The sequence below is a fragment of the Lissotriton helveticus genome, chromosome 6 (genome assembly GCF_964261635.1).
Source record: "Lissotriton helveticus chromosome 6, aLisHel1.1, whole genome shotgun sequence".
NCBI classification, from domain to species: Eukaryota; Metazoa; Chordata; class Amphibia; order Caudata; family Salamandridae; genus Lissotriton; species Lissotriton helveticus.
In genome coordinates, this window is record NC_136067.1 from 1,009,124,056 (window position 1) to 1,009,196,144 (window position 72,089).

Here is a 72,089-nt window from a genome sequence, read left to right on the forward strand (position 1 = left end):
TGAAGGGCACAGGCCGAACAGTGAGAAACTAGACCATGTTACAACTGCCATTGACGATATGTGCAGGGTCATCCAGGCTGAGCATGTCTCAAATGGCAGGAGGCATCAGACTTCAATGGCATACATGCAAAGTTACTCCAGGGCATAAATAGGCTGAGTCATACTACAGCTCAGCTTTCAAGGTGTGCAGTCAGCATGCAGGTGGAGATGACCCACTGCTTCTGGGATGTGGCCATGGGCCTCATCCAGGTCACCACTGCTATCGAAGGACTACAGACTGCAGCAGCTAGTGGAAGCCCCATGCATGCAGAGGGGAGAGTGAGGAGGGCTCCAGCCTGAGCAGCCTACTAGTACCTGTATCACATGGCAGGAGGCGCAGTACCTGGAGTCAAGCTGGCACAGATGGGTCAATGACGGGGGTAGCAGAGCCCACTGACAGGGCCACAGGAGTGCGTGGAAGGAGGAAGTAGACAATTGGACATGTACCAATCTGGTGACCTAACCAGAAATATGTATCCTGTTCACACTGATGTTGCAGTGCCAAGACAATGACATTTGATTGTCTGCACCCACACTGCACTTGTCTGACAATGGTATGTGTGCATCAACACAACTCAGCACCGAACAAAATAAACCTTTACACAAATACTGTGTTGTGTCGTGATTACTCACCTTAGAAGTAATGTTGCGTGATTTCTGCCCGTCTCCCCCTCCCCTCTGCTGCATTTGGACCGCATGTTCCAATGCATACCAATGACATGTAGGAATTGTGCAACCTGATAAAAATCTAATTTAGTTTGCTGCAATTCCTGTGGTGTTGTGGAGAACCGAATGTGATGGTGTATCCTCTGCAACATAGCATTAAGGAAAGCATTGAAAAAGAGTGATAGGGCACTTTGAGAGACACCTCCAGCTGCTGCAATTACTCCCTGGAAGGCACCTGAAGCTAGGAGATGCAGAGAGCATAGGACCTGCACATGGGCTGGGATGGCATGTGTCCTGCGACTCTGATGCTGCAGTATTAGGTCTAACTCAGCAATGAGATCTAAGATTGTAGCAGCATTCAGCCTATATTTATCATATATCTCTTCTTCCGTCTGCCCTAGCAACGTGATTCTCTCCTGTATCCTCCTTCTTCTCTGTGCTGCTGATCTTAGCCTCATCCTCCTCGCTATGACGTAGACCGCTGTCATTGTGAGACACTCTGCTGCATTCTTGGACTGTTTAAGTAGTTTGCTGATAATTCACACCTGATTTGTTGTATGTGAAATTTTTACCACCTTATATGATTTGTTCTTATTTAGGAGATGCAATTTGCAATTCTTGACTAATTCTGTATTTGCGAATTCTTGTTGCATAGGAGTTTGCAATTTCTTATTTGCAATTCCATAATGCAGATTCGGAAATTTAGAATTCGCTAATTTTGCGAAAAGTAAGGGTTTCTGCAAATTTGCTTCATGCATAGGAAGAATCTATTTTGTAATCGCAAGTGCCCTTTTTTGTGATTTGCAACATTTGCAATCGAAATTAGCTTGATGAATGTGAGCCATAGGGCCTAATGTGCAAAACACTGGTCACAAATTTGTTACTGGTACTTTATTGGCCAATGAGGAATTTTACAAGCTGACCATTGTATTAATAAGTTGCTTCACAAAATTTCTATTCTGAGGTGGTCCAGCAGGTGGGAATCAGCCTCTACTGCCACATCTACTATGAATCTGTTTTGATTTGTTTTTGTAGTAAAATATTATTTAATGTTGAATTATTTTAGCAGGAAATGAGGAATGGTGTCTTGTAACTCCCAGAGCAGTGTTTGATTCTTTGAATTTGTCTTTCTTAACATGTCAGCCCTAAAAAAGGGTTCTGAGCCACAACAGCCCTGACAATGGAAATGTTGTGTATTCGGTTGATGAGAGCTTTGTTGTGGCTGGAGATATCAACTTGGGATTTATATTTAAACCATACATTTTAAAGTTGAAGTTTACTCTTTTCTTTTCCTGGAGACGGTGGAAGGACTTGAAATCGGATGTGAAGTGGCCAAAGTGATTCAAGGTAAGCAGAAATGAGCTGCATGATTTGAGACTTTGGACATTGAATTTTGATATGTTGGATCTGAAAATTTACAGTCTATTAAAATATTCAAAGTGAGAGAGATAACAATGGTTAGGATTATGTTTTTTTTTTTTATTTTAGAGCCATGAAGAAGAAAAAGGACTCCTCTTAGCAGACAAAAATGCAAAGAACATTCTGAAATAGCATTTATATGGGATGTGAAGAAAAGCTTCTTGTCAAACATCAAACATTGTTTGCTGGCTGTAGATACTAATTGTAGAGAGAGCCAAGGAACTCAGACCTGGAGGTAGGCAAATGGACTAATTTGCACGTTGTCAAGAGAAAGGCCTCCTTTTGTCAGCATCCAAACACATTTTTGTTCTTCTGCATCCAGTGCTAGACATATGAGAGGCAATGTTAGACATTGTATTCATTGCCAGACCTGCCCCTGAGATGGTTTTGGATGCCATCTATCTAAATATGATCACCCATGCCAAATGAGTCAAGCATCATGGTAAGAGGAATCATAAAAATACTGAACAGCATAAGATATGTAGCAGAGTCTTGTGGAATTCTACATACGATTTGGCAGATTTGGAATACAATGGAACTACTTTAGCCTGCTGGGTGAATTTATGTAGGAAGGACCAGAACTAGGATAGCAAAGATCTAACTATGCCTGCTGAATGATTCAGACTTGGTAGTAAATGGGTTGAAATCCAGCCGATAGGTCAAAGATAATCAAGGCAGAGGGGCTCCAACCATTGGAGCGGCGTCATTCTTCCCTAAGGTTTAGTAAAGGATATTATGTTCCTGTTTGATTTCAGGTGGTAGGAGACTTGGTGGAATATTACTCTTTGCAGCTCATTGGAAGCACATGGCAGACCTGAGATAGCTCTACAGTTAGCAAGATTATTACTGACTGCTGGTGGTTTCCTACGAATGTGTATAATGATGAAATGCTTGAGCGATGAAAGGATGAATCCACCTGAAAGAGACAAATTAATAAGCTTTTCTTAGTTCATGTTCAGTGGCTGGAGTAAATTCTGAAATGGTAAAATAGAGGGGTGTTGCATGAGGAGTTCCTCAAGCTGCTTCAAAGGGATGAAGATGCCTTCTCTCAGAGAGTTGATTTTACTGACGAAAAATGATAATAGGTTATTACAGGGATACATTGGTACTAAAAGGCTTGGCAATTGATTTAGGGTTATCATGTTCTGTTCAATGCGGAATAATGTTCTGTTTAATTTTTCAACACTTTGAGTTACAGGTTTAATAGTGTACTTTTTTTAGGTCTATTGAAAGATAGCTTATAACCACTTGAGTGCACTCAGCATGCAGTTTGTCCTCCTGAGATTAGTTTGGCTTTCCTCTTTCCAGTGCACTGCCTTTGTGATTTGTATACTGTGAGTCACTTGGTTAGCTTCTTTGGGTTCCTATTGCATGTGCTGAAGTGGGGGGGCAATAGTTGCTTCCATCACGAAATGGGTGAGGAGATCATCTGCTGACCCCATTTACGGTTCATGAGCATCACAGAGCAATCAAGAGAGACTGGCAGGTTGAAGGCTATTCAGATTACTCCAAGAGGAAGAGAGACCTCAAGCTCTATAGCATCTGTATGGTGTATTACTGAGACATCCATTGTTGTTGATAGTAGAGAACAATAGCTTCAGACCATGGTCTCCAGTACGAACTCAGACATTTACAGGAGTGTCCATTTCTTAATAGTAATTAGGCTATAATTGTTTGAAGGTTCATGTACTCAAATGTTCAAGTATTATAATACAAGTACAATTTAAGATGGAGGATAACTAGCTACACAAAGGAGACATGTGGTTGGGCAAGTGACCACCATGGGTAACTGATGCTTGATAGAGTAAAATGAAGAGCCATTTATTTCTCTTATGGACAGTGAACTAAAGTTGATTTATTTTTTATTTTATTTATTTATTTTGAAAGTTTTATATAGCGCGGACAAGATCTTTGCAGATATCAGAGCGCTTTACACAGAAAGGGTACATGAGGGAACATATTCAAAACAAATAAATCAGAGGAGCATACAGTACAAATAAGTGAGGGCAAAACCAATCATGTAAATCAGTAAATCAATCATACAAGTATTACAAATATGCAACAGGGTCAAACAAGTAATACAGATCGGTGCCTATTCTTAAGGAGACCTAAGTAACAGTTCAGGTGTATTTTGCCATAAGGATAGCTTTTACTTCTTTCTTAAAGAGTGTAGTGGAAGAGATGAGCCTAGTTTCGGGGGGGAGTGAGTTCCAGATTCTGGGTGCCATTCCTAAGAAGGAGCGTTTATATGTTTTTTCCTTCCGGAATCTACGTGGTTTCAGCAGAAGATTGTTTGTGCCTCTCGTGTTTCTAGCGCCGCCAGAGATTGTCAACTTCTGAGTGAGGTAGCCGGGAGAGTTCAGGTGTACCGCCTTGTGAGTCATGCAGGCGATTTTCAGATGTATTCTTGCTTCAAAAGTTAGCCAGTTCAGGGATTTCAAGTCAGGGGAAATATGAGAGTGCTTTTTTGACCCAGTTATGAGCCTCGCTGCAGCGTTTAGAGAAGCTCTTAGGGGTGCGGTAGTAGTTAGCGGGAGTCCGCAGAGGGCGACGCTGCCATATTCTATTCGAGGGATGACTAGTGCTTGTACTGCGGTTTGGAAGTCATTGGCTGGGAGGAATGGTTTAAGTTTCCTCAGGGTATTGATTTGGAAATTCGCTCCCTTAGTTGCCTTGTTGATGTGTTGCTGCATGTTGAGATTGGTGTCGAGGGTTATGCCTAGAGATTTTGCTGAATCCACGATGGTGGGTTGGACATTGAGTGCAGTTAGGTGTTTGAGCCAACTTTGAGTGGTGGAGATCTTCGCTGGAGGTGAGATCAGAAGGAACTCTGTTTTCAGAGCATTGAGTTTGAGATGATTATCGGCCAGCCAAGATTGGGTGCTTCTAATCGTTGAGTTCAGGAGCAAGATGTCTTTGGGGGATTGTAATTTGAGATATAGTTGGGTGTCATCGGCATACATGTGAAAGTGTAAGTTGGCTGCCTGTAGCAAGGTGGTGAGAGGTTCCATCACTAGGTTGAACAGAGTTGGGGATAGTGAGGATCCTTGGGGGACGCCCAGCGTTACAGGTACTGGAGAGGACATCAGGTTGTTGCTCTTGAATTTCTGCGACCTGTTGTGAAGAAAGGAAGTGAACCACTTGAGAACAGTTCCAGATAATCCCATTCTAGTGCTTAGTAGTTCGAGTAAGTTCTCATGTTTAACGGTGTCGAATGCTGAAGAGAGATCAAGAAGGATGAGAAGGCAGGTGTCGTTTTGGTCTAGCATTTGAAGTGTGTCGTCAATTATGTGGGTCATAGCAGTTTCTGTACTATGTCCTGCTCGGAAGCCTGATTGATGAGGATTGAGGAGATCAAATTGTTCAATGTGTTTAGTCAATTGTAGTTGTACGCATTTTTCCAGCAGTTTGGCGAGAGTGGGGATATTAGTGATGGGACGGTAATTGTTCAGATCAGAGGGGTCGGCTGTAGGTTTCTTTAGTAAGGGAGTGACTTGTCCAACTTTGAGGGAGTCAGGTATGGTTCCTTGTTGAAGTGAGCCGTTGATAATTCTAGTCCAGAGTGGGAGAAGCAAAGGGGCAAAGTCTTTTACAGCGTTAGCAGGAAGGGGATCTGTGAGGTGATTGGATGGTTTCAAGGTGCTGAGCAGTTTGCCAATTTCCTCTTCAGAGTATGTGCCAAAGGATGACCATGTAGCATTGTTTTTTAGTTCAATGGGTGCAATGCATTGAGGTTTGGAGTAGAGGCTTGCGTCCGCGAGGAGATCGCTCTTTATGTTGTCAGTTTTTTGGATAAAGAAAGCGGAGAAGTCTTCACAGGAGGGAGCTTCGCGCACAGTGCTGAGCTGTTGGGGTTGTTCCTTGGATTGGGTTTTGATTAGCTCAAACAATTTTCTTGGACGGTTTTTTGCTTGGTCGGGCTGGAGGCTGAAGAAGTCTAGTTTTGAACGTTTTATTTTCCTGAAATAGGCGTTTCTCTTTTTCTTCAGAGTTTTTAGGTGCAGTGCAGAGGGAGCTGATCTCCAGGTGCATTCTGCCATTTGCATGTCTCGTCTATCCTCATTGAGACTTCCGTCATACCATGGGTTGGACATTTTAGTTGAGACTCTTTTTAACTGCATAGGTGCCGCCTCATTTATTATTGAGGTCATAGCATTGAGGTAGTGGTCAGTCAGTGATTGAACATCCTTAACGCCGGGCGGTGGTAGTAGGAGATTGCAGCTGTTAGGAGGCAAAGATCTTGGGTTGAGTTTTTTCAGGTCTCTTTTCCAGACTTTGGGCTTGGAGGATTGAGTCGGGTTGCATTTAACTTTTACATTGATGAAGAAGGTGACAATATGGTGGTCTGACCAGTCACAGGGTTGGATAGACTCGAGTTGGATAGAGTCCTCTTTGGAGATGATAAGGTCGAGGATAGAGCCTTTTTCGTGGGTCGGGCTGTTGCATATTTGGGTGAGGTCAAGGGCATTGAGGAAACTTTTAAGACTATTTACCACCGCGTCATTGCGATCGTTCCAGTGGAGGTGGAAGTCGCCAAGGTATATTTGGGTGAGCTGCCGTCCGGAGTTGGTTGAGATCATATCCATGATTTGTTGAGAAAAGGAGAGGTTGTCTCTGGGTGGGTGGTAAATGCAATGTAGAGAGCATATCGGTTTGTCCTCACTGATAATGTCGAGGCAGATATATTCACAGGATGTTGGGGATGATATGGAGGTGGACTTGCCTTTCAGAACGGAGAGGTTGTTCCTGTGGATGCATGCGATTCCACCACCTATTTTGCCTGGCCTGTCAAGTCTAATTATGTGGTAATTAGGTGGAACCAGAATGTCCATTATAGGTGATGAGGCTTCAGTTAGCCATGTTTCAGTCAGAATGATTAGGTCAAGGTCCAGCGATAAGAGGAGATCAGCGATGGCGGCGGAATGTTTCGAGGCCGATCTGCAGTTAAGGAGAGTGCATTTGAGCTGGGGTGTGTTGAGGGCGGTAGAGGGCGTATGATTACGGTCACATCAGCCCGTTCCCCATCTTCCTGTTCTTTGTTAGGATATAGTAGGTATGGGAGGGACACTGGTTATATCAGGAATAGAGGTATCAGTGAACTAAGTCTCAGTGTTGGCTAGCAGGCAGTGAGAATGATTGAAAATGAGGTATAGAAATGGTACACATGCTTGGTAGCTGATCTTGCATTCATTAGGGTTCTTGCTAAGTCATTTACACAAAGTGGATAATTTAGAGGACGGTATAGATCATTAATGGGGTACATGGATAAATGAATGGAGGAATGCCAGGGGATCTGTTGGGAGAGGTGGTTTGAAGGAGGTTTGAATATGTGAGATGGAGCAGTAGAGAGGAAGAAGTGGGGTTTGCACTCAGACAATAGAAGGACTGTAATTGCTCCTACGGGAGGAACATTCAATGGCTTTTGTCTCTAACTTGTGGAAGCTATGTTTACATTTTAGAAGATTCAATTGATTTCCTTGGATCACAATCTATCCACTGTTGTACATTTTTATAGTAAGTGACAGGTGAATGAGGTAGATAGGGAAATAACAAGCGCACTGCATCAAGGGATCATGGAAAGTAATAAGGTAGAATATGAGAGCAGTAGTTCAAGCAGTGAAATGAAAGGTATAAAACAAGGGCTCTTTTGAAATTACTCCGAGATGAGGGTTGTGATTAGTTAAGGGGTGCAAATCAATGTTATTTCCTTTGCAATGCATTGGAGTTATGAACTAAAATATCACTTTGACTGAGGTAAAGATAATTAGAACGAATAAATGATGTCCTTGGTCACCCAGGAGATTAAAATCACCAAGGTTAAGTTTTCTTAGCATGAGAAATTGAAACTGAGGATATGGAATATGCGAGGAGACCAATGAGGGCCTGAAGGGGTGCCATCTGGTTTATTGTAGATTGGTACTCCTTTTCATCTGTTTAAGTAGAATACAGTCAGTCTATAGTACTTGAGTCAAGTATTTGTATTTCTCTTAATTTTAGGTTGTAGATGTAGCTAATGTATTCAGAATTGCTGGATCAATCACAAAATCTATAGTATTACAATTATAAGATGAAAGTGAATTTCCATTTCAGCTTCGGGCATCGCAGATAAAATTACATGGAACAGGAAATAGGCACTCACTCCAGAACTAATTAGCACTTTACCAGATATATGGATGATGTACCACCTTATATCTCTAATTGTATGGATCACACTGCCCGCCCCATAACACACTTTTATTTGAAGAGAAATGTAATTTTGGCCTGCAAACACTATCTGAAAAGAGAAGAGAACAAGGTATACTGCAGGACCACAAAACATCAATGTGCTAATTATTATCTGTTACTACAGAACCAATGAAGAGGGGCATTAGATACTCTCTCTATTTTACTGTATTGTTTGTTATGGTATAAGAATATAATTGTATTGTATTCTTTTTTAGGTGGGAATGTCCTTAGCTTTGCAAATGGGCATGCACCCTTGTCCTGAGTGACCTTAATACATGAGGAACAGGTATCTTGACTTTTCTTTGGCCCATCAAACATCTGGGAGGCGCACTTCCCATGAAGCTAGTGAAACAGTGCATTATTTTTTATAAGACAAAATAAAGATAGTAAAACTCTTCTTCTTTTTTTTCTTTTTTTTAAAGTCCTCAGACCATCTCCAGATGTTGTAATAAGAACCATTACGGTATATGGGTCCACGTGCTCCAAAATGTGGATTTTCGTCTTTAAGAATTTTGGGTGGGCTACCTCAAAACTATCTTACTGCCATTGCTCAATTGCTTTAGGAAGATGGAATCATTAGATGAATACATTTGCTTAGAGGCTCAGCATATCCCAAAACTCGCCACCTTCCTTTTGCTTGCCATCTATCTATCTTCTCAAAAAAGGCCACAGAATTTTTCCACGCTTGCCAGGAGGGTGGAGCGGCATGAGTCTATAAGTTGCATATTTCTCTTCTTGCAATTAGAATGTTACATTTCTTTGCTTTGTGTTTAAGAATAAGCCCCCCACATCCTGTTGCCTTATCTCAAACATGATTAAGATAGTGCTTACCTCCATGGTAGTGCCCGCTGCGAGGGAGATTGTCATACCCCCGGAAAGCCAGAACTCTTCTAATTTAGGACAGGTGGCGAACATGTGCATATCGTCTGACTCGTTGTTTCCACAAAATTTGCGTTTAGGAGCACCATTACCCTTTCATTTTGCCAGCCTTTCCGGAGTCCAGTATATTCTATAAAGAGAAAAAAGTGGTTCTTCTTTAGTGCTGCACGCTTGACAATAGAGTAAAGTATAGATAAAGATGCTTGGCATAATTCTTCCAGCTTGGCATCTGGCAAGTATCCATCCCATACTAAAAATGAGGCCCTCATCTTGTCATTAGTCACTGTGAGTAGATGTTGATACCACTGCACCACTTTCTTTTTTTTTGACCGGCACTCCTGAAGGTCCCTCTCCATCTGGCTTGGTTGTATTACTGTCCAATCTTGGCTCTTCAGCCATAAGTTCATTTGATAGATTTTGAACCTAGAGATTCTCCCCTCAGTCATGTTACTCCAATATTCCCAGGTTAGGTACTGCCCCTCTAACAACTGCTCCCATCTGTTTATCCTGCTTTGTTTAAAGGGGACCGAAAGGGAATCCAGCAGGCACTCTGGAGTACAAGGGGAGTCCCATATGGGAGACAACTTACTGCAATATGCACTACCCAGAAGTGATCTAACCTTAAACCAAGTTTTTGCTGCTGCTTGAAGACATTTTAGTCTGACCTCCTTAAAGTACGTGGGCGTTCCAAACTTATTGGTAAAGCGCTCCTTGGGCAGGCCCAAAAGCATTGTTATGTACATGTTGCCAATTAAGGTCTTGTCTGGGCTGAAAAGTAATATTCTGTTATTCTTGAGCTGAAAGGCCCAGCAATAAAGTTGGGAGATCATGAAGCCCCAGGCCCCAATCCAGGCTTTCTCCTTAATTTCTTCCAGGAGAGGTGTAGACCTTTGTTGCCCCTAATAAAGGATGTAATTTTCCCCAGCATGCCTTGAATGCCCATTTTGTCAAAAGTTTATAGGGATATTTTCAAACAGAAAAGTGACTTTGGCGAGGATGAATATCTTTACCAAATTGATCCGCCCATATATAGATAATGTTAAATTCTGCCTTCTCTTTAGCAATTTTCCAAGCTCCTGACTCACTTTTTTAGGTTACCTGCAGCAATTATCCCAATATCTTTAATTATTCTTAGCCCCAGATAACTCATCTCTGTAACATTTACAACATCCTGTTCAGAATGATTCCATGTCATAACTTCTGTTTTATCTTTAATCTTGTATCCTGAGAGTTCATCGAACATCTTTGCCTCTTCCATCAGTTGTGGTAAAGCTGAGTGTATGTCTGAAGTGAAGACCATCAAATTATCGAGGTATAATGCTACATTTCTTGAAAAGGACCCTTTCTCAAAAGCCTTCATTTTCACTTTAAGTCTTAAACTTTGAGCGAATGGCTCAATATGAAGACTGAAGAAAATGGGAGAGAGAGGACAGCCCTTTCTAGTCTCCACTTCTATTTTCACTGGTGCTGATAAGGAATTGTTCACTTTCAGGCACATGCATCAAAGGATTTTGCGATCGCAAACGGTGCGAATCGCAAAAATTGTCCGTTTGCGATCGCAAAATCTGCTTTTGGAAGGGTGAAGGTCCCCGCAATTTGAGAATTCGCAAATATTTGCGAATTCTCAAATTGCGATTGCATTTAAGGAATCGCATTTTGCGATTCCTTAACTGCAATGCATGAAACTTTAAAAATTTGCAATTTCACAATTAGGGGGAGCAAATTACCATGAGGTTGAACCTCATGGTAATTTGCGAAAACTTAGAAAAATGCACTTTTGTGCATTTTTCAAAGTTTCATGTTGTGCACACACATGCCCTTAGGGCATGTGTGTGCGCAACATATGTGCACAGATTGATTTCAGGGGTGCAACAGGGTGTCCTTTGGACACCCCTGCACCCTTGAAATCGCATTCTCAATTTGCGATTCGCTAATTGCTAATCGCAAATTGAGAATGTCTTCCCATTCATTCCTATGGGCCTCTAGGCCCATAGGAATGAATGGGGAGGTATTCCTTAATTGCGACTCGCAATTTGCGAGTTGCAATTAAGGAATATTGAGAAATCGCAATTTTATTAGCGATTTCTTGATGCATTGCATTTTGCGATTCCTTAATTGCGATTCCTTATTTTTCGCAATTAAGGAATCACAAAGAGCAATATTGATGCATGTGCCTTTTTGACTCGAGCAGCAGGAGTATAACACATCTTGCCTAATGCAGTTAAAAAAGACTTGCTCATGCCAAAATGATCTAAAACTGCCATAAGATACTTCCAATTAACGCAGTCAAACTTTTTGGCTGCGTCTATGGTAACAACAGCTAACGGGATGAATAAGGTTCTAGATAGGTCTATCGAACCTATCAGCAAATGGTTTAGCTCTCTCAGGTTTCTTCCTGGCAAGAAACCTTTTTGTTCCTCATGTATTAAGTGTCCCACTACTTTATTTAAACGTGCTTCCAAGATACTGGTAATTACTTTATAATCACTATTGAGCAATGATATTGTATGAACCAATTGGCACTGAAGGGGGTTCTTACCTGGCTTTGGAATTAAAACGAATACTGCTTCATTCCATGATTTCGGGATGGGCTTACCTTCGACCAATTTTGAGTTAAAGTTGAATCCAGATTGGAATAATCCTGTCAGCATTTACAGCATATAACTCGCTGGGAATTGTATCAGGACCAGTGGCTTTGCCTCTATTTGCTTTTTTAATTGCTACCAGAATTTCACTACCTTTTATTTCCTGACTCAAAAACTGTTCTTGTTCATGTGATAGCTTAGAAAGGCGTTTCATTTGTAACCATGCCTCTATGACTGCTGTATTTTTAGGAGGTCTTCCGTGAATAAGTCCTGAAAATACTCTTTAAAGGTTTGTTTTATCTTGTAGCTCTCTTCCACCATGCTATCTGTGCTATTTATAATCTTCTTAATATAATTATGATTCCTTTCCAGTCTTGCTTCGCATGCCAGCAGTCTCCCACAGCATTCTCCCTTCACAATATACCTGACTCTGCTAACTTCCCACTGTTGTGACACCTTCTCTTCTGACTTTACTCTAAATTTAATTTGTAATTCCTCAAAGGTTGCCTCTTTACCCATTCTCTCCTCCTCACGCTGGAAGAGCACTGACACCCTTTCAAGAGCAGGAAGCAGAGAGCAGAGGGTGGGTGCTGAGCCACGGGTATCACGGGTATCGTAGGAATGGCAAGAACTGTGGCGACTGAGAGTAGACAACCCAACGGATCAACAGAGCTGGCCAAGAAGAGTGGACACCGTTCCCCACTGGATGCCGCTGGGCACTGGGCCGTGAGGAGTGGCGAGGAGTGCTGCGAGGCTGCAGCTGAGCTGAGACGGAGGCCACGAGCGCGAGTAAATGCAGGTGGGCGTTCAGCGAAGGCGGCAGTGTTGCACAGAGAAAACTGCGGGGGCAAAAGTGAAAGGCAAAAGTCTACCGCAAACCACCAACTGCAAACTCGCAATCCGCCATCCGCCACCCGCATTCAACTAATTGCCCCAGCAAGCCACCCCTCCTCCCCCCACTTCGAACTCTTGGTCTATGTCCTTGTTCCAACTTCTCTAATTCCCGGTCTGCCCAGCCTACCCCCACCGCAAGCGCCACAAGGACCTACTCGTATTTTACCTGCGATTCATTCCAAGGGTGCATGCCGCTCCCTTTACACACCAAGCATCTTTCCAGCAGGAGCCACAATCACTTCTCAGAGTGCCCTCCCCATGAGCCTGCCTCTATTTGCCTCTATTGCCTTTATCGTGGCAGGAGCTGCGAGCTGAGAGCACTCCCAACGCAGCCGGAGCTGCGTGAAGCCTCGGGGGAGGGGCAGGAGCTGAATACATTTATTGGGAGGCAAAAGCCGCAACAAAACACCTTAAGAGGCCAGAGCCACCATTATACTTGTCTGGGAGCCACACCTCAAGAAGAAGAACCATTCCTTAACACAGCAGAGTTACTACCATTGCAGAAGGTGCCTGAACCGTCTAAAAACATCTTATCTTATCTGAATATATGATTATTCAACGATTTCAAGTTCCACGCATGCCTTTACCACGCGAATTTTACTTCGCATGTGTCTTTTGCACGCAGCATTTGACAACGCATGTTTTTACTCCGCAATCATAACGTTACGAAACATCTGACGTCCCATTTACATTTACATAATGATACTGATAGGCTACATGCAGTACGAAGGAAAAGATCGATGTTTTAAACAATAATAAACAGATTCCCTTACATTATATTTTTATTTTTTTCATAATGCGCTTAATTAATACCCTAATTTACAAAGTTTTGATTTATATCTTACCCCTGTACGTCTTTCACCATCAGCCCTTTCTTCCACCGACCACGGAAACAAGCGTCAAAACACGTCTATCAAAACTGATAACGGACTTCTATTATGACGTGCTCTTTTCCTTCAGCGTTTTGAGGCATTGTAGAGCGTTTTTTTTTACGTTTTTGAAATGTTCTTCTTATTTATTTATTAATATCCGCTTGGTTTTTTTTTTTTGGGGGGGGGAACCCCCCCCAACCCCCCCTAGCCTCCCCCCAGTCCCCCCCCCAGCCCCTTAATCCCCCCCTCCCCCCAGCCCCCCAAAGCCAACGCAGATCGTACTTGCAGAACGACGACAGGAAGGAATACCACTCGCGTGGTAAAGACGGTCGTTGAAGGCTTACGCGTGGGAAAGACCTTTGCGTGGTGAGTGACGCGTGGTAAACGTTATGCGTGTTATTTGCTTCGTAGTAAATGATGTTTCCCATATTATATGATTATTCAACGATTTCAAGTTCCACGCATGCCTTTACCACGCGAATTTTACTTCGCATGTGTCTTTTGCACGCAGCATTTGACAACGCATGTTTTTACTCCGCAATCATAACGTTACGAAACATCTGACGTCCCATTTACATTTACATAATGATACTGATAGGCTACATGCAGTACGAAGGTACATATCTAACACGGCAGGAGGAGCAAGTGTTTTCTTAGCTCCAACAGTGAAACAGTGAAATCCGTCAGCGGACAACCCCTCTTTTCCCTTTTCCTCTCCCTCCCTCCGTTTCACAGAAGTGCACGGCAGCACCGCCTCCAACGTACATAACAGATACTCCTTTTGTCTGGTCCCTAAGGAGTGGAAAGAGGATTGGGAAGAACACCTCCTGGGGAAAAGAAAGTCAGAGAAATAGAGCCGCTTGTGGACTTAGAGTACATTAAATATACTCCAAATATGAGGTCGGGCAGAAAAAGGGGGCACCCAGAGGCTGTCATCTATAAGGCTAAACGGAAGGAAAAAGTCAAAACAATTCTGGTAACAGCCGCGGAGGAGAGTCACGAAGCAGAGGCCGCCACTAACCCAGCACTAATTGTAGGAAGCAGCCGCCCCCACCTAAACCAACCAAAAATATCTTCAAAATTCCAATTTTTAAAAGATCCAGCGGCAAAATCCAGGGCCTTCAAGGACCGCTTCTCCCCCTTTTCTCACAACAATCACTGATTACACTAGTCATAGAACAAGCCACAGTGACCCAACCTGTGGTCATCATGCCATCACCTGAAAATACTTGCAAAGTGGAAGGGGAGGTGGAATGGCGAGCCAAGGATCATACCACTTGCCGACTTCATTACACTCCCTCTCCAACGAGCAATGCCATAACTGACTTAATTGATCCTAAAAAGTGGAAGGAAGCGCAAAATGCACAAGAATCTCTGACAAGCCATAGCGGGCCTCATTTACAAGAAAGTGCTGCAGCCCAGCAACCCAAGACCCTTGGCAGCGCCATGCTGAGGCACTTTCAAAGCACAGGGATGGGACATATTTCCAATATTATTTGACATCCCTGTGCTTTCCCCCGTGCTGGCACACAATCAGCTGGCATGCCCTGGCGCAGGCACCCTTGCATCATGGTACAAGTATGCCTGGGTCATGGGGAGATTGTGTTTGTGGAGGAAGGAACAAATTCCTGCGCAAAAACAATCAAGAGGAAAAAACATTGAGAAATGTAACCATTTCTCCTGGTTGCACCTTGCTATGCCACCCCTGTGTTAGAGTTGCATTCTGATGCATTTTCAGGTTTTCGATTTCTTGTAAATCTGGAAATGCATCAGATTGCATGGGTGCTCTGTGGGAACACCCACAGCAACACCCATGTCCCGCCCCTTACACGCAAAGTGTTGCGTAAGAAGGGACGATACTTACAAGCCCACATAAAGCCACGCACGGTGGCTTTACGTGTACTTGTAAATAATGGGCAGCAGGTTGCGCCGAAAGTGCCTTCACGCCAAGTGACGTACCGGTGGCAAGTGGCTTGTAAGCCTCAGAGTACGCCAACCCCCAAAGAAAACCCCGAGGCACTCTGGGGGAGCTCGGTAGGAATCTTGTACTTTGTATTGCAATGCTTTGCTCTACAGGTTTAACAAATAACTAAACTAAATGCAATGCCATATTTCACAGAAAAGCAGTGAGGCCACATCTGATTCATCTCAAGAACTGTAAGAAACCCTGTATGTTCAGAATGCTTAAACAGAGAATAAAGTACCTGCTGCCAAAGTAAATTCAAAACTTCAAATGGAAACAGGATTCTAAGATTCATGGCTCAACTCCTGACCTCATTCTGTTTGTGGGCCAGTAGTTTTATCAGAGTAATATGCAAGTATTTATCAACGTGCACAGGCCTGATCACCGAGTAATTTTCTGCATTTCTGTTCACCATGCTATAATTTTCTTTTATGCCTCTTTCAAATTGCCTTTGGCAAATAGCTGTGCAACGTGACAAATCTATGCAATGTAATCATCTATGCAAGTTAATAAATATTAACAAGAAACAGAATTCTACAGAGAGGTAGTGGCGGAAAACTGGTAATAAGGGAACATATAAAAAATGCGCAGCACCCTGGAAGATCGTTACTGAACAGAAACCGTAAACAAATGACAAACTCGCCTCCCTTTACAAGCTAGCCTCCTAGCCTGGGAAATAAAAGGGTTTTCATCGTCCTCTGTGCATTGCTGACAGCTGGTACTTCATCAAGAGCCTAGAAGTATAACATTCTGCATCATCAGAAAGGGCGGCTGCTAATGCTGCAATCAAGCCAGGAATAATAAGCAGGGCATCTCTCCCTCCCTTTGTTAGCTTTGTGCAGAAGCATCAGAAAATATTTCTGTGACTTAAAGAAGGGAGTAAGTTTGTTTCTGGATTCCCATCAGTGCAAGAGAATTAAGAGTACGTCTATTTGAGCTATTTTTAGATTGTCCAAATGCTATGTTGGCATTGCAAGAAATTAAAATGGTAAATAGAGCATTATACATTTCTGAGTGTGTCTGGATCTAAATTGTTTGGTCTGCAGGCTCTGGACTCGATAAATCCGTGATATTGTCTAATGACGCAGGGATAGGGAGGTCAGGCAAGGGCACGGCCAATCCCTGCCTTACCGCTACAGCAGCAAGGGGGAGCAGTCATCGCCCACATCCGACAACAGGCTGAAGTCAAAGATTTTGGCCCTTTGAACACCTTCACGACAAACCAGTACATTTATAATGAGGGCCTTTAAGGCAGGAAAGGAGCAACCAGAGACACAATGGGGCATATTTACAAGGGCTTATCGCAGCAGGAACATCACTTTTAGCGCCGTTCCAGTGGCAATACGCACTTTGCCTTATTTACAGTGCTGTTAAGCCACTTAACATGGCTCAACACCGCCTTGTAAATAAGGCATCCTTTCATGGGCTGTGCAAAGGGTGTTGTGGTGAGAGTTCAGCACCAACACCTATTTATTTTGGGCGTAATTGAAAACCAGCGCCAAAATTAGGGCCAAGGTAAACCTGGTCTTAACATGGCAAAACGGGGAGACATTTTTAATTTCTCAGCATTCATGTGGTTTCTATATGTGCTACATTGTCCCTTCCTGCACATAAACAATCATTAAAAGAAATTATGATTTGCAACTTCCATGTGATCTGCACAATGCAACACATGTAGGAGTTACAAATCACCATTAGTGATTGTTTATGTGCAGGAAGGAAAACCTTCCTGCACAAAACAATCATTCCCTCAATGCAGGATTCCAGGGTGCTTGCGTTGGCGCTAGGCAGCTGAGTTTAGAACAAGCGTTAGGGAAAACGCAGGGATGTACCGTATCATTGTAAATATAGCGCATTCCTGCGTTTTCAGAGTGGCGGAGCATGGTGTTAACCATTTCTGCTTAACGCCATGCTTCACCATTCACTTGTAAATATCCCCCAATGTCTATTGCACACATTCCTCTTATCTTCCTCACCGTGCTCCCAATAAGCAGCCCTACTGAGTGCAGAGAATACAAATAAGTGTATCACAAAATAATGAGTGTAAAAAAAAAGTGTACAAATTCCGTACACATTACCTGATTTTCTCACTGCAGCTGTATGCACCAGCCTAACATTTGTAAATCTCTTACATAGAACTCCTCTGTACCCATCGGCCAAGGACTTGGGAAAACTTGGAAGAACTCGCCATCTCGAAATAATCAGAAGCTCACGTTAGTCAATGTTTAGATTCAGTTAGTAACTCCACAACACACATAAATATTATGTTAAATAGCTATACTTTTAGAACAGTCAAGCAAATGGAAAAACATTTCGTCCTATAAAGCCATGTTCTGTAGGCTCAAAAGATGTAAAATGAATACCCAACTGATCACAGAGCTCTAACAAGTACTGCATATCCAACAGTTAGGATGCAAAATAATTGTCACTTTCATATCTGTGCTCTTAATGTTCCCGAGTTGCTGAGACAAATATCCCCAACCTTTCAACACCATCTTAAGTTCTATCAAGGTAGCCACCTAGAATGACGATCAGGAAGTCCGTCTTGATAAAGAAAACTCGACAGACCATCAGGCTAACTTCTAACTTACCATCACTGTTCTCAGTATACTAAAATTATCCATTGGAATGTGGCAGATACTTTAAATCAGCCTTGTAAAAATCGAAGATGTCTCTGTTCAAAACACATGGACAAACACATTCAATTCTGGACCCATACAACAATAACCACCCACCACGAAAACACCTCAGTGGATCTAGTTCTTCTTGTAGCACATACAGCACAAATCATGACTTGAAATGTGTCCCCCAGTGCACAGCTAAATTCCTACAGTAGTCCAGTGCTTTCTCGTGAAGTAATGTCACTCACATAAACAGGATTTTAACTCAGAATCATTTATATTTGTTGTAAATTCAGTTCTACACAGTTACAAGGGAAACCGCGTTTACAACACAGTCTCCACAACGCGGTAACTTTACAATGCGGTCGTTACAACGACCGCGTTTTTACCATGCATGCCATTACATCGCAAGTCATATCAACGACTTGCTGTAGGGGGCGTGCAACGCCAGGGAATGTGTTGGATTTTAAATACAACACCTTCCCTGCTGTTGCACAAATTGGAGTAGGAATAGTAATTAATACTATTCCTAAGTCTAGTACGCCCCCTACAGCAAGTCCTTGATATGACTAGCGATGTAATGGCATGCGTGGTAACAAAGCGGTCGTTGTAAATACCTTATTGTAAAGGCATGCGTTGTAAAGGCATGCGTTGCAATGTTGCGTATTCAATTACAATAATGCGCCAATTCATTTCTGAATGTTCTACCCTTCAGTGCGGATTAAGGGCCTGATTTAAAGTTTGGCAGACAGGCCATGGAAATAATCTCTGCTACCATAGTAGAGTTTCACCTTCCATATCCAGAGATCTCTGCTTCCCTTGTGGAGATTTCTGTGCCCACAAATGAGCTGCCAGCATCAAATGTTTGCCAAGGGGACCCCATGCTTCATGCGGCCACTTAGCAACCTTTTTTTTTCTTATAAAACAAACTTCCTAAGCTCGAGTTTGTTTTTGTAAAACAAAAAACTAATTACCCTGGCACCTTGGAAGTTTTCTCTGGGCGCTTGTGGTCATTTTTTTAATTTTCTGTTCAGCGCTACTAGGTTTCTCCTGACGGTCACAAAGAGAAGAAAAATACATCACATCACCCTCTCTAATCTGGACCGACGGTCTGATTTTATTAGACCAATAGCACCAAATCTGCCAGCCTTCAAAGTCAGTGTGGCCTCAGCCAACCTAAAATGATTGTCTACCTGACTCCAAATAAAGTGGGAGGTCGCTCGGTTTGGTGGACAGGGTGCTGCACCACGCTTCTCAGTGTGCTGCCCAATAAAGACTAACCCCCCCTAGATCTACAGATAAAACCTACTGATTTATAAGTGAAAATATATATTTCAGCCTTTGCTAATGTGAACTTGTGCTCATAAACTTGTCATTTGTATGTATAAGTTAAACTTACAAGAGAAAATGTGTCTGTGAAACAGGGTCAGGAGTTTTTAATCACAGCATGTGAACAAAAAGTAGAATGCTGTTCAAACTATGTTTTCATTCACATTAATGAGCACGTTCTGCCCCTTTTATATAATGTTATCTAAACAATATTGAGAATAAAATACTACATAAATTGGGAATATGTAAGTAATGACAAAATAACTAGTTTGTTGCTTACCTCCTGTTTTAGGATATTATCCAGACTATATTTTAGATGATGGATTTTATATTAGATCACCATGAACATCTTTACAGAGGTGTCTCTAGAAGTTCATTGGAGGGGGGCACACACTGGGCCACAGCATAAAGAAAAAAGTGGTGGAGGAATTTACAAACGCATGCATATCTATCTATCTATCTATCTATCTATCTATCTATCTATCTATCTATCTATCTATCTATCTATCTATCTATCTATGTATAGATAGATAGATCCATCTATCTATATATCTACCTATAGATAGACAGATAGATAGATAGATAGATAGATAGATAGATAGATAGATAGATAGACAGATAGATAGATAGATAGATAGATAGATAGATAGATAGATAGATAGATAGATAGATAGATAGATAGATAGATAGATAGATAGATAGATAGATAGATAGATAGATAGATAGATAGATAGATAGATAGATATATAGATAGATTATCCACTGGCGGGCATAGTAGATAGTTATAATGAAAGCCTAGTTTCCATAGAAAAAGGGTTTTATTTTTGCCAATACCTTTTGCATCGTTTTGCAAATCATCATACATTTCAAAACTAGTTTGCCAGTCACTTCAGCTGCTGTCTGCATAGTTTCAAGGTGCTCCGTTAAGTAAGGGCCGAGAAAAAAAAACACTCAAACAGCCACACACAGAACAACACAGCTAGTCACACACCCACTCACACAATTACTTGCACAGCCACCGAACCACTCACACATCCACTCGTACCCCAATACAGCCACTCACACTCCCAGGTCTATAAAACCACTCAAACACCCCCTCACAGACCCACACAGCCACTAGCAAACCCACTCACACAACAACTTGCATACCCACAGAACTAGTCACACACCAATATAGCCACTCACACTCGCAGACCCATGAAACCACTCAAACACCCACTCACAGACCAACACAGCCACTCAGGCCCCCACTCACACAACCACTTGTTTACCCACAGAACTTACTCATACATCTATGCAGCCACTCACACACCCACTCACAGATCCACGAAACCAGTCACACACCTAATAACAGACCCACACAGCCACTCACACACCCACTCACAGATCCACGAAACCAGTCACACACCTAATAACAGACCCACACAGCCACTTACACACACACTTACAAACCCACAAAACCACTCCCTGGTTACACTGATACAGCCTCAAACACACCCACTAATAAACCCATAACACCACTCTCACACCTACTCACATGCACAGAGCCACTCCCACACCCACTTACACACTCACACAGTTGCTCACTGACCCACTCACATACCCATATAGCTACTCACACACCCACACAGTCACTCATACACAGGCCCACATAGAGGCAGTGATACACTAATAGAAATTGTGATAGCATATGTTTGTATTAAATCTGCTGTTATTTTAGTATTGAATGTGTGCAATATAACCTGCAGACCCCTTATTTGTCTGGGGATTTGTGATGGATCTGCGGATGCATAACATGAATTTAAAATTAGATAGTCTTGGCGCATTGCATTTATAGAAAGACTGTATAAATGATCTTCCTTTAATTTTTACATTTTTTGTTTTCAAATATATAATAAGAATGGATATGTGAATAAAATACATTTATAAACATGTGAAAAAGAACATTAGTAAATTGAACTAATTGGTCAAATTGTAGTACAATTTGTATTTTTTTTAAAACTGTAACAAAGGTTACAGGGAATTTATAATAAAGAATTAGCATTAAAAAACACAAATTCACTGAGAAAACCAAAGGTTACAGGGATACAATGGTTAGGAAATAGAATTAAAAAAACCTTAGAAATTCACTGAACAAAACAAAGGTGTCAGGGACGTTCTTGTTACGTTCTGAATTCATCACACAAAACCACAGAAATTCATCAGTTATAGTTATAGTTATAGTTATCTCAAGCAACTATAGCTTGTGTCCTAAGGAAACCATAACTCGTGCCCTCACCATGCACTGCTACCCCATATATTACATCATTCGGGAACTTTTCTATGACACCTTTGATAATATCACTGCAACATTTGCAGTGAAATTATTGATGGGAAAAATGTGCATGGTGAGGCGCAAGTTATAGTTACCTTAGGGAATGAGTTCTAGTTAACTATAGCTATACCTGTTGAAGATAAAGATAGATAGTTAGATAGATGGATAGATAGATAGATAGATAGATAGATAGATAGATAGATAGATAGATAGATAGATAGATAGATAGATAGATAGATAGATAGATAGATAGATAGATAGATAGATAGATAGATAGATAGATAGATAGATAGATAGATAGATAGATAGATAGATAGATAGATAGATAGATAGATAGATAGATAGATAGATAGATAGATAGATAGATAGATAGATATAGGGACCCTCAGAATTCAAGGGTACCTAATCCCCCAATTTAAAACTTGCAACGGGCACGTTTGCACTTGTCACATCTGGCCCACCCCCTCCCTTCACCACTGTGCAAATGGGCCCTCTGGTGTATTGTAAGTTGGGGGATTAAGTCCCCTTGAACCCTGAGGGTTGATGGAGCAAGGATTCGCACATAATGTGACTTGCTTGTACTCATGAACCTCAAATAACCCTAATAGTATTAATCAACCTGTTTGTTTTACTAATTTGCCCTTATTCTGACATTTTGGGTGTCCCAGAGACGCTTGCCTATGTGTTTACTAAACCTAATACGCTTGCTACTAATATGGCTGCTGCTACGCGGGAATTTCTTCTGCGCATGCGTCGGTCATAACGATGTGATGTGACGTACTCGCAGTTCTGGTGGGAAACCTTTTGCACTTGCGCATTAGAGCCAAAATGGCTGCTTTGTGTTCTCACATGCCCGAAGCTTGCATCGCTGCTTTGGCTATGCTGTTTGTTTCGCATTAATTCTAATGCTATAGTTATTATGAAATAATGGGAATAATATAGGGATTCCTGGTATACAGTGCATTCATTTTTTCTGTGTTTTAAAACTGTTTCTATTTACTTTTCATGTATCGTAAATCCGTGGGCATGAGGGACGGGAATACTCCATGTTGAAAATCCCTTCTGCGCATGGCAGCCTTCCGCAAGGGGATGAGCTCCGTGTTCTTGAAACCAAGCCAGATGGAAGCACTAGCCAAGATGTGCCTGGGAACCATTCGTCTGACCCTACTAAGAAGATGACAAAAGACTACAATGTATACATTTATAGACTGTCCATTGTTTCGCACATTTAAATCATCATGTGAACCTGAAGTTCGGAAGGCGTGCCCAGAAAATGTAAATTATGGGCTAGAGAAAGTCAAATCCTAGGTGGTGTGATAACCTGTCCTTTCAATTGTCCAATCGAAATTCACTTGCAACATTTGAGGGGTGGTACACTGACCCGAAAACAGTATAACTAGCCTAGGTTAGTTAGCAAAATTGTCCGACTTGTCCCAATAGCTGACCTGTCACTGACCCTACGCACTCAATAGCTGATCGAGAAACAGAGGTGCTGCGGAGCACTCTGTCCGACTGATTCACAGACCCAATCAGGGTTTTGAGAACCTTTAAGTGCTGACGAAGCACTTTGCTAGGGAAATTCGAGAATCCAATCGGGGTTTTGACTGATAGCTGCAGAGAGGGTGTAACGCAGGCGTTGCTACTGACCTGCGGGTGCTGGTATTACCTTGGTGGTCCTGTCCTGATACTAATCTGGTTTTCCTGTCCTGGGTTTTCCATTCTGCACTTGCTGCCTAGTGGCGACGGTATTCCTTGGTGTTCCTACTGTCCTTAACTGACCCCTGGCCAGAGTTGGTCTCCACACCGTTCTAGGTAAATATAAATCTGTGCAGGAAATACACTTGCGTCCTTTTCTTGCTTTCTGAAACTGCTAAAATCTTATTTGCCCATTGTTCCTTTTCTTACCTTCCCTGTGCTGACCAATAATAAAGATTTACCTTGTAGCTGTTTATTAGTATGTTCCATTTTCTTCCCATCCTTTAAGTCAATAGTGAAATACTGTTCATGAAATATAGCTGTTCCTTTTCTTTACCCACCTTTAGCTGATTTAAAGTGGTTGCTCTGAATTATTAGCGTGTTCCATTTTTCCTACCCATTTAGCTACATGGTTATTTCAAATTCCTTCAGTACAAAATAAAAGTCTTTTGCCTTACCCACCTTCAAGGGGTACTCAACTGTGATATTCTAGCATGTCCTTATCTTTCCCGTCCTTTATTCACACCATACCAAGTCTAATTTCTGAAAATACTTATTAGCATGTTCCTTGTTTTTACCTTTCCCTTAGAGTTCTAAATGGTTGGCATAATCTATTTTTTTAATGGTTATACGATTTTCATGATTTTGGTTATTGATAGTTTACTTGCTGTGAACTTAATGCTTTCAACTCTTGATGAAGAATAGATAAAGGTTTTCAAAACTTCCTGAGTCTGTGGTTATTATAAAGAGTGCAAATAACATTAAATGTTATTGTATTTTGGTGACTGCTTATCTTTTTCAGCTAGCTCCCTGACCCATTGTGATCATAGGTACCTGTGACAAGGATTGGTAAGTCAGGTACATAGGAAATAGATAGGAACGAACTAGGGATACTGGTAGTAGAGTGTAGGTTACCCGATTATATATAGTATGGTGTATTAAAATTTATGGGCCCAAGTGTGCATATGGTAAAATTGTTAGTCGGGTGACCTGCGCGCTCTACTGTGATAATTAAACTTGCTGCTAAAATCGATCGATCAAATGAAAAAGTGTTTTAATTTGTTTGAAATGTTATGAAATGTTTACAATTTTTCTCTGATATGCTGTTATATTGATTTATGTACTAATAAAATCGTTAGTGATTGTTATATGTTTGTTTGGAATCCCCGGGGGCAGAATAGCGAGTGGTAGAATAGAAGCCACGTTGCAGTGAGGTCAGTTGCTCGAGGAAAATTGGTGCGGGTTGGGCAGAACTGGAAGCACTAATTAGGGTTTCTGTAAAAGTGTATGAATAAATGATAGCAAGGAGTTCACTGGTAAAACTTCTATTGTGATATCACCTAGTAAGGGTCACACGGAAGGAGTAGCAGGTTTGTCTAAGCTTGTTTGATAGCAAAGGGGTTCACTGGTGAAACTTTTGGCTTAGTATATATCCCTGAGTGGATGAGTCGAAGGAGTAGCAGGTTCTCTAATGCTTGTGTGAGGAGTAGGCAGAAGGGACCTACTCGCAGTGTATGAAAAGTAAACTGAAGAGATTTACTTGCAGTGAAACAAATCCATTTCTTTCTAGACACTCGAGTACAGTGGCGAATGTTTTTGCGTTGTAAAATAAACAGTGCACTTGCACTTTAAATAAAAAATTAAATTACGATACCTTGTGTAGGAGGGAGTCAGTTGCGGAGCTGCGCTTACGTCACTCTGTGCCGCGCTGGTATTGGTCGAGACAGCGGGCGTGTAGCTGAGATAGCATTGTAAAGGAGGGGTGAGCACAGAAGCGTGAGAACTCGTTTCACGACAAACGCCACGCACCCATTGGTTGAAATTATTTGAAACTGCACATTTGATTGGTTGCGGAAAAATAATAGATGCATTTGTATTGGAAGTGGTTTTGTAAACAAAAAGTAATTTGCGAAACAGGTATATGTGGTATCCAACTCATCCAGAGATTCGACCTGACCCGAGATATCAAGGTTTTGTGAGGGATCAGTGGAAAAACTCTAGAAATCGCATTATGTACGGAGGCAAGAGAAAATTGACATTTGTAGACAAAGTGAAGAATTACTTCAAGAAAGACAAGCCTATCAAAACTAGAGAAGGAGTTATCATTCCACTACCTAATACTCCCACATCGTTTATGTTATTCGACAGAGGCTACCATGCTTGTGTATGGTTAGAAAATTGGGTGGAATATACTAAACATGACGGAATTTTAGTATTTCCTTTAGAAGGTACATTTAATGGCAGAATTTTGTTCAATCTGAGAACCCGAATGAATGATTTGCATCCCAGACCTAGACTGACGCAATATGAGGCCTTAGAAGAATGGGAAATAGAGGCTTTTGAGCGAGACAGACCTAGAATTGACAAAGGATGAGCTACATTTTATCCGAAGATAAAGAAAGAAACCGAGAAAAAAGGATGAAAGAATGGATACAGAACATGATGGTAGAAGGACTGTACCCTGTATTAACAGTAGAAGAACCCATGGGAGGGAAAAGGACAGAGAAAAAAAACATGTAATGACCAGTGGTGATTCAGACGATGAGTATCTGGAGGAGTTGTTAATGAAAAGTCTACCACCTTACAATGAGGAACCAAGATCCCTAAGCACGAGAAACCCATTCCTGAAACCTAATTTTGGCGAGGGTCCAAGTATGACATGTCCAAGTACCCCGAGTTATGGCCCTTCTTTAATTGCGCAGATAGTAAGTGAAACATCCATGGATAAGGTACTGCAGGATAGAGAATGAGAGGCTTTAATTAAACAAAGAACAGAACTAATTCAGAAAATGTCCTAATTGAATACCAGTCCTGAAGCTTTGACAATCCCAGTAACTATTGGACCAGTTGTTTCTTTGTACGGGGATAAGCAAAGTAGTCCGAAAACTCCAATAATAACCCCATCTGTAGTACAGCCGAGAAAAGAGCCCTTGATAGTTGATGATCAGGCAAGTGAATGTGAATCTGTGATTTCCCTGATGGATTTGCTGATAAGGGAACCAGATGGGAGTTCACAGAGAAAGAACACTTCTTTTACTTCGAGAGAAGTTCAGATTGAGACATCTTCAGGTACTAGGAGTGCTACGGTAGTGACTCCTGAAGAAATCGACAGATGGACCCGAGAATTAGAGAAACCAAATCCTCAGCCAAAACCATTGGATATATATAAACTGAGAATAGAATTAGAGGAACTGATGGCTGGAAATGTGGGTTTGGACAGACTGGACACCCTTAGTGAAGAGGAGTTGTTATTCATTTGCAAAAGTATTACCCGTAATACCAGAGTGTATCATGAGAAATTAATGGACACTGCAGCTAGTATGGGAATAGACATTAGGAGATCTAAAGTTTTGCAAAAACCCTACAGAGCAGAATTCTCAGACAAAGATTTGGAAAACATGAATGTGTCAGGGAAAAAGGTACAGATAAGAGAATTGTTAAATCTGTTACAGAAATGGGGAGATTTAGAAAAATGGAAAGCCAGGTGGGCCAAGAAAAAGGAAGACAGTAGATCAAAGCAAATGACATCTGAATATGTCATGAAACAAGCAGAAAAAGTGGAAAAATTATATCCTATGCGAGAAGTGCCAGGTGGAGGATATGTACATGTTCCATGGTCCCGACAGGATATAGTGTCCTTTACAAATGACTTCCCGAAGTTGCGAAAAAAACCTGTAGACTGGTACAGGCAGGTTGAAAGATTTGTGAAAGTTCAAAAATGCCTTCTGAAAGATCTAGATGGTTTCTTTGACATTGTAGTTCCTGTAGATTTGTAGACAGAATGTAATATTGCTGTTGATTGGCCTAGTGAAGAATTCCCGAGGGACCCAAAGACAGGGGCTCCTTCAGGGGATTTCATGAGAAAATACGATCAGGTAATGCTGTATCTAAAAGGAAAGATGCCTGCAAAAAAAACAGATTGGACCCGAATTGATCGAACTACCCAAAATCGAGTTGAGACTGTACACTCATATTATGAACGACTGTTACAGGTGTTCAAGACGTACAGTGGGCTGGATAACATTGAGATGAAAGACATGACCCATTTAATTTATCGATTTGTGTTAGGGTTAAGGCCTGAGATTTCACATTGGATCAAAGACAATAAAATTTGCTGGCAGGCTAAACCAATCGATGAAGTCCTGAAGTATGCTAAATATTGCGAGGATGAACTGGCAGATAAACAAAAAGAATTGAAAGAAAAAGTCATGTGGGCACAGGTAAAATTAGCAGAGCACCAAGAACAGCATCTGAATAAAATGACTAGTAATCAGAGTCAGAGGCCTGGAGGTGGGGGGAAAGCCGAGAGTTAAAATGAGTCGAGAAGAGGCCCGGAAGAAGTTCCCATGTCACGGGTGCGGAAAGATAGGTCACTGGAGAGACGAGTGTAAGGCTGTAAAGAATGGTAATGTGCAAATTAATGATTTGAATCCACAGACGCAGAAAGAAACTCCACGGAAGACCCAGCAGCAGGTAAAACAGAATCAGTTGCCTCGTGCACCTAAGCCAAATTATAGGAGCAAAGCACAACAGAGTGAAGACACTGAAGCTTGGGAAGGAAGGGAGGATAGAAATGCAGCAACTTCACAATTTTTGTTAAATGACACGTTCCTCTGTGACGACACCTACTGACGGTGCCTGAGGGGGGAGGACGAGGAGTGCGTGCTTGGCGCCTCCTTGCCGATGGACCAGTCAGGGCCATACATTGAAGGAAAGGTTGAAGGAAATGACGTCACCTTTCTGTTGGACACTGGTGCTACCCGTTCTACTATGAGAACAGCAGACGTTCCAAACCTACCCCTCTCGGGAGAAGCGATCCAAGTAGTGGGCATTTCTAATCAGCTAATTAGTACCCCAGTTACAGAACCTATGGAAATTAAAATTGGGAATTTTAAAGAAATGCATAGATTTGTTGTTTGTGATTACAGTCCTGTTAACTTACTAAGACGAGATTTGTTGTGTAAAATGAATTGTACTATCATTTACACTCCAAATGGTGTTGAAATTCAGACCCCAGATGAAGATGGAATTTACAAATTAATGTTAGCAAGACCAGACTCAGAAATTAAAAGACTGACAATACAAGACTTACCTGAAGAACTCCAAGAAACAGTGAAACCATTGGTATGGAATTTTACTGGAAAAGATGTAGGATTAATGGCAAATGTTGACCCAATTCAAATAGCCATAAAAGAAGATGCAGTCTACCCAAATACTAAACAGTACAAAATGAGTGCAGCAGTAAAGGCAGGAGTTGCTTTTGAAATCAAACTGTTGCTAGAATCAGGCATATTGCAAGAAGTATTGAGCAGTCCTTGTAACTCACTGATAATTGGCATAAAGAAACCTAGTGGTAAGTACAGGGTAGTACAGGATCTGCGCAAGGTAAATAAAATTGTGGTTCCTTGCTGTCCTGTTGTGCCAAACCCTGCAGTGATTCTATACCAAATACCGTGGAATGCTGGATGGTTTACTGTCATTGATTTATGTCATGCCTTCTTTTCAATTCCATTACTTCCTGACAGCAAATTTATTTTCTCATTTGAATTCGACAGCCATGTATATGTCTGGAATCGTGTTCCTCAGGGGTACACAGAAAGCCCTTCGATCTTTAATCAGATTCTGAAAAAGTGCCTTGAAACCCTGGTGTTGCCGGGAAAATCAGTCCTGGTGCAATATATAGATGACCTCTTGGTGGCGTCTAAGAGCAGGAAAGACTGTGTTGTCGACACCATTGCCTTACTGAACCATTTAGGTGAAGGAGGGCATAAAGTATCGCCAGACAAACTGCAGTTCTGTACCTCATCAGTAAAATATCTGGGCCACCAGATAGAGAGAGGTATCAGGAAAGCTACCACAGAAAGAATTAGAATAATTCGAAACATGGAATTGCCAAACACCCAGAAAGAAATCAGAATGTTCCTAGGAGTTGTAGGATACTGTAGGCAGTGGATTGTGGGATTTGCAGTCCTAGCAAGACCATTGACTATTCAAAAGATTTTGCACTTTTCTGTGACACACGAGTGAATTGTGCACTTTCAGTCCTGACCCAAATTCATGGCTTGACTCGACGTCCAGTGGCATATTTTTCTTCCACATTGGACCCTGTAGCTGCTGGATTACCTGGATGCTTGAAAGCTGTAGCTGCAACATGCACGAATCTTGAACAGAGTGAGTCCATTGTGATGGGACATCCAGTAACTGTGTATGTTCCACATTCTGTTGTAATTTAGCTGACAAGAACTAAGACTCAGTATCTCACACCTAGTCGGCTGACTAAGTATGAGAGAATCCTTGTAGGTGCAGGAAACTTGACCATTGCTAGATGTAATATTCTGAACCCAGCCACCTTACTGCCTAATTCATTTGCAGCAGAAGTGAGGGAGGAAACTGAACATGACTGCATTGATTTGACCGAGTTCAGTACAAAACCACGCCCAGACATAAAATAAGACCCTCTAATTAATGACGATTATGAGCTGTATGTAGAAGGCTCATGCATGAGACATGAGGAAGGAGGCCTAAGCGCTGCCTACTCAGTGTGTACATTGGGAGGTCCAGTGGAAGCATCCTATTTACATGGAGTCAAATCTGCACAAGTAGCTGAATTGGTTGCATTGACAAAAGCTTGTAAATTTGGGAGGAACTCGAAGATAACTATATATACTGGTTATGGGGTTGTGCATGACTTTGGCCAATTATGGATGCAAAGGGAGTTCCTGACTTCTTCAGGCACCCCTATCAGAAATGGAAATTACGTGCAGGATTTACTGGAAGCAATCCAGTTACCAAAAGAATTGGCTGTGGTCAAGTGTGCTGCTCACAAATCAGGCGATGACAAAGTGACAGCAGGTAATCGATATGCTGACCAGTTAACCCAACATTGTGCAAGATACCGAATATCAATCAATATAAAGGTTGGGGGAAACGGAAACAGCTGCCAACTTATGATGCTAGAGGGAGTGAGTACATGGGAGGAAGTGAGAGACTTAAAGGACACAGCAGAGCCACAGGAAAAAAAAGGTGGAGAAACTTTGGTTGCCAGAGGAGGGTGGAAGATGGTATCATTGTTTATGTGGATGGTATGCCTGTGTTGCCAGACTGCTTGCTCCTATGGCTAGGTTGATACATGGAGACACACATTTGGGAAGAGATGCGATGATTCGCATGTTCCGCCAAACTTGGTTCAATTCGAAATTCAGAAACATAGCAGAGGCACTCTGACAGAGGTGTCTGGTTTGTCAGCAATTTAACCCCGGAAAGAAAACTGTGGTATTACCAGGAACAATTGGAAAGGCAGAGGGCCCCTTTATTCGACTACAACTAGACTTTATTCAGTTAGCCCCTTGTCGAGGAATGAAGTACCTTCTTGTCATTGTCTGCCTATTTTCAAAGTGGGTGGAAGCTTACCCTGCACGTAGAAATGACAGCATTACAGTAGCAAAATTATTACTTAGGGAACTTATACCTCGTTACGGTTTCCCAGTCATGATTGAATCTGACAGAGGAAGTCATTTCCAAAATGAAATAATTAAACAGATTTGTGAAGCATTCAAAATCACGCAAAAACTGCACTGTGCATATCGCCCAGAGGCTTCTGGAGTGGTAGAACAACTGAATGGCACAATTAAAGCAAGATTGGAAAAATGTGTGAATACACTCAATTGGAATGGCCTGATGCTTTGCCACTTGTGTTGATGGGACGAAGTATTCCAGACCGGAACACGGGCTTGAGCCCCCATGAGATACTAATGGGAAGAGCATGCGGCAAGCATGGGTGCCAGGATACAAACTGATAAGCATTTCTGATCATTTGGTACTAGAATGCTGTAAAGAACTGGCTGACCAAGTGCGTTCTATCTCTCACCAGGTTGGGGGAGATGCCGTTGCCAGGCCGACGACTCCAGCACATGACCTGAATCCAGGTGACTGGGTCGTAATAAAGAAACACACTCGGAAGAGTGTAACCACCACAGCTGTGAAGTGTGCAGGAGTACCTCGCTGGATCCATGCCAGCCATACGAAGAGAGTGACTGAACCTGAAGAAACTGAGGCTGAAGGTTGTGCAGCTGAGGGGTCCCAAGATATCGGTCCTGAAGTAGCTGAAGAGGAACAACCGAGCTTCAGTCAAGATGATTGGATCAAAATAGTTGACCTGACTATAGATCCTGTGAGAACCAAAAGACAAATCTATTTAGATAGACAGTGGGATAGTGAGGACGAGACAGGTATAGAAGAAGGTACTCAGATCATCGAAATCCAAGTCAAACCTGATTCTGAGGAGGACCAGATAGGGAAAGAACAGGTAATTGACACTCCACCAAAAACACCTGAGCCAGAAGAGGGACAGATAGAAATTAGGGCGGAAGTTTAAGCGGAAGAAAATCAAGAGTTCGAAGAGCTTGAACAGGACCAGATAGGAATAGACAATTGTGTTCAGGAAGAAGAAAACGATACAGAACAAAGCCAAATCCAGCATACACCTGAACAAGGCCAGTTTAGGGACTAGGCAGAACAAACTGATGAAAGACCTGGACCTAGTCAGTTAGGGAGAAATACTGAAGACGAACTTGAAACAAATGTGCCACAACTGAACGAAAACAAAAGAGTGTTTGAAGAAAGTCAAGACACAGTGCCAGTTAAAAGACTCAGAAAAGGTGACTCAGTACCTAGATTTGTAAAAAGACTGAGACTGAGATTAAAGACAATAAACGAAGAACCTGAGCAAATAAATGAAGTATCGAGTCAAACTGACCCAGCTGTAATAAAACCGAAGCGAAGAAGTGCTTGTATAAAGAAACTTAACAACAAGTATCAGAGTCCTGAGTGGACTTACTTTGTACTGGAAGAATTTGAAAACCTGGAAATAAGTGACGAAAGTGATGAAGAATTGATTGCGGACCAAGCTGAAGAAGAAGCGAAACCAACCTGAAAAGTTGTTCGAGTAAGCAAATTGTGCAGAGTTACAAAGAGGGGTTGAAGCTTCTTTTGAGTCAAAATGTCTGATTCCTCTGTGAATGGGAGACCAAGACGAAGTTGTTTAAAAACATGCTGCCAAGTATGTTTATGTAGTGTAGCGATAGTACTGATACTTTGGATAGGACTAACAATAGCTATTCCTTCTATGATGAGTAAAGACCCGAACCTGTACCCAAATAATCACTTACCAGAGGACACTGTAGAATCACATACTAGAAATACACCACAAAGAGTAGATGCACCAGAAAAGCCACTTAGTCTTAAGCAAACAAAATTAGATTTAGAAGCACCAGATGAGGAAGGATTACACTATAACAAAATCAAGAATAAAACTCATTTAAATGTTTTCGCAAACCTGTTAGTACATTATGTAGAAGCTATGGAAATAGACGACTGTTATGTTTGTATGATGCTGCCTACTTCGGTTGCTGAAGGGGTGACGTATCACCACTTGCCCTTAACCTATGGAATCTCCTGTAGTATTCTAACTAGTTTATTTTATAGAAGAGGACCTTTACAGTATTATTATTCAAACTCTGATGTGACATTTTCTGAACTTCCTGTGCAAAGACACCTAAACCCTGTACATACAACTACAGATGTAGCTAAATACATGAATGATTGTTTTCTAACTGTAGGTAAAATAGATATAGATGACGCACACAAAAATAACTTGACCTGTTCATTGCACGAAAAAGAGAAAACGTTCCTAAATATGGTAGAGAAAAGAAGAGAAAGTTTCCAAAAGAAAGCAAAAGACAAAAATCAGAAAACCCCTAAATGGGCTGAAGGCATAGAGAGCACCTCAAATGGTGGGGCTAATGCTGCTATGTTACTGGATTTTGAAAAGAAGGAGAAACTTTGTCTTCACAGAGAAGGAACCAGTTATTATAACAATATATTCATTGGTTCCAGTGAATGCGAACACAATTACAAGGTAATTGGGGGTTGGGGTTTCAAAGATGGGTCAGAGCCTGTTTTTCCTGGAATATATTATATATGTGGGAAGAAGGCTTATTTCAAATTGCCCGACCATTGGTACGGAAGCTGTTATTTTGGTATTGTCTTCCCAAAGATATACCATGTGGGAAAAATCACTGGAAGCACTGAAAGAACTAATGAATTAGTACGTAGTAAAAGAGAAAGTGTTAGTGAAATAGTAGGTGATATATTTAGTGCATTGATACCTGCAGTGGGAGTGACTCTGAATACACACAGAATTTGCAAATTGTCAACAGTAGTAGATCGGTTATCAACTGACACTGCTGGAGGTTTCCCGATGGTCAATACCGAAATGGTTGCGATCAGATCAATGGTTTTACAAAACAGACTTGCTCTTGATACGTTATTGGCAAAAGAGGGCGGAGTCTGCAGAATGCTGAAAGCGCAACATTGTTGCACCTACATACCTGACAAAAGTGTGGAAATCAAAGGGTATGTGAGGAACATTACTAATTTGGAAAAAGAGCTTAAACCACTGGAGGTTGACAGTGCCTGGAAGAGACTTACTGATGGTCTCTCTGCTGTAGGTCATTGGTTTTCTAACCTAGGTAAAAGTCTTTTGAGTAAAGTACTGATGCCAATTGCGGGAATAGGGTTAGTAATGTTCATAATAATAATTTGCTGTAAATGTCGAAAACACCAAAAGAAGTATACTGTGAACAAGAGAGGAGTGAAAAGAAATGTTGATGAGCTTGAATTAGAAGAATTAAATAATCAGATTTACAAAAGGGTGAAAAATGCTCACCCTAATAAAGAGACTGAGAAAAAGCTAAACAGAATGTTTGAAGAGATTGAACTGGGTGACATGTGAAAAGTTGGCATCTGGTTCCATTAATTTGTGATGATATAGAATATCATCAAAGAGGGGATTGATGGAGCAAGGATTCGCACATAATGCAACTTGCTTGTACTCATGGACCTCAGATAACCCTAATAGTATTAATCAACCTGTTTGTTTTACTAATTTGCCCTATTCTGACATTTTGGGTGTCCCAGAGATGCTTGCCTATGTGTTTACTAATCCTAATACGCTTGCTACTAAGATGGCTGCTGCTACACGGGAATTTCTTCTGCGCATGCCTCGGTCATAACCATGTGATGTGACGTACTCGCAGTTCTGGTGGGAAACCTTTTGCATTTGTGCATTAGAGCCAAAATGGCTGCTTTGTGTTCTCACATGCCTGAAGCTTGCATCGCTGCTTTGGCTATGCTGTTTGTTTTGCATTAATTCTAATGCTATAGTTATTATGAAATAATGGGAATAATATAGGGATTCCTGGTATACAGTGCATTAATTTTTTCTGTGTTTTAAAACTGTTTCTATTTACTTTTCATGTATCGTAAATCCGTGGGCATGAGGGACGGGAATACTCCATGTTGAAAATCCCTTCTGTGCATGGCAGCCTTCCGCAAGGGGATGAGCTCCGTGTTCTTGAAACCAAGCCAGATGGAAGCACTAGCCAAGATGTGCCTGGGAACCATTCATCTGACCCTACTAAGAAGATGACAAAAGACTACAATGTATAAATTTATAGACTGTCCATTGTTTCACACATTTAAATTGTCATGTGAACCTGAAGTTTGGAAGGCGTGCCCAGAAAATGTAAATTATGGGCTAGAGAAAGTCAAATCCTAGGTGGTGTGATGACCTGTCCTTTCAATTGTCCAATCGAAATTGGGGATCCTTACACTTGCAACATTTGGGGGGTGGTACACTGACCCCAAAACAGTATAACTAGCCTAGGTTAGTTAGCGAAATTGTCCGACTTATCCGAATAGCTGACCTGTCACTGACCCTACGCACTCAATAGCTGATCGAGAAACAGAGGTGCTGCTGAGCACTCTGTCCGACTGATTCACAGACCCAATCGGGGTTTTGAGAACCTTTAAGTGCTGGCGAAGCACTTTGCTGGGGAAATTCGAGAACCCAATCGGGGTTTTGACTGATAGCTGCAGAGAGGGTGTAACGCAGGCGTTGCTACTGAACTGCGGGTGCTGGTCTTACCTTGGTGGTCCTGTCCTGATCCTAATCTGGTTTTTCTGTCCTTGGTTTTCCATTCTGCACCTGCTGGCCTACTGGCGACGGTATTCCTTGGGGTTCCTACTGTCCTTAACTGACCCGTGGCCAGGGTTGGTCTCCACACTGTTCTAGGTAAATATAAATCTGTGCAGGAAATACACTTACGTCCTTTTCTTGCTTTCTGAAACTGCTAAAATCTTATTTGCCCATTGTTCATTTTCTTCCCTTCCCTGTGCTGACCAATAATAAAGATTTACCTTTTAGCTGTTTATTAGTATGTTCCATTTTCTTCCCATCCTTTAAGTCAATAGTGAAATACTGTTCATGAAATATAGATGTTCCTTTTCTTTACCCTCCTTTAGCTGGATTAAAGTGGTTGCTCTGAATTATTAGCGTGTTCCATTTTTCCTACCCATTTAGCTTCATGGTTATTTCAAATACCTTCAGTACAAAATAAAAGTCTTTTGCCTTACCCACCTTCAAGGGGTACTCAACTGTGATATTCTAGCATGTCCTTGTCTTTCCCGTCCTTTATTCACACCATACCAAGTCTAATTTCTGAAAATACTTCTTAGCATGTTCCTTGTTTTTACCTTTCCCTTAGAGTTCTAAATGGTTGGCATAATCTATTTTCTTAATGGTTATACGATGTTCATGATTTTGGTTATTGATAGTTTACTTGCTGTGAACTTAATGCTTTCAACTCTTGATGAAGAATAGATAAAGGTTTTCAAAACTTCCTGAGTCTGTGGTTATTATAAAGAGTGCAAATATCATTAAATGTTATTGTATTTTGGTGACTGCTCATCTTTTTCAGCTAGCTCCCTGATCCATTGTGATCATAGGTACCTGTGACAAGGATTGGTAAGTCAGGTACATAGGAAATAGATAGGAACGAACTAGGGATACTGGTAGTAGAGTGTACGTTACCCGATTATATATAGTATGGTGTATTAAAATTTATGGGCCCAAGTGTGCATATGGTAAAATTGTTAGTCGGGTGACCTGCGCGCTCTATCAGGGTCCCTTTGGTCCAACTAGCCCACCAGGTACCTCCAGTGAGCGGCACAGAGCTGCGTTGCAGAGAGGTGTAAAAAGGTGCGTGGCCTTGGACCACCTCGATGCATCACAGCTCTGTGGTGCTTACTGGAGGTACATGGTGGGCTAGTTGGCCCCAGGGACCCTCAGGATTCAAGGGGAATAAATCCTCCAACTTAAAACCTGCCAGGGGGTGCGTTTGCAGAGTGGTGAAGGGAGGGGGTTGGACTGATGTTACATGTTTGTACTTATACAATCACTCCCCCAAAACCCAAGTACTTACAAATTCACCATGCACTCTCCTTGCAATACTCTAATCATCCAATTAGTACCCATGCACTCATGCAATGACAAAGGCACTAACACATGCACTGCTACAATACCTTGAGCACTACCCTTGCAGTCCAGCCATCGCCCTGTCAGTTCCCATGCACTCCTTCAATCACCCAGCCAGCACCATGTACTTATTCAATCACTCTACCAAAACCCAAGCACTTATAAATTCACCATGCACTCTCCTTGCAGTACTCTAATCTTCCAGTCAGTACCCATGTACTCATGGAGTGGCCCAGGCACTAACACTGCACTGCCACAATCCCCTAAGCACTTCCCATGTAGACCTCTAACCCCCTACAAACTACTGATTACTCCTCCAATTAACCAGGTAGTACGCATGCAATCCAGAAACCCTTCTATTACTACCCATGCACTCCTCCAATCACCCAGCCAGCTCTATGTACATATCCAATCACTCCGCCAAAACCCAAGCAGTTACAAAATCAACATGGACTGTCCTTGCAGCACTCCAATCATCCAGTCACTACCCATGTACTCAAGCAATGATGCAATAACTAACACATGCACTGCTGCAATCCATTTAGGACTACCTATGCAGTCCAGTAATCTCCCTGGTACTACCTATACAGTCCTCCAATCACCCAGCCAGTCCTATGTGCTTATTCAATCACTGCGCCAAAACCCAAGCACTAATAAATTCACTCAGGCACTCTCCTTGCAGTATTCTAATATTTCATCAGTCATGTCATCAGTGATGTCATCAGTGATGTCATTGACCATGTCATGAATGATGTAATATGTAACATCATCAGCAGTGCATTGCGGGGGCGCCAGTAATAGTTAGCTGAACTAAGTATAAAAGGGTTATTTCTGTGGTTTTGTACGAGAGAAATGTTCAACTAACTATAACGGCCCTGAAACCTATGGTTTTTCAGTGAATATATATATATATATATTTTTTTTTAATTATATATATATATATATATATATATATATCTTCGCTACATTGACGATGTTTTTATTATTTGGAGAGGCAATCAGGACAGTGCCAGGGCCTTTGTGAACTTGATCAATGTGAACAATGTCAATCTTAACTTTACTGCTAATTTGAGTTCTGAAATGATTTGTTTTTTGGATGTGGAGATATTCGTGAGTGATTCTGCCCTGAAAACCCGGCTTTATCGAAAGCCCAGTGCTGGCAATACTATATTGCATTCTAACAGCCAACATCCTGCCCATTTGATTCGAAGCATTCCCTTTGGGGAAATGCTTCGAATCCGGCGGATTTGCAGCACTGATGCTGAATGTGCAATTGCACAGGAGGCATGTAAAGTACGGTTTCTTGAAAGAGGCTATTCCCCAGAAATCATCATGACAGCCATTAGACGTTCCAATTCTATAAGCAGGCAAGAAGCGTTAATCCCCAAAGCTAAAAGAGTGAACCAACTCGATTTAACAACAGACAAGGGTGAAATGAGTGCACCACGACTCATTCTGGCTTTAAATCGTCAACATGGTGCTTTACGCAAAATCGTAAACAAGAATTGGAATCTGGTCCGTAGTGACCCTACAATTGGTCACACAATGGGTACCAAACCAATCTTGACTTTTAGGAAATCTCCATCCATGTCCAAATCCTTGGTGAGTAACTCCTTAGAGCCCAAGGTTTCTTCTACTTGGGGGGCATTGAAGAAGGGCTTTAAAACATGCCCTCAATGCAAAGCCTGCCGTTATGGCATCAACAAAACCCACTTCCAAAGTCCCTTCCATCAACATCCGACTGCCATCACAAAATGGTTGAACTTCAAAACCGAGTTCGCTATTTATGTGTTGGAATGCCCGTGTGGGCTCCAATATGTGGGCAGCACTAAGCTTCACTGTAGTGGGGCTACATCTCGCCCCAGACAATCGCACAGCTGAAAGTGCCAATTGCGTTATTTTATGTTATTTTGTCCAACATTCATCCATGTATTCCATAATCTTGTCTATTTCTCATATTTTTTCACCAACTTAAATGCGAGTGCGCACGCTCAGTGTATATGCCATTTTCGATTTTTTACTGCTCCAACCATGTCTATCCGGACCTTCAGTGTGAACAGGACTGACGCATAAATTCATTTCAGACAGCGTTTATTTAAAAAATTTTACCCAATGCATTTCGGGCTCAACGCCCTTCTTCGGGGGTCACTGTGAATAGATAACAAATAATCACAATCACTAATCATGTTCTCCATTTAAGTATGACAATTCTAGTTTAACTCAATTTTAAATATGTCGCACAGTGTCAAATAAACAGTTTTTACCATTTTAAAACTCTGTGTAATAACTGGATGCTTTAAAAATATCAACATGTCAGTCAACCTAATTAATACATTCCTCCTTAGTTTGTGTTCTCATGTTCGTGATATACAAAAACCATTTTGGAGATTTAGAACCAATCCCTCACCCTGTACTATACGTGCGTGTTGCTAATAACAACTTCCCTGTGTTTCTGCAGTCTGCTAATTATTGCTTGAATTTACTTTCTAATCCTTCCATTTGCCCATAAAACTACAAGCTTCCTTCCCCGAGCGGCAGGCAGCGCGAAACGCCGCCGCGACCCTTGACCTCTATTTCTGTTCCTCCCTTCGTGCTCAAAAACATCATAATTTCTTTCAAAATCCCTCTTCCCTCTGTGCTCACCCCTCCCCGACCGCTCGTTCAAACAGTAAACCGGGCCCTTTCACTGCATACTATTCCACACGTACCTGCCATCTGATGATAAAAACAATCCTTCCTTCTGCCATCTTGATTCCCATCAAGCTCCCCCCATCCTCACTCTCCTATTTAACCCCTGGTTCTAACCAATTAGGCTCCATATGTCAAAACTCCCGCCCTCGCTGCATTACATTTTAGGTGTTTATTCTTCATGACTACATCTCCCAACATCCAGTTCAAATTCAATTAAAAGCACCGGCGCATTTTCCAATGATATAAACAAGTGTCAATCAATAATGCATCACGCAATGCGAGCACATCTTGAGTTTAAACCATTCAGTGTCATTTTCTTTAAAATGTGAACTCTTTAGGGACCTCCAACGTTGTCATTCGTGAACCACATTGTTGTTTCAAGCGTGCTGGCTCGTACTTTGTGCAACAGTTTTTCATTTTTCATTTTCTTCATCCTTGGGTGCTATCCAGTAGTGGGGCATACGTGTCAAACTTCACTGTAAAGGGAGACCGGATGCACACCTCTTAATCCTCCTTCCTCAAGCTTTTCTCCAATGTATCTGAAGAGTGCGTGCGGATCGAATGAAGTGCCATGCCCTGTCGGCACTAGGAATTTGTATACATCACTGTAGTGGGGCTACATCTCGCCCCAGACAATCGCACAGCTGAAAGTGCCAATTGCGTTATTTTATGTTATTTTGTCCAACATTCATCCATGTATTCCATAATCTTGTCTATTTCTCATATTTTTTCACCAACTTAAATGCGAGTGCGCACGCTCAGTGTATATGCCATTTTCGATTTTTTACTGCTCCAACCATGTCTATCCGGACCTTCAGTGTGAACAGGACTGACGCATAAATTCATTTCAGACAGCGTTTATTTAAAAATTTTTACCCAATGCATTTCGGGCTCAACGCCCTTCTTCGGGGGTCACTGTGAATAGATAACAAATAATCACAATCACTAATCATGTTCTCCATTTAAAGAACACTAAAGAGTTCACATTTTAAAGAAAATGACACTGAATGGTTTAAACTCAAGATGTGCTCGCATTGCGTGATGCATTATTGATTGACACTTGTTTATATCATTGGAAAATGCGCCGGGGCTTTTAATTGAATTTGAACTGGATGTTGGGAGATGTAGTCATGAAGAATAAACACCTAAAATGTAATGCAGCGAGGGCGGGAGTTTTGACATATGGAGCCTAATTGGTTAGAACCAGGGGTTAAATAGGAGAGTGAGGATGGGGGGAGCTTGATGGGAATCAAGATGGCAGAAGGAAGGATTGTTTTTATCATCAGATGGCAGGTACGTGTGGAATAGTATGCAGTGAAAGGGCCCGGTTTACTGTTTGAACGAGCGGTCGGGGAGGGGTGAGCACAGAGGGAAGAGGGATTTTGAAAGAAATTATGATGTTTTTGAGCACGAAGGGAGGAACAGAAATAGAGGTCAAGGGTCGCGGCGGCGTTTCGCGCTGCCTGCCGCTCGGGGAAGGAAGCTTGTAGTTTTATGGGCAAATGGAAGGATTAGAAAGTAAATTCAAGCAATAATTAGCAGACTGCAGAAACACAGGGAAGTTGTTATTAGCAACACGCACGTATAGTACAGGGTGAGGGATTGGTTCTAAATCTCCAAAATGGTTTTTGTATATCACGAACATGAGAACACAAACTAAGGAGGAATGTATTAATTAGGTTGACTGACATGTTGATATTTTTAAAGCATCCAGTTATTACACAGAGTTTTAAAATGGTAAAAACTGTTTATTTGACACTGTGCGACATATTTAAAATTGAGTTAAACTAGAATTGTCATACTTAAATGGAGAACATGATTAGTGATTGTGATTATTTGTTATCTATTCACAGTGACCCCCGAAGAAGGGCGTTGAGCCCGAAATGCATTGGGTAAAATTTTTTAAATAAACGCTGTCTGAAATGAATTTATGCGTCAGTCCTGTTCACACTGAAGGTCCGGATAGACATGGTTGGAGCAGTAAAAAATCGAAAATGGCATATACACTGAGCGTGCGCACTCGCATTTAAGTTGGTGAAAAAATATGAGAAATAGACAAGATTATGGAATACATGGATGAATGTTGGACAAAATAACATAAAATAACGCAATTGGCACTTTCAGCTGTGCGATTGTCTGGGGCGAGATGTAGCCCCACTACAGTGATGTATACAAATTCCTAGTGCCGACAGGGCATGGCACTTCATTCAATCCGCACGCACTCTTCAGATACATTGGAGAAAAGCTTGAGGAAGGAGGATTAAGAGGTGTGCATCCGGTCTCCCTTTACAGTGAAGTTTGACACGTATGCCCCACTACTGGATAGCACCCAAGGATGAAGAAAATGAAAAATGAAAAACTGTTGCACAAAGTACGAGCCAGCACGCTTGAAACAACAATGTGGTTCACGAATGACAACGTTGGAGGTCCCTAAAGAGTTCACATTTTAAAGAAAATGACACTGAATGGTTTAAACTCAAGATGTGCTCGCATTGCGTGATGCTTTATTGATTGACACTTGTTTATATCATTGGAAAATGCGCCGGTGCTTTTAATTGAATTTGAACTGGATGTTGGGAGATGTAGTCATGAAGAATAAACACCTAAAATGTAATGCAGCGAGGGCGGGAGTTTTGACATATGGAGCCTAATTGGTTAGAACCAGGGGTTAAATAGGAGAGTGAGGATGGGGGGAGCTTGATGGGAATCAAGATGGCAGAAGGAAGGATTGTTTTTATCATCAGATGGCAGGTACGTGTGGAATAGTATGCAGTGAAAGGGCCCGGTTTACTGTTTGAACGAGCGGTCGGGGAGGGGTGAGCACAGAGGGAAGAGGGATTTTGAAAGAAATTATGATGTTTTTGAGCACGAAGGGAGGAACAGAAATAGAGGTCAAGGGTCGCGGCGGCGTTTCGCGCTGCCTGCCGCTCGGGGAAGGAAGCTTGTAGTTTTATGGGCAAATGGAAGGATTAGAAAGTAAATTCAAGCAATAATTAGCAGACTGCAGAAACACAGGGAAGTTGTTATTAGCAACACGCACGTATAGTACAGGGTGAGGGATTGGTTCTAAATCTCCAAAATGGTTTTTGTATATCACGAACATGAGAACACAAACTAAGGAGGAATGTATTAATTAGGTTGACTGACATGTTGATATTTTTAAAGCATCCAGTTATTACACAGAGTTTTAAAATGGTAAAAACTGTTTATTTGACACTGTGCGACATATTTAAAATTGAGTTAAACTAGAATTGTCATACTTAAATGGAGAACATGATTAGTGATTGTGATTATTTGTTATCTATTCACAGTGACCCCCGAAGAAGGGCGTTGAGCCCGAAATGCATTGGGTAACATTTTTTAAATAAACGCTGTCTGAAATGAATTTATGCGTCAGTCCTGTTCACACTGAAGGTCCGGATAGACATGGTTGGAGCAGTAAAAAATCGAAAATGGCATATACACTGAGCGTGCGCACTCGCATTTAAGTTGGTGAAAAAATATGAGAAATAGACAAGATTATGGAATACATGGATGAATGTTGGACAAAATAACATAAAATAACGCAATTGGCACTTTCAGCTGTGCGATTGTCTGGGGCGAGATGTAGCCCCACTACAGTGATGTATACAAATTCCTAGTGCCGACAGGGCATGGCACTTCATTCAATCCGCACGCACTCTTCAGATACATTGGAGAAAAGCTTGAGGAAGGAGGATTAAGAGGTGTGCATCCGGTCTCCCTTTACAGTGAAGTTTGACACGTATGCCCCACTACTGGATAGCACCCAAGGATGAAGAAAATGAAAAATGAAAAACTGTTGCACAAAGTACGAGCCAGCACGCTTGAAACAACAATGTGGTTCACGAATGACAACGTTGGAGGTCCCTAAAGAGTTCACATTTTAAAGAAAATGACACTGAATGGTTTAAACTCAAGATGTGCTCGCATTGCGTGATGCATTATTGATTGACACTTGTTTATATCATTGGAAAATGCGCCGGTGCTTTTAATTGAATTTGAACTGGATGTTGGGAGATGTAGTCATGAAGAATAAACACCTAAAATGTAATGCAGCGAGGGCGGGAGTTTTGACATATGGAGCCTAATTGGTTAGAACCAGGGGTTAAATAGGAGAGTGAGGATGGGGGGAGCTTGATGGGAATCAAGATGGCAGAAGGAAGGATTGTTTTTATCATCAGATGGCAGGTACGTGTGGAATAGTATGCAGTGAAAGGGCCCGGTTTACTGTTTGAACGAGCGGTCGGGGAGGGGTGAGCACAGAGGGAAGAGGGATTTTGAAAGAAATTATGATGTTTTTGAGCACGAAGGGAGGAACAGAAATAGAGGTCAAGGGTCGCGGCGGCGTTTCGCGCTGCCTGCCGCTCGGGGAAGGAAGCTTGTAGTTTTATGGGCAAATGGAAGGATTAGAAAGTAAATTCAAGCAATAATTAGCAGACTGCAGAAACACAGGGAAGTTGTTATTAGCAACACGCACGTATAGTACAGGGTGAGGGATTGGTTCTAAATCTCCAAAATGGTTTTTGTATATCACGAACATGAGAACACAAACTAAGGAGGAATGTATTAATTAGGTTGACTGACATGTTGATATTTTTAAAGCATCCAGTTATTACACAGAGTTTTAAAATGGTAAAAACTGTTTATTTGACACTGTGCGACATATTTAAAATTGAGTTAAACTAGAATTGTCATACTTAAATGGAGAACATGATTAGTGATTGTGATTATTTGTTATCTATTCACAGTGACCCCCGAAGAAGGGCGTTGAGCCCGAAATGCATTGGGTAAAATTTTTTAAATAAACGCTGTCTGAAATGAATTTATGCGTCAGTCCTGTTCACACTGAAGGTCCGGATAGACATGGTTGGAGCAGTAAAAAATCGAAAATGGCATATACACTGAGCGTGCGCACTCGCATTTAAGTTGGTGAAAAAATATGAGAAATAGACAAGATTATGGAATACATGGATGAATGTTGGACAAAATAACATAAAATAACGCAATTGGCACTTTCAGCTGTGCGATTGTCTGGGGCGAGATGTAGCCCCACTACAGTGATGTATACAAATTCCTAGTGCCGACAGGGCATGGCACTTCATTCAATCCGCACGCACTCTTCAGATACATTGGAGAAAAGCTTGAGGAAGGAGGATTAAGAGGTGTGCATCCGGTCTCCCTTTACAGTGAAGGCAGCACTAAGCTGCCCGCCCACAGGCGCATACTCCAACACATAAGGGCAGTAACGGGACACGATCAGAACTATCCGGTTGCCAGGCATTTTCAGGAGAAACATCTTGGTATCCCTGATAAACTCCAATTTTTCCTAATTGATTGTGTTGAGCCATCAAGGAGGGGAGGTGACCGTGAGGCCAAACTCCGCCTCCTTGAGACGAGATACATCTTGGAGCTCAACACCAAGAATCCTTATGGCCTCAATGATAGAGAGGATCTCTACACTTGCCTTTAGAATTTTGGAGTTTTTAACATTTAAGACCTGTCGGATATAGCAATCTTCCATTGATCTTGTTATGCTCTCTTTCTGTATTGTATAATTGTATATATTGATGAATTGATTCTATTACAAACTGGGATACTGTGGCACATGTTTTTAACAATTTTAACATTTGAGACATTTTTCACTATATGCACTTTATGGTATTTGCACTATTGCTCTTTGCACCTTCTTGGCTATTCAAGTTTTCTTGAAGTGACTTGCCCACTTGGGCTCTACTTTTGCGAAACAGTTTCATAGGACATTATAAAAAACGCTGCTATTGTCTGTCTTTGAGCTATTTTTCTAAGGGTTTTTATATGAATACTGAGGAAATATACATTGTTGCTACATAGATAACATTGTTTGTCATGTAAATACTTTGTTTTTTTAGTATGTACTTTTGCCCGACAAATATGCTCTTTTTCCATGAATTCTGTTTTATTAGAAATTAGGGATTGTGCTCCTGTCAGCCATATATACATTTTTGCTGTACTATTGGCATTGGTTTGATTGGTTTGCACATTAGCGGCGTTTTTACCTTATAGTTTATTTTCTATGTCTATGAAGTTACTCAACTGCACTGTCACTTTAAATAGCCTTACACACCATGTGTAGTTTGTCATGTGATCAAGCCTCCCTGGAGGCGAAACGCGTCATGGCGGCAGCGCTGGCTTCACTGGATTAAAATTGAACTTGCACCAGCATTCTTTGGGTCGGCTCTTTGTTGTACAGGATTTCTTTTGAGCAACAACTTGTGGAATATATATATATATATATATATATATATATATATATATATATATATATATATATGTATATATATATATATTACCTACTGGCGGTCGCCAGTAGGTAGTTATAGTTAGGACCTAGTTTCCATAGGAAATCCGCAACATTCTATTGGGAATAACTTTGGCGCCGGTGGACGAATTTTCGCGAATTTCTCAAAGAAGATGGCCCGCTCCGCTCTGCTCCTTCCCTGAACGTTTGGGGGGGATTCGTCAAGCGGGGGCCGAGATAAAAGGGGGTCCCAAAACGTGTTTTCCCCATGTTAATTTCCATAGGGCGGTTGGACTCACTTTTAGCCCGAACGGATGAATGGATTTCCACCAAACTTGGCAAAATTGTAGGGACTGGTAGCCCGATGTGCCTTTGCTATGTCTCAAGATATGTGCTCCAGAGGATTTTGAGTAATTTAGGTGCAAAAAAAATATATATCTTTAAGCGCTCCCCGGTACGCACTGATTGGCTCTCGGGTGTCTGTCAACATTCCAAACAGTCCGGAGCGGCCGCCATCTTGTGTCTCGGTAGGATCGAGACACAAGAGGTGGCAAAAACAAAGGGGGAAATGACCAAAAGGGGGCAGGGTAGACCCCCCCTGACCCCATAAAAGGGCTTCGCGGGGCATCCATTTCGAATTTCGCGGGGGGAGCCCCCGGTACGCGCACCATGGAGAAAAAAGAATGACAGAGTTTTTAAAAAATGTAGCATTTTTTTATAAATTGGAGGTAGTTCTAAAAAGAACAGTTTTTTTATTCTTTTTGTTGTTTTATATTTTTTTTGGTTTTTTTGAACATTTTTTACTTTTTTGGGCTTTTATGAACAATTTTATATTTTTTTGTAATTTTTATGGGGACAAACAAAAAACAGGGAATTGTAAAAGGCTCAACTGGAGCAAAAAAAGCCAGGAAAAAATTAAGGTTTCTTTGGGCACTTGTGGTTATCACCAGCATGGTTGATGAGTGTAATACTTTGCTCACCATAGGTAATTGTTTTTCCACAAAATATACAAACGATTTTGTATCCACCAAACTTGGTTTGGATGTTTGGGACCATCTCCCTTGCCTCTGGACCCAATGGAGTAGGTTGTTTGCTTGTTGAGGTTCTGGAAGAAGATTGGGGAAGGTTTCTGGACAGTTCTCTCACCTCTGCCGCAGAATAGTTGTTGGGATGCCTGCGTTGCATGTGGCGAATCATGATGTAATTACCAAAAGAAAACTTTTTTGTTTGGTTCCCCCTGGAAAGTTCAGTGCCACAGATCAGACAAGTCACTTTTGCCGCATTGACTTTCTTTTGGCCTTTTGGGAATTTAAAAAACTCCCACACAATGTGCTCTCTCGGTTTTTAAGGTGGATTGTCTTCAGGCAGGAAAGTCCTCCTCCACTTCCTCTTCCTCCTCCTCTTCTTCATCTCCACCACTGTGGTGTTGTGGTGGTCCTTGTGGTGGTGGTGGTGGAGGTGGTGGTGCAGATGCTCCTGCTACTGCTGCTATTGTAGCCATTTCTGAATGAATGGAAACAGGTCTTCCTCACTCAAAGAACAAAGTGAGAATGAGGAAAAAAGGTGGGGGCTTTCATCATTTGGAAAACAAAACTGTTCTGAACCAATGAAAAGTGTTATTTTGAGGTCACATGACCCGACGCGCTTACGCTACGTGCCCCGGGGAGCGCCCGGTTGCGCGTCCGGGTGCGCGCCCGGGGGGCGCTTACGTAGCGCGATCGTATGCGCTCTGGCGCTTCCGGGTGCGCTTACGCCGTGCGTCATAAGACGCATCACGCGGCTATGCGATACGTCACGTGATGTTTTCATTCGCGGCAATAGCGCTAACGGGACGCTCACCGGTACGCGCACCGGGGCGCGCTGCAAGACTGCGCTTACCGGTGCGCTCACCGGTACGCGCACCGGGAGCGCTCCAGGCCAAAAAAAAAAAAAAAATAAACATGAACAATATACATAAAAAAAATAGTATTACATAAATATACAATATAGGATTCATTATAAAAAATATTATATTTCATAGCTATAGAAATTAGCTATTAAAAAACCTATGAAATTCACTGAAAAACCATAGGTTTCACACCAGTTATAGTCAGGAATTAGCATTTAAAAAACCTATTAAATTCACTGAAAAAACCATAGGTTTCACACCAGTTATAGTTAGCTGGAAATTTTACTGACATTAAACCATTGAAATTCCCACGTTATAGTTAGTTGAACTCACTATAACTCGCGCGCCCGCAATGCACTGCTGATGATGTCACATATTACATCTTTCATGACATGGTTAGTGACATCACTGATGACATCACTGATGACATCTCAAATGACATCACTGATGACATTACTGATGGCATCATCCATGTGATAATACAATACACCTTCTCACACTCTAATCTAACACATGATTCACCTAGTGTTAAATAGAAACTACCATTCCTGAAACCATTGACACAGTAAAACCACTTACCACATACGCACTCACTGATTTCTAGGTCTACACACACATCCACTCGTTCACCCATACAATCTTTCATACATACAGTCACTCATCAATACAAGACCAACATATGCACTCATACACCTATACAGAGACTCACACACTGCCACTCATCCATGGAGTTACTCATACACCTAGTTAGTCATGTAAAGAATCAATCACACTCCCATTTCCACAACTATAAATAATAATAAATAATAAGTCATTTGTTGAGCGCCTGGTTACACAGAGAACAGTGTGTCCCCGCGCTCATTGCTGCTAGGATTTCAGGAGGCAGATGTTTATAGAGCCATTGGAGGGAAAAGTTACATAGTGGGGAACAGGAATGTCTTTAGTTTACCCCTGAATCTAGATTCCGAAGGTTCCATTCGAAGATGGAGCAGGTTTTGTGTGTATAACTATACAGTTATACACACAAAACCTTGCTTATTTAAACATAGACTAACACATACTTACTGTCTTTTACAATCACTGATACAAGTACATATTGATAGATACAGTCACTTATGCAATCGCAGGCTGTTAGATATAGTCATTTATATATGACAACTCTCACATTCTGCAGCTTACACAACAACAAACATAATGATGTACACATTCAGACAGTTTAGTCACTAACCAATGCATTCACTAAGACACATTTAATCACTCACTCATACAGTCAGTCACGCACCTACTAAATCCTTCATCCAGACACTCATACATACAATCATTCTTCAATATGTAAAACATATTTTAACTTTACAGAAACACACAGACACTGGATGATGTCATCAGTGATGTCATCAGTGATGTCATTTGAGATGTCATCAGTGATGTCATCAGTGATGTCATTTGAGATGTCATCAGTGATGTCCCTAACCATGTCATGAATGATGTAATATGTGACATCATCAGCAGTGCATTGCGGGCGCGCGAGTTATAGTGAGTCCAACTAACTATAACGTGGGAATTTTAATGGTTTTATGTCAGTAAAATTTCCAGCTAACTATAACTGGTGTGAAACCTATGACGTTATAGTTTGTTTTTTTCAGTGAATGTCTACGTTCTTTTTAAATTACATTCTCTAACTATAATGTCCCTGTAACCTTTGGTTCTTTCAGTGAATATATATATATATTTAAAGGAAGTGGTTCCTGCCTCCCTCCTGTAATTAGTTCGTCATCCTCTGAAGAAGAAGGCGGGAGCCTTCGAAACGCGTCAGGATACTAATAGACGAAACAGGATATTCATGAACGTTTCTCTGGGTCTCTCTGCTATTTGAAGCTTGCTGTCAGTATTAAAGGCTTCTGGACAGTATCCCCGTGAGTGAGGTCTGTGTTTTCACACATGAGCTTTGATATATATATATATATATATATATTCACTGAAAAAACCATAGGTTATAGACCATATATAGTTAGGGCTTAGCATTTAAAAAACCTTATTTTACTCACACAAAACCATTGAAATTCCATATATAGTTAGTTGCACTAACTATATATCGCGCACCCGCAATCCACTGCTGATGATGTCACATATTACATCATTCATGACATGGTCAGTGACATCACTGATGACATCACTGATGACATCTCAAATGACATCACTGATGACATCACTGATGACATCTCAAATGACATCACTGATGACATCATGACACACCAATACCAGTTACTACATACGCACTCACTGATTCCTACGTCTACACACACATTCACTCATTCACCCATACAATCACTCATACATACAGTCACTCATTATTACAACACTATCATATGCACTCATACACCTATGCAGACACTCACACACTGCCACTCATCCATGGAGTTACTCACACACCTAGTCAGTCCTGTAAAGAATCAATCACACTTCCATTTCCTCATCTATACAGTTAAACACAGAACACCATACTTCAGTGACATCACTGATGACATCACTGATGACATCTCAAATGACATCACTGATGACATCTCAAATGACATCACTGATGACATCATGACACACCAATACCAGTTACTACATACGCACTCACTGATTCCTACGTCTACACACACATTCACTCATTCACCCATACAATCACTCATACATACAGTCACTCATTATTACAACACTATCATATGCACTCATACACCTAGTCAGTCCTGTGAAGAATCAATCACACTTCGATTTCCTCATCTATACAGTTAAACACAGAACACCATACTTTTCACACATATACTAACACATACTTACTCTCTTATACAATCACTGATACAAGTACACATTGATATGCACAGAGTCACACACCTCCCAGCCAGCCACACACACACTAAGTCTTCCATACATCCACTCATTCTTCAATATGTAAAACATATTTAAACTTTACAAAAACACACAGACACTAGATGATGGTTTTTTCAGTGAATTTTCAAGGTTTTTTAAATGCTAATTCCTAACTATATATGGTCTCTAACCTATGGTTTTTTCAGTGAATTTCAATGGTTTTTTAATAGCAAATATCATAAGCTGTCGAATGTCAAGTACGTGGTAAGTAAAAACATTTTCGTGTTTATGCACACTGATCTGCTTTGAATGCTGCCCCCCCCCTCATTTCTATTAGGAGTACTCTCTCTTTGCAGATAGTGAAGGGTAGTTAACGCAGGCCTTTGCCCCCGTTGTAATCCGTCGTGCCTGCTTCTCTCTCCATTTGATTGATTGTTATCCAAGCATTTACTGTTTTAGAATTGGTTCTCTTTGGTTCATTCTCTATTTACAAACAAGCACAGAGTCGCAATACTCTGTTTAGTCTTTGCAGATAGCGAAAAATCGTGTAAAAAAACAAAAGGAATCGAGCAAAATCAGTAGGCCACTAATGGGATCTCTTTTTGACCTCGTTAAAATAGAAACATTAGGAACAACCCCTCATGACAAACACGAAACTATTGAGATGAACTGAACTCCACACCATGATGGCTGCAATACAGCTCGGCTCCGCCACCCACCCCGCCCAAAATAACGATAAACTCTATGCAAATATTACAAATATATACAACACACCAGCAAAGTAACAGGGTAAAACATTTTATTAAACAACTATTTACATAACTATTTTATACTTTTTGTTGCCCGATCCGGCTAGCTCAATCGATCGAGCATGAAACTCATGCACTCTGATGGTTCAAAGTTTTGAGGAGTGCTTGTAACACTGTCTGAAGCCTATTTGCACTTGCTTCAGCTTCACTATTGTCAAAGTAAAGTGGGGACTGTTTGAGGACGTGACTGCATTTGTGAACAATGTAATGCGGTGCCACCCTGAACCGCTTGACGGAGGCCCCCGAGGGACGGTGTGATGGCGCGGACTCGGAGGGGGCGCTTGGCTCCGGCTCCCTCCCCAAGTCGTGTTCTCCTGGTGTAGCCTGAGATCGCCCCCGACATAGGTGGCCGGCTCCCGGGATCAAGCGGAACTTTTTGCCTTTTGGTAACTCTTCCATTCTTGACCTTGTCCCACAATCCGTTTCACCTAAAGACACGCTGTAGTGGGGCGCCCCTTTACCATTTCAGTTGCCATTCCGCCCGCTTTTGCTACACTGTGCCTCTTCCGCTATTCAGCTGTTTACCGCCCGCTCTTTCGACTACAGCGTCTCGCTCACCATGTAGTTGAGTTGCTCCCGCTCTTGCGGTGCAGCGATAGCCGGCTGCCACAGTACTCTCAAAATGGCGGCCGGCTCTTCAGATTTGGGCGTGGTCCACTAAAATTGCCCTGCGACACCTTGGAACTCGGACGCTTGTCTGCTAGAGATTGGGCTCCATTCTCGAAAGCGTCCCCTCAGCCTTGAAGATTCTACAAAAGTCTTGGGGGCCCCCGACTCCCGCAGGCTTCTGGTGGAGAGCGGCTAGCATTATTGCTCGTCGAATGGCCACGACGGAGCTACGAAATGGTGGTGCTCTCATGCTAACGCCAGCTTCAGTCTGAAACATCCAGAAACACTGTAGACTACCAATTCGATCAGTTCCGGTAGCGCCCCAACGTGACCCGGTAGAGAAGAACTAGCCCTCCCCTCTTTCACTGATGGTTCTTGTTGCCTGTCCCTTCTGTTGTCATTTAACAGAACTATTTAGCCTGCTGAAAGGGGTTGTGTTCCGACTGCTGGTTGGTGGAGACATTTTGACTATATTCTAGACCTGCGTTGTCGCGTAATGCGTCATATGACGCGCCGCGTTAGCGCATCCGGAAGTGATCCGGGGCGCGACGCGCAGCGCGTAACGTAAGCATAACAGGTCATATGACTTGTTAATAAAACTTTTCATTGGTTCATTTTACTTTTCTTATTCTAATGATGCTTTCGAACATTATTTTTTCTTAAATATATGTTATAATGTTCCAGGCTAATGTACTTTCCCGGAAAATTTACAACTGTCCTGCAAGTAAAATATATTCCTTTTTCGAGAAAAAGGGCGTTTCTTCGTCCCATGACGGAGCCGTTGAGCAAAAGAGGGTCGGCCTGCTGTCTTAGTCGCCGATACGCCTGAATATCAGATTCTTATTGATCACTTTATGTTGCAGGAGTAGAAAACACAACAGCCCTTGACCATTTATCTTTACTGCATTCCTGCGTATTATACCTTGTACCCTTCATGTAATTGGACTGCTTTATTTCACTTGCCTTTTACTGATTCGAAAACAGTGACTATTATTAAAAACTTTACCAATGTATATACTACTACCATGTTTTCTTTTAAAAACCTTTATTGTGAAAATGTCATTATACAAATACGGGCCTATAACCACGTGGGCCGGCCACGGAGCAAACTGTAATCGTATATGATGAGTAGACATTTACACTGTAGAGGAACGTAACGGGCGGGCCATTAGGTTGCAAGAACTAAAGTGTCTAACAGTTGCGGAATCGGTGGACGTACATTTTATAATTAAAATACGACAGGGCCACTTACAATAAAATTATCTAGATATACATTTGCGGGCAAGTACCATGGGTGACGTTAATTCGAACTTTCAATAGTACAGTAATCAATAACACATCAGAACTTAATATCAATAGGGATATCGAAATATTCAATCTATTCTCATCCCCGCCCGCCATGTGCTTCAAAACTGCATACGTATCTCGTGATATCAAGGTTGTGCAACCAGTACACAACAAGGAGTTACGAGTCCCATTTATTCCGGTGCCATTTTGGGCAAGGACGGGCAGGTCCAGGATATAGTCAAAATGTCTCTACCAACCATCGACTATGATGATGTTCATATGCTGTATTTATTAGAGTAACACTCATCTGTCCACATGAAATTAATTTGCCACAATCTAAACATGTCATTTTAATCTTTCCAAAGTTCTTCTAAATATTTGGGACCGTTTTCCTTGCCTCTGATGCTGTCAGTGCCACTTCTTTGATGAATGTACTGGCAGGTCGGGGGTTCTCCTCCAAATCTCTCTTTTATGCAGCACTATAATTAATCGGTGCCACCTCTCCATATGACGATGCATGGTATAGTTACCATAACTATATTTTTTTTCGGTTCCTCTGGAGAGTACATCGTGGCAGATGAAGCGTGTAACGTACCGGGCATTTACCTTTTTTTGCATGTAGAGGAAAGGAAAAAAAATTCGAGCGGCCGAGTTCTAAGGTGTCCCAGGGCCATTTTAGTGGACCAGCCCCAAATCCAAAGAACAGGCCGCCATTTTGAGAGTCCTCTTGCAGCCGCCTGTCGCTGTAGCATCAAGAGCGGCCGAAACTCAGCTGAATGGCAACTGAAACGGTAAAGGGGCGCCCCACTACAGCAGACGAGCCTCCACCTAGGAAGGCACGTTCACGCCGCCTCCCCCCCCCTTCGGGCACCCCACGCCGTTATTCGGAGCAGGATTGTAGGATGGCCACACCAGTACGGCAACTTGCTAGACACCACCTCGGTGCCAACCGAATCTCAGCGCCTTGTGGTGTCTTCTATTCAGAAAACATTGTTGTGCTGCCTTCGACCTATTCGCCGCAAGTGCGCACGCAACTCAGCTGCATAGCTTGCTAGACACCACCTCGGTGCTAACCGAATCTCAGTGCCTTGTGGTGTCTTCTATTCCGAAAATATTGTTGCGCTGCCTTTGGCCCCATTCGCACATCGGTCCGCTACTGACGCCATCTCACAGGCCAACGGGGCTCCCCACGCCGACTTTCAGCATTGTAGGATGGCCACACCAGTGCGACAACTTACTAGACACCACCTCGGTGCCATCCGGATCTTGGCATCTCAGCGCCTTGTGGTGTCTTCTATTCAGAAAATATTGTTGCGCTGCCTTTGGCCCCATTCGCACATCGGTCCGCTACTGACGCCATCTCACAGGCCAACGGGGCACCCCACGCCGACTTTCAGCATTGTAGGATGGCCACACCAGTGCAACTTACTAGACACCACCTCGGCGCCATCCGGATCTTGGCATCTCAGCGCCTTGTGGTGTCTTCTATTCAGAAAATATTGTTGCGCTGCCTTTGGCCCCATTCGCACATCGGTCCGCTACTGCCGCCATCTCACAGGCCAACGGGGCGCCCCACGCCGACTTTCAGCATTGTAGGATGGCCACACCAGTGCGACAACTTGCTGGACACCACCTCGGTGCCATCCGGATCTTGGCATCTCAGCGCCTTGTGGTGTCTTCTATTCAGAAAATATTGTTGCGCTGCCTTTGGCCCCATTCGCACATCGGTCCGCTACTGCCGCCATCTCACAGGCCAACGGGGCGCCCCACGCCGACTTTCAGCATTGTAGGATGGCCACACCAGTGCGACAACTTGCTGGACACCACCTCGGTGCCATCCGGATCTTGGCGCGTTGTGCTGCCTTCGGCCTATTCGCACATCGGTCCGCTACTGACGCCGCCTCACGTGCCAACGGATTTTCTACGCTTTTTATACCCTATGCCGCATAACAGGTCATGTGACTTGTTTATAAAACTTTTCATTGGTTCATTTTACTTTTGGTTTCCTAATGATGGAAGGCTTGATCATATGACCTAAAAATAACACTTTTCATTGGATGAAAACTATTTTTTTTTCCCAAACGATGAAAGCCCCACCTTGTTTCTGGATGTTTCAGACTGAAGCTGGCGTCAGCATGAAAGCACCACCATCTCGTGGCTCCGTCGTGGTCATTCCGCGAGCAATCATGGCAGCCGCTCCCCACCGGAAGCCTACAGGAGTCGGGGGCCCCCAAGACTTTTGTAGAATCCTCAAGGCGGAGGGGACCCTTTCGAGAATGGGGTCCAAGACCTAGCAGACAAGCGTCCGATTTCCAAGGTGTCCCAGGGCCATTTCAGTGGACCAGGCCCAAAAAGGAAAGAGCCTGCCGCCATTTTGAGAGTCCTGTGACAGCCGCCTATCGCTGCACCGCAAGAGTGGGCGCAACTCAGCTGAATTGCGGATTTTGACACAGTGGACCAAAAGCGGACGGAATGGCAACTGAAACGGTAAAGGGGCGCCCCACTACAGCAGACGAGGCTCCACCTGGGGAGGCCCGTTCACGCCGCCTCCCCCCCCCCCGGGGCGCCCCACGCCGTTATTCGGAGGGCGGCAACTTACTGGACATCACCTTGGTGCCATCGTTCTGCTGCCTTGGAACTATTCGCACAACAGACCGCTACTGATGACCCACCCCCCGCGACGCCCCACGCCGGATACCGAAATCAGTGCGGCACCCAGGCAACATCACCTGGGTGCCGTCCAGAAATCTGGACGTTGTGCTGCCTTGGGACTATTCGCACAACCGACCGCTACTTCCTTCTTTTTCCCTAAAAATGTTTAAATGTTTTTACTGTTTTTGTTTTGTTGTATATATTTATAAGTTATTAAAGTTTTATAATCCTACTACTTTGTTGGAGTGCTATATATTTTTAATGTGACACATAATTGTAAAAACTTTGATGTACAAAGAGTCATCCCTGGAATCTTCCGCTTCAGGCTCGGTCCCCTCCCCAATCACAATACAGGATGGTTTTCAGATAGTAGGAACGCGTGTGGTGTGACGGATCTCATCGGGTGTGGGCCTTGATCTACTATAACTCCTTTGAAGAGGGGTAATTCTTTACAGCTGGGGCCATAAACTACATCTGCAGGGCTAGCTGATAGCCTGGGACCGGCCTGGACAATCGGACACAGAGGAAGAGGAGTGTCAGAGGGTGCGGTAGTGAATAGGGCGAAAGGGAGGTGTCGGGCGGGCACAGGGTGTGATTCTCAGGGAAGAGCAGCGCAGATGGGGGGAGGTTTATTGCCCATGCATAAGACAGAGAGCGGGGGTGACCAGTGCCTGGGGGAGATGCTTGCGAGGGTGGGGAGCCATGCTAAGGATCGACAGCGTGCAGAGAGTGGGTCTGGTCAAGTCATCTAAAATGGCTGCCGTGCACGACAAAAGTGTGGCATTTGAAAAAAGGCAAGATGGCGCAGACAATGTTTTTCAACACTTCCTGATTTCCTTCGAATCGAACGTTAACAGACGTTGGGGCATATTACCAAAGTTAAGCGATATTTACCCTAACGATGCTTAGCAACGAATTTTTTACCGCTAAGCATCGTCAGAAATTATCGCAGATAAACCTTGCTATTATCAAGGTTTATCGCAAATGCGATAAAAAACGGCCGCAATGCATTAATATCGCTGAAAAGTCAGCGATATTCATGCATTACCGAGCTAATGCTCTTAGCCATGTTATCCACCTCCCATTGGATAACATGGCTAAGAACTGCTCAGGGCAGGTGTTACTTTTTGGAGATATTCGCGCTTAGCGCGAATATCTCCAAAAGTTGGTAATAGGAGATAGCGACTGGAAACAGTCGCTAACATCTTGGCATGCCCACTTTGCATGTCATTAGTGATAAATATCACTGACATGCAAAGTGGGGCCCAAGATGGTCGCTGTCTCCTACTAGCGGTCGCTAACTGGTGTTAGCGACAGCTAGGTAATACGGAGATAATTTTATCTCCGCTTTCTTGGCTTTTAAAGCCAAAAAAGCGGAGATAAACCCCCTTGATAATATGCCCCGTTATCTCTCCCACACTACCGGTCCCCCTGGGCTTAAACGCCGAGATGGTAGGGACTGCATCCCGTGATGATAGGCCGAGACGTCACTCAGCAGAAAAAAAAGTTAAAAAAAAGTCTATAAACATACAATAAGTTAAAAGTCAATCATTCTTCATTCCTTGTAGTACGCTCCCCAGTCCGCTTCCCGTTACGCTAACCGGGCGCACCCCACCAAAAAAACAATTTTTTTTGCCCCGCGGAGCCCTTTTAAAGCCTCCACATCAAACCTATGGGGTCAGGGAGGATCTACTATGCCCCCTTATGGTCATTTGCCCCTTCGCTTTGGCCTCCTCTTGTCTCTCGATCCTACCGAGAGACAAGATGGCGGCCGCTACGGACTGTTTGGAATGTTTACAGATGCCGGAGAACCAATCAGCTTCGCTTCACAAAGCTCCGTAACGCGAAAAGTACGCGAACTGGAGCGCTGCCCGTTCCGCTGTTACAGATATATATCTTTTTTTGAACGTTAATTTCTCAAAATCCACTGGAGCACATATATTGAGACCTAGCAAAGGCACATCGGGCTACCAGTCCCTACAATTTTGCCAAGTTTCGTGCAAATCCATTCAGCCGTTCGATTATTATTATTTATTTTTTTTTTGCCCCGCGGGGCCCTTTTAAAACCTCCACATCAAACCTAGGGGGTCAGGGAGGATCTACTATGCCCCCTTATGGTCATTTTCCCCTTCGCTTTGGCCTCCTCTTGTCTCTCGATCCTACCGAGAGACAAGATGGCGGCCGCTACGGACTGTTTGGAATGTTTACAGACGCCGGAGAACCAATCAGCTTCGCTTCACAAAGCTCCATAACGCGAAAAGTACGCGAACTGGAGCGCTGCCCGGTCCGCTGTTACAGATATATATATCTTTTTTTGAACGTTAATTTCTCAAAATCCACTGGAGCACATATATTGAGACCTAGCAAAGGCACATCGGGCTACCAGTCCCTACAATTTTGCCAAGTTTCGTGCAAATCCATTCAGCCGTTCGGGCTAAAAGTGAGGCCAACCGCCCTATGGAAAACTCAATGTTAAAAACACGTTTTGGGACCCCCCTTTTTTCTCGGCCCCCCCTTGACGAAACCCCCCCAAATTTTCAGGGGCTACTTAGAAACAAAATGTTCCATTTTCCTGAAAATTTCAGCCAATTCCGTCCACAAACGCCAAAGTTATTAGACATAGAATTTTCAAAAATCCATAGAGAAAAAATCCTAACTATATATACCTACTGGCGACCGCCAGTAGGTAATATATATATATATATATATATATATATATATATATATATATATATATATATATATATATATATTCATAATGTCCCTGTAACCTTTGGTTCTTTCAGTGAATATATATATATATATATATATATATATATTCACTGAAAGAACCAAAGGTTACAGGGACACTATAGTTAGAGAATGTAATTTAAAAAAAACGTAGATATTCACTGAAAAAATATATATAACTTATGCCCCCACAATGCACTGATTATGACCTCACGTTTTACATCCCTCAAGACATGGTCAGTGACCAATCACACACCCACTCACACACCTACACAGCTACTCATTCACCTACTCACAGAACCACTCAGACATCTACTCACACACCCATATAGCCACTCACACTCAAAGACCCACAAAACTACTCAAACACCCACTCACAGTCCTACACAGCCACTCACATACTCACTCACCCACCCAACCATGTGTTTACCCACATTACTACTCACACATCCATGTAGCCACCCACTCACAGATCCACAAAACCACTCACACACTTACTCACAGATCCACACAGCCACTCACACACCAACTCACCCACCCACACAACCACTTGTATACCCACATAACTACTCACAGATCCAAGTAGTCACACACACCCACTCACAGATCCATAAAACCACTCCCATACCCACTCACAGACCTATGCAGCCACTTACACACCCACAGAACGGCTCCCAGACCCACTCACACACTGATACAACCACAACCACACCTACTCACAGAGCCACAAAACCACTCACACACCCACACAGCCACTCCCATACCCACTTACACACATTCACTAATACACCCACTCTTAAACCCATATAGCCACTCACATGCCTACACATTCACTCACACAGCCATTTACCGTCCCACACAGAGGCAGTGACACTTTTATAGAAATTGCAATGGCATATGTTTGTATTAAATGTGTTGTTGTTTCACTATTGAATGTGTGCAATATAACCAGTGGACCCCTTATTTGTCTGGGGATTTGTGACAGATACGCGGATCCATAAACAATTTTTTTTTAAAGATAGACGTGTTGCATTGCATTTATAGAAAGACTGTGTGAGTATTCTTACCTTAAATTTTTGCATTTTTAGTTTCAAAATATATAATAAAAATGAGTGTGCGAATAAAATGAATTTATAAACATATGAAAATATATATTATTAAGTTGAACTTATTAGTCAAATTGTAGTACAGTTTGTATTTTAAAAGAAACAGTGACTCTAACTAAAAAACATAGTTTACAGGGTCATTATAGTTGGGAATTAGCTTTGAAAACATCGAAATTCACCGAAAAAAACAAAGGTTACAGGGACGGAATGGTTAGGAAATAGAATTAAAAAACGTTTAGAAATTCGATGAAAAAAACAAACAAAGGATTCACCGACACTTTAAATAGGTTCAGATTTTATCAAGCAAAACCATAGTAATTCAGAAGTGATAGTTATCTCAAGCTACAATAACTCATGCCCGAAGGTAACCATAACTCGTACCCTCACCATGCACTGCTACTCCACATATTACATCACTCATAACATCTTCTATGACATCTTTGATAATATCACTGCAACCGTTGCAGTGAAAACATTGATGGGAAACTGTTCATGGCGGGGGCACAAGTTATAGTTACCTTAAGGCATGAGTTATAGTTAACTATAACCGTACCTGCGGAATATAAAGATAGATAGATAGATAGATAGATAGATAGATAGATAGATAGATAGATAGATAGATAGATAGATAGATAGATAAACAGATAGATAGATAAATAGATAGACAGACAGACAGGCAGACAGGCAGACATACAGAAACAGACAGACAGACAGACAGACAGACAGACAGACAGACAATAGACTTAGGATGTTTAAACCTGACTTTGGATAGATATCATACAGATATATACACACATATATACAAAATGAGATATCAACCTGGAGAAGACCTGTATATGGTAATGTGCATGTTCTATTTTTCTGTGATGCATCCTGGCACATTCAACAGCTGTGATGGTGGGACTCAAGGGGGTTACCACACATGAACAGAGATTGGCAATGGACCATATCTAGCCCTCTCTCTAGAGACACCAATGCATGTTTAGGTCATAATCAGTATGGAAAAAGAGAGATAAATACTTTAGTTCAAGCCCTATAGGGAAGGTGAGAGAGCAATAAATAGTGCAATATTATGGAACTGAAAACAAAAGGACTATAGTAAAGAAGTGAAGATTAGCAAATACTCTCCCTTAACAATAAAAGCATCCAAGGTCGCAATTAGGTGTACTTCCTGTGGGAGTTAGTTGAGTTTAATTAGATTAGCTGTCAACATTCATGCATTTCAACAGAGAGGTGTTTTGTATAAATAGCCTCATTAGAAAAGAAAGTATGTGATAAAAGTACATATATTGTTTGCAAGCTATTGGAAGCAATGTTCCAAAATAACAATGTTGGATCCATTGAGTTTAGTAGCTTTTCTTTTTTCTGTTACTTAGAAGATTGATGATGTGTGATTGTTTGAGTTTTATTTTTTACGTTTATCAAGCAGCATGTTAAGAACACATCAAAGAACGTTCCCTGTATTTATATTTTGTGTTGGTAGTATTGTATTTTTGATCTTATTAGTTTTTTATTAATATATATATATTGTCACTGAAAGAAACAAAGGTTACAGGGACATTATAGTTAGGGAATGTAATAAAAAATTATGACCTCACATCTTCCATCCCTCATGACATGGTCAGTGACATCACTGATGACATCACTCTTGACATCTCCAATGACACAACTGATTACATCATCTACAGAATCAATCACATACCCGTTCACACAGTCACTCACACACATACTCACAGAGCAACTTGCACATGCACAGAACCACTCACTCATCTACTCAGATACCCATATAGCCATTCATACTCACAGACCCACAAAACCACTCAAACACCCACTCACAGACCCACACACCAACTCATACACCTATTCACACAACCACTTGTACATCCACATAGCTACTCACACATCCATGCAGCAACTCACACACCCACTCACAGATCCATAAAACCACTCTCCCACCTACTCACAGACCTACGCAGCCACTCACACGCCCACAGAACCACTCTCACACCAACTCACACACTGATATAACCACAACCACACCTACTCACAGGCCAACAAAATCACTAACTCACTTACTCGCACACCCACACAGCCACTCACATACCCACTTATACACTCACACAGTCACTCACATACCCACTTATACACTCACACAGTCACTCACACACCTACTCATGTACCCATATAGCCACTCACATGCCCACACATTCACTCACACAGCCACCCACCAACCCACACAGAGGCGGTGATACATTTTAGAAATTGCAATAGCATATGTTTGTATTAAATATGTTGTTGTTTCACTATTGAATGTGTGCAATACAACCAACAGACCCGTTATTTGTCTGGGGATTTGCGACGGATCCGTGGATCCATAAAATGAATGAAAAAATAGATAGACTTGGTGCATTGCATTTATAGAAAGACTGTATGGGTATTCTTAACTTAATTTTTACATTTTTAGTTTCAAAATACATCATAAGAATGAATGTGTGAATAAAATGTATTTATTAAAATGTATATTAGTAAATTGAACTTATTGGTCAAATTGTAGTACAGTTTGTATGTTTTAAAAAACAGTAACTCTAACTAAAAACCAAAGGTTACAGGGTCAATATAGTTAGGAATTAGCATTAAAAACATAGAAATTCACAGGAAAACCAAAGGTTATATGGACGCAATGGTTAGGAAATAGAATTAGAATTAAAAAAACCTTTAGAAATACTCTGAAAGAAAGAAACAAAGGTTTCAGGGACGTTTTAGTTAGACTCAGATATTATCACACAAAACCATAGAAATTCAGCAGGTATATTTATAGTCATCTCAACCAACTATAACTCGTGCCCTAAGGTAACCATAATTCGTGCCCTCACCATTCACTGCTACCCCACTTATTACATCACTCATAACATCTTCTAAGACATCTTTGATAATATCACTGCAACAGTTGCTGGGAAAATTGATGGGAACACTGTACATGGTGGGGGTACAAGTTACAGTTACCATAAGGCATGAGTTATAGCTAACTAATAATATGCCTGCAGAATATAAAGATAGATGGATATATAGATGTATAGATGTATAGATAGATAGATAGATAGATAGATAGATAGATAGATAGATAGATAGATAGATAGATAGATAGATAGATAGATAGATAGATAGATAAATAGGTAGATAGATAGATAGATAGATATATAGATAGATAGATAGATAGATAGATAGATAGATAGATAGATAGATAGATAGATAGATAGATAGATAGATAGACAGACAGACAGACAGACAGACAGACAGACAGACAGACAGACAGACAGACAGACAGACAGACAGACAGATAGATAGATAGATAGATAGATAGATAGATAGATAGATAGATAGATAGATAGATAGATAGATAGACAGACAGACAGACAGACAGACAGACAGACAGACAGACAGACAGACAGACAGACAGAGAGACAGACAGACAGACAGACAGACAGACAGACAGACAGACAGATAGACAGACAGACAGATAGACAGATAGATAGATAGATAGATAGATAGATAGATAGATAGATAGATAGATAGATAGATAGATAGATAGATAGATAGATAGATAGATAGATAGATAGATAGATAGATAGATAGATAGATAGATAGATAGATAGATAGATAGATAGACAGACAGACAGACAGACAGACAGACAGACAGACAGAGAGACAGACAGACAGACAGGCAGACAGAGAGACAGATAGATAGATAGATAGATAGATAGATAGATAGATAGATAGATAGATAGATAGATAGATAGATAGATAGATAGATAGATAGATAGATAGATAGATAGATAGATAGATAGATAGATAGATAGACAGACAGATAGACAGACAGATAGATAGATAGATAGACAGACAGATAGACAGACAGATAGATAGATAGACTTAAGATGTTTAAACCTGACTTTAGATAGATATCATACAGCTATATAAACACATATATACAAAATGAGATTTCAACGTTTAAGTGAAAAACAATAGTGATTTGCAGTAAAAGGTATTTGCAGAAGACCTGTATGGTAATGTGCAGTTTATGTTTTTCTGTGCAGCATCCAGGCACATTCAACAGGGGGTGACCAGTTGAACAGAGCTTTGCAATGGACCCCATCTGGCCCCCTTCTAGAGACACAAATCAATGCATGTTTAAGTCATGATCAGTATGGAAAAAGAGAGATGGCTACTTTAGTTCAAGCCCTATACAGAAAGCAGGAGAGGAATACATAGTGTAATAATATGGAACAGAAAACAAAAAGACTATAGTAGTGGAGTGAAGATTAGCAGATACTCTATCTTAGCAACAATAACATCCAAGGTCTCAATTGGGTGTACTTCCTGTGGGAGGTAGCTGAGTTTAATTAGATTAGCTGGCAACATTCATGCATTTCAACACAGAGGTTTTTCATATAAATAGCCTCACATGAAAGGAAAGTATGTGATAAAAGTACATATATTGTTTGCAAGCTACTAGAAGCAATGTTCAACAATAACTTTGCTGAATGCCTTGAGTTCAGTAAGTTTTCGTATTTCTGTTAATTATAAGATTGATGATGTGTGATTCTGTGGGTTTTATTTTTTACGTTTATCAAGAAGCATAGTAAGAACACAGTCAAAGAATGTTCTCCGTATTTATGTTTTGTGTTGGTAGTATTGTATTTTTGGTCTTAAAAGTTTTTTTTTAATATATATATATATTCACTGAACAAAACAAAGGTTTCAGGGACATTATAGGTAGAAGATGTATTTAAAAAAGACTTAGAAATTCACTGAAAAAAGAACTATGACGTATGCCCCCACAAGACACTGATATGACCTCACATATTACATCACTCATGACATAGTCAGTGACATCACTGATGACATTACTCATAACATAACATCTCCAATGACACAAGTGATTACATCAAAACAGACCCAATCACATATTCACTCACACACTTAGTGATACACCTATACAACCTCTCACAGATGCACACAACCACTCACTCATCTACTCACATACCCATACTACCACTCACACACCTATCCACATACCTACACAAGCACTTAAACGCCCACTCACAGATGCACTCAAATACTCACACATCTACTCAGACACCCAAACCAACACTCACACACCCATGCACCCACTCGCACACCCATTTTAACATATACTCTTAACAAATCACACATCCTATCTTACACTCACATCCACACGTTCACTCCCACATTCACTTACATACTCATGAATTCACACACGTAGTTAAATACCCCTACAGATACACACCTGTTGACATACTCACACATCCACTGACACACTCAGTCAGACACCTATACAGCTATTCACATTTGTGCGCACACTAACAAAGCTACTTAAATATCCACTCACACAATCATATACAACTCATACACCCATTCGCACATCCATACAAGCTCTCAAACAGCCATAAAACAGCTCATACATCCACACACACAGCCATAACACCACTAAAACAGCCAAAGACAGGCCCCCAAAACACTCACACAGATATCTACGCACACTCCCAGTGACAAACCTACAGAACCATTCACAAACTCACTTACACATCCGTCCAGTTGCTCAGAAACCCAGTCACACACACATATAGCCACTCAGACACCCAATCACAAACTCACACAGACTGTCACAAGGCCACTCAGATCACATATGTTAGAATTGTGACAATGAATATAAGGTAATAGTGGTATACACAAATAGTAATTTCTTTTCTGAAGTAGCTTAATGTATGTCTTTAAATCTGAGACACCTTTAAATAACACTCTCACATACTGGATTATGTAATCAGAGATGTCATATGAGATGTCATGAGTGATCTTACTGACCATGTCATGACTGATGTAATATGTGAGTTCATAAGCAGTGCATTATGGGGGGCATAGGTTATAGTTAGGTGAGGTAACTTTAACTCATGAATTTTTATGTTTTTTTACATTTGAAATGTGAGCCTAACTGTAACATCCCTGCGACTTTTGTTTTTTTCAGCAAATTTCTAAAAAATGTATTTTCTAAATTTAACATCCCTGTAACCTTTGTTTTTTTAATGAATTTTTTTTGTTTTAAAATAATTTTCCTAACTGCAACGTGTAACCTTAGAGGGTCAAAGAGTGAGTTGTATTGGTCGGTAAGTGGGTGTGAGTGTTTTTCTCTTAATCAGTACTTGAAAGTTACACAGTGACGTGTTTAACATGTGTCCCAGACTATTAATCCATTTGACCCGGTAAATGTTCAGACAGTGGCTCTGCTCATTACCAGTGGCAGCAGTCTATTCAGGTAGGATTTTGAAGTTTCTTTGGCATGCAGTAGTTCATACATGTCTTAAAACAGTTCCACATGCTTTAACCAATTTTGGGAAGATAGTAATCTATCTGTTTTCTTATATAACCCAAGTCCTTTGTCATTTATTCCCACTTTGTTCTTCTGGGCCCTATGTTAATAAATTATTTCAGACCCAGATGGATGTTAGGTAGCCATCAAGAACAGCTGCCATCACTGACTCCATTCTGTCCTGAACCATTCTCTAGATACTTCCTGGGGATGCAGTAAGGGAGGGTGGGTATTAGAGAGAAAAAGAGAGAGAGAGAGAGAGAGAGAGAGAGAAGAGAGTGCTGCCTTTCCAACACTGTTATTGGAAATTAATGTGTCCATCAACAACCTCAGATGGCAAACATCATATATTTAGAGCCTTAAAAAAACAGGATAGTGTTCTAAGGTAGTGTTTACATGATGGTTGAGGTAGATACATATCTCTGTAATGCTTTTGTCACTGCCTGTTCTTTCTGAGCCATAAAGTAGTTTAGGACTCCCAGGAGACGCATAAGGTGTAACTATTATTAAACCTAATGTAACTACACAACATTAAAAATTAGAACCTCTGTTTCTTTTTTATTTTACATTCTAAGATAGTAGTGAAGTAGAAAATAAATACTCCATACTAAGGAATGGGAATGTGTCCAAAACACTTTCCTTTTAAATATCAAATTACATCCCCCCACACTATTTTAGCTCAGTAGAAATCCCCTTTGGAACATTCTCTTGTACCAGTAGGTCACAAAATTTTCTGTAAGTAGTATACCAGCTTCAAATTCAACTGTAGCAGGTGTGTTTGACTGTTTTGAAATATAAGCATATCCAAAATAGCATACCTTTTTTCCAGAGCCAATCACAGAGTGACTTACTTTTTGCACAGACTCACTACCTAATTTTAGCTACCTGTACATTTACACATGTCAATCAAATATGTTCTTTATTAAGTTAGGTGTTGTCTTCCTTTTTAACTGCCTCTCATTTTGAAAATTGTCTCATTCAGCTCTGGCTTTCTCCTTTGTGATACTTTTCCTTACCTTCAAAATGGTGAGAGTGTGAAATGTAGGCCATAGCTTTGGGTTTTAGGTCAGAGAGTGTGCTAGAAAGAGTGGCATTGACAGGGACATGGGTCTGCCAGATTTCAACATTACTTGGGTTGGCCAGAGAGTATTAAAGTGGCATCAATTACTGCTTTGTTTGATAACATTGCAGGTTGCCAACATCCAGACCTCTTGATATGCACTGTGCATCTAGGCACGCTTACTGGGGTTGGACTGAAAATCCTATTGAAGGATACCTTTAGTCAATTTGTGGCACTTTTCCCTCACCCTGCCTTGGTGCTCTTTAACATTTCTGCATTCCTTAGAGACCATACCATGGGCTCTATTTACCACAACGATGTATGCTTTGGCATAGACAATATCTATAGAAGGGAAGGAGTTCATTCCATAGAGAAAGGCAACAGGGTGTTCCTCAACAACTTGAAAGACTGCATCCTGTTTCATATGCAATTATCATACACATAATAATCACAAAAGCTTTTCTCGAAGCACCACTTTTCCCAAACACTGGTTCCTTTTCTTTTTAAACCCCTTTTTAAATTTTTATTCAAATTTGTGAATCCGTCGCAAATCCACAAATCAATAACACACAATAAATACACAACAGCACAATTAGGATTCAAGATTCTGTGATTGACCCTGTGCATCTGTCAATGGTGTATAAGTGTCTGAGTAAGTCTGTGAGTGGATGTCTAATTGTGGGTGTGGGTGTGGGTCTGTGAGTGGCTGCATAAATGGATAAGTGGGTCTGTGATTGACCGTAAGAATGTCCAAGTGGGTCTGTGTGAGTGGCAGTGAGGGTATTTCAGTGGTTCTCTGAATGAATGTGTAATTGACTGAGTGAGCCTATGAGTAGATGAGTGAGTGTCTGAGTGGCTCTGTGGCTGGGTGTCAGAGTGTCTGAATAGGTCTGTCAGTGATTGTGTGAGTCTCTGTATGGGTCTAAAAGTGGGTCCATGAATGTCTGAGTTGGTCTGTAAGTAGGTGTGTGAGTGTCATAATGGGCCTGTGAGTGAATCTAAGGGTGGTTAAGTGGCTCTCTGAGTGGGAGTAAAAGTACCTGAGTGGGTATGTGAGTGGGTGTATAAGTTTTCAGTGGGTCTCTGAGTATATGAATGAGTGTCGGTGTCAGTCTGTGAGGATCTGTAAGATCGTGTGTGAGAGTGGGTGTGTGAGTGTGTGTGGGTCTGTCAATGGGTGTGAGAGTCTCTGAATGAGTCTGTGAGTGGGTGCATGAGTATCTCAGAAGGTCTTTGAGTAGGTGTGTGCGTCTGCAAGTTGGTGTCTTAGTGTCAGAGTGGATCTAAATGGGTGTGTAAGTGTCTGAGTGGGTCTGTGAGTGGGTGTGTCAGTATCTGACTGGGTCTGTGATTGGGCACGTAAGTGTCTGAGTGAGTATGTGAGTGGGTGTCTGAGTGGCTCCGTGAGTGGGTACATGACTATCTGAGTGGGTGTGTGAGTGGGTATATTAGTGTTTGAGTGGCTCTGTGAGTAGACATGTGAGTGTCTGAGTGGGTCTGTGAGTGGGTGTGAGTGTGAGTGAGTCTAACAGTGGGTGGGAGAATGTCTGAATGGCTTTGGGAGTGGGTTCATCAGTGTCTCAGTGGGTGTGTGAGTAGGTGTGTCAGCATCTGAGACAGTCTGTGAGTGTGTGCGTGAGTGTCTAAGTGGGTATGTGAATAGGTGTGTGTATCTGAGTGGGTGTCTGAGAGGGTATGTAGGTGTCTTAGTTATAGTTTCTTGAGATATCCTGACATGTCTTTTTAGTGACTTTCTAAGGTTTTTTCGAATTCTGTTTCCTAATTATAACGTCTTTGTAAACTTTATTTTTTTCAGTAAATTTCCTTGGTTTCTTTAATGCTATTTTTTCCAGTAAATTTCTAGTTTTTTTAAAAAAGTAATATAAAATGTTATTATAATATGTTTATCCAAGGGTTTGGCATGGGTTTGGCCTCCGGGACAGGCCACTGGCCAGGACCTGCTACCAACTCCCCACAAGCAGTCAACCCCATGTTGCGCATGGCCTTTGGCCTACCCGCAGAGGCAGCCAACCCACAGGCCCCCTCCCCAGGTCTCTTTTGGCCCCAGGGACCCCATCCTCGGGGACCCATCCCCTAGGGCTTGGTGCATTTTTTAGGAGGAGGTGGTCAAGTGTACCCCCTCCCTGTCCCCTTTTGGACACAGAGACCCCATTCCCTACGGCAACATATTTCAAAGCAAGGGGGACATGGCTCCCCTCCCCAGACCAATATTGGCACCAGGGATCCCATTCCCAGGGCCCAGCACCCTATTTAAAGTGGAGATGGCATGCAGCTCCCCTCCGATGGATACATTTGGCCACAGGCACTGCATACCTTGGGGCCTGGCATATTTTGCATGGGAAAGGGGCATGTGTCTCCCTCCCTGGGCCAATTTTAGCCCCAGGTACCCCGTCTTCCAGGGCCAGGTGCATTGGTTTAGGGGAGGGGGTATGTAGCCCCCATCCCCGGTCGTTTTTGGTCATGGGGACCCCATCCTCTGAGGCCCTCTACTATATTACCAGGAGAGGGGCCACACAGCCCCCAGGCTGATTTTGGCCCTGAGGGCAACATCTCCTGGGACTTGACCATATTCCAAATGAGGAGGGGGCACACATCCTTTTTTGGCTCAGGGACCCCATCACTTGGGGCCCGGCCAATGTGAAACATTTGAGAGGGGGCGCATGCCCCAGGGCTTATTTCGGCCCTAGGGAACCCATCCCTCTGGGCTTGGCTAACAAAGGATGGGTGACTTGGTGCCCACCCAGGCCACCCACCACACTATGCTTGAGGCCCACTGTGGTGCCCCAAAACTTTGAAGCTCCACCCAGCTCCCTGCATCCAGAGGGAGCTGCCATTGCTCCTGTCTGCAGGTTGCAACTAAAAATGCTGCGTCCTGCAAGTGAGAGGAAACACAGGTTTCCCTGCCTGCAAGTGAGCAAGCCTGGACACCGCTATGTCCCAAGGATGGGCTCCTGAGGACATAGCCTGAGCCTGCCAAAGGGCAAGGGGTTCCCAGGGCCATTAATGGTTCAGCGGGGTATGCAGCCCCTTCCCCCTTTGATGCACAGCAGGGCCAATGGGGCTGGGGTCCCCAGAGTTGAGAGCGGCCCGGGTAGGTGGGCCGCACTCCTCTACCCCTTTTTACTTAGCATTGGGGGAATAGGGGATGGGGTCCCCAGGGCCAAAAGTTGCCAATGGATGGGGCATCATGTGTCCACCCCCTCATATTATAATCAAGGACCTGGCTTACTTGGGATGGCTTAAAAAGAACAAGCACAGGAGACCGCACTTGTTTTTTTTTTTATTTTGCTGCAGATCCTCAGATGGCAAAAATGAGAAAAAAAAATGTTGACCCCATCACCAGGCACAAGTAATTTCTTTTGCCTTTTTTCCTCAGACTTGGCAGAGTCCAAGTCCAAAAATGTCTGCCACCACTTACTGGTTGAAGTGGTGGTAGTCACAGCATTGCTGTTGATGCGTGGATCCATTGTTCCACTGAGGTGGATATGCAGTGGATCCACGTCTCTAGGTATACATCAATCTTTTTTCTTTAATAACTACAAAATTACTGAACAGTTACACCAAATTACAAAAAGCACTCTTTCTGGACCAAAATATAGCTATCTTCACAAAATTCTCAATAAAAAAGTGCTCCAGTGATTCTTGAAGCACATGGAATGCTTTGTGGAGATTCGTGAAGCATGGCAATGTTAATTCCCAGAGGAGCCTGTCAACAAGACCACAGCTAAACCACTGAATGGAATTACACCAAATTTGGTAGAAAGGTAGGTGTTTTTCTGCAGACTGTGCTTTTTGTTATTTGTTTCACATCATTCAGTAGTTCTTGCAAAAGTTAATTTGAAAATTATAGTGATATCACTGGCTTGCTGTGGAAGTGCCTGTATGGGTCACTGAGTGGGTATATAAGTGGTGTATATAAGAGTCACTGGGTATATAAAAGCCTGTATACATGAGATAGTGGGTGTGTGAGTCTTTGAATAGGTGAGTGAGTGGGTGCATCAGTGCTTGTATGAGTAAGTGAGTAGCTGTGTGGATATCTGTATAGTTGACTGAATTGGTGTATCAGTGGATGTAAATGGTGACTCTGGGGGTGCATGTGTAGCTGAATGGGTTCTTGAACAGATACATAAGTGTCTGTATGGGTGAGAGACAGAGTACTTGAGAGGCTGTCTTGGTGCATCAATCGGTGTGTAAGTGGGTATATGGGTGAGTGAGTGGGTGTATGAGTGGCTGTATGTGTGAGCGAATGGGTGTTTGAGTGGTTGTATGGGTGAGTAAGTAAGTGTGAGAGAGCTTGTATGGGAGAGTATGTGGTTCTCTGAGTCACTGTATATGAGAGTGAATATATGTATTAGTATATGTATAAGTAACCGAGTGGCTGTTTGAGTAATTGTATGGATGAGGTAATGGCTATGTTAAAGACTTTATGGGTGAGTGAGTAGGTGTGTGAGTGGGTGCATGGTTAACTCATTTACTGTGTCAGTAGCTGTATGGGTGTAAGTGTGTCTATGTCTCCTTGACTGGATCTGTGAGTGGCTGTATTGGTAAATGAGTAGGTGCATGAGTGGCTGGATATGTGGGCTAGGGTTCCATTAGTGCCTTTATGGACAGGTTGATGTGTTACTGGCTGTATAGAAGAGTGACAAGAAGTGTAAGTGTTTGTATGGGTTCTGTGAATATATTTGTTAGTGATTGTGTGGGATTGGGTGTATGACATGTTTTATGTGAATTTCTGAGAACACCGCTTATAGCCCCGATACACAGGCAGATCATTTACTTTAAGGTAATATTTTAGTAACCCCAGTGTAAATGTTATGCATTCTTTCT